Source organism: Dermochelys coriacea, chromosome 20 (assembly GCF_009764565.3).
Source record: "Dermochelys coriacea isolate rDerCor1 chromosome 20, rDerCor1.pri.v4, whole genome shotgun sequence".
Taxonomy (NCBI): Eukaryota; Metazoa; Chordata; order Testudines; family Dermochelyidae; genus Dermochelys; species Dermochelys coriacea.
In genome coordinates this window covers 11,242,996-11,310,255 of record NC_050087.2, presented here as the reverse complement: position 1 = coordinate 11,310,255, position 67,260 = coordinate 11,242,996, and the positions used below count along the sequence as shown (strand labels likewise).

Sequence of the window (67,260 nt, the reverse complement as noted above, 5' to 3'; positions counted from 1 at the left end):
CCGCAAGTGGCAAGCACTCTGCGGCTCCACTCCTCCCCCTCCCTCGTGCTGGCAAACAGCTGTTCAGTGGCAGGGAAGGGGAGGGGCAGGAACGCAGCATTCTGGGGAAAGAGGCGGGGGAGAAGTTTGGCTGCCGGCGGAGCCTGCCCTGCTGCAGCAGGAGCACCAAGAGCTGGCAGGACAGGACCAAGCTTCTGCCCGCTGCCCCTGCCGGAGAGAGCGGTGGGCGGGGGGTGGATAAGACCAGGCCGGGCTGGGGCCCCTTTGGAGCATGGGCCCGGTGCCATGGTAAACCCAGTACTGAGCAAAGGGAGTGAACTTTGGGGATACAAGCAGAGGCAAGGAGATGCCCCATGTCCTGCACTCAGGAAGTAAAGGCACAGCATGTTTACATGCGTGAAAACAAGCTCCCAGCCAGCCTTGGCTGGAACCACTGCCACGGATGTTTCAGGGAGATGGATGGGCCCATGTGTCTGATGAATGAAGTTTAGTCTCTAAGCATCATGTTACGCTTTTGTCTTGTGTCATCTTTCCATTTCTGTCGTCTAGCTCTTATCATCGCTAGTGTCATCACTAGCTCTTAGCTATCGCTCTTCGATACGACCCGTACACCTGTTCTCACCCGAACTGGAACTCAGCCCTGTGGTGTTAGACACGACGCTGAACCATCCCAGCTGGTATGCACTGTCCTTTGGATAGCTGACTTGCCAAGTCTCCGTGTTCAGTGGACAGGGGGTAGGCACTACAGGGGAACGCTTCATAGATGCTCCAGGACTGGGGTGCACCTATTGTTAACCTTCAAGGCAAAGGAATGGCTGTCTACAGGGCCGGATTAACCCATAGGCTAATAAGGCTCTAGCCTTAGGCCCACCTATATTTAGGCCCTACTTTAGACCCTAATTTAAGTCCTCCATTCCATATTGAAGTAACAGCTGAGCGACAATAGCAGGGCCATCAGAATTTTTTTGTCTCATTAGGTATTGCTTTGTACAAATTAATTCATCAAGATTGTGAATTCAATTAATGGTGGTGATGATTTTGTCTTTGTGGGCTAAGTAAATGTTTGTGGGCCCAAGCAATACTGAACTTTGTCCACACCAGGCCTGCGAATACAGACTAACACGGCTGCTACTCTGAAAGCAGGCCTACAGTGGACAATAGAAACCATGTCGAGGAAAGGAGGATGGCAGAGATTGGAGGAGGCCAAAGGAAGACGGCAAAGGCAAGGAGTAGTGCTGAAAGGAACTCCTTCTCTCCTGACGTTTTTTACTCCTACTCAGTCTGGTGGTGAGGAAGTCCAGTCGAATACCAGCCTGCGACCCTGCTGCCCCTGCGCTTGATGAAAAGGAGCAGCCTCCTGTGACTTCTCTGGCTGCAGCCTCACCCCGCTCCTCTGAAGACTCTCCCCATGACAGTAATACAAACACACCCTTCTCCAGCGATCCGGGCAAGTGGGACCCGACGTCTCATGGCACATTGGACTGAGAAGGGCCCACCGAAATGCCAGGATCTAGAAGGGGTTCTCAGGACAATTTTTTTGGTGGCCTCAGAGTGCGGCCACCAACTCTTGCTGGTGGCCGCTCTCACACTTTTTCCTGAAGTACTTAATTAGCTTTAGGAAAACCAAATAAATATGCACATAGATACACCCAAATCACTGTCATTTATTCATTTCTAGCTAGTAAGTCTGTTGTGAACAGTGATATTAACCAACACACAAGTATCACTTTTCACAACAGACGTACTTAGCCCTGCCAAGCCTGGGGACAAATTAAGCCCTGGATGGAAGGATTGGGGAGGCAGAGAGGGGCTAGAGCCTGAAGCCCTGCAGCTGGAGGCTGGGGCCTGCTGCCACACAGCCAAGGCTCAGGGCTGAAGCCCAAAGCCTGAGCCCCACCACCCCGGAAAGGTGGGGAATTCCCCAGCTGCCAGCTCCTCCAGCATTGTGCCCCAGGTGTCTGTCGTCCCAACCCCTGTTGGCAGCCCAAGGAAGTACACCAAGGAAGTACATCCAGGAGCAACAGGGAGGAGGAGGGGCCGCTACTTTGCCCTTTCCTCCCCCCCCAGTCAGAGCCCGGAAGGCTGTGGCCACAAGAAAAGCCCCTGGTGGCCGCATGTGGCCATGGTGGCCGCATTTGAGAAACACTGATTGAGATGCTGATTTTTCATTGACAAAGCGAGAGTACACCAATCAGAATCGTTATCTGACCAAATCAATGTTTGAATATGTGAAGCCTAACAAACAGATTGGCAAGTGAGAATGGCTCATCTGTTCGCCTTCTAAGAAGAAAGTGAACTGTTTTTATTGCCCCCTGTTTTCTGATACCAAAAAGTGGGGAATGTTCTGCAAAGTCTTCAGTGATTGGAAGAATACTCTATACATTACCAATCATGCAATGAGTGAGCAGCATACATTGTCAGTTAACAACTGCCATGCCTGAAAGAAAGTTAATGGCAGAATTAATACCAAAATGGAAACCCAGTTTTTGGAAGCTTGTGCTTATTGCAAAAACATTCTCAGACATGTAGTTGAAACCATAATTTTTCTTGCTGAGTGTGGTCTGCCATTCTGTGGCTCAGATGAGACTGTTCAATCGAAACACAATGGCAATTATCTTGACATTCTAGAGCTAATGGCTAAGTTCGACCCTTTCTTAGCTTAGCATATCAATGAACATGCAAATTGTGAAAAAGGCCATACATCATATCTATCAAAGACTATTTGTGATGAATTCATTGCACTGCTGGCAAAGAAGACACTATCAGCCATTTTAGATTAGATCGAAGATGTGGGATATTTTTCAGTGTCCATCGACTCAGCACTGGATGTGTCACATGTAGATCAGCTGACTGTCATATTGCGTTATGTGCTACCCAGCAGTTGAGCATTTCATGACCTTCACAAACATCACCAGTCACACCGGGAAGAAACTTGCCTCGTACCTACTCGATTTCCTCACCAAAAATGGGATTGAGATCAGCCTTTGTCATGGCCAAAGCTATGACAATGCAAGTAATATGAGTGGCAAACACTCAGGGACACAGGGAAAGATAAAAGATTGCAATGCTTTGGTTGATTACATATTGTGTGCTGCACACTCACTCAACCTTGTTCGCCAGTCTAACATGGATTGTTGTGTTGAATCAGTTTCTTTTTTTGGATTCGTCCAAGAATTGTACAATTTTTTCTCGGCATCAACCAGTCGTTGGATGATTCTTAGCTCTGGTCAACACTACAAGTTTAGGTCAGATTTAGCAGCGGTTTAGCCCTGCACCCGTCCACACTACAAAGCCATTTTTTACAAATTTAAGGGCTCTTAAAACCGGTTTCTGTACTCCTCCCCGATGAGTGGATTAGCACTGAAATTGATCTTGCTGGGTCCAATTTGGGGTAGTGTGGATGCAATTGGACGGTATTGGCCTCCGGGAGCTATCCCAGAGTGCTCCATATTGACCGCTCTGGACAGCACTCTCAACTCAGATGCACTGGCCAGGTAGACAGGAAAAGCCCTGTGAACTCTTGAATTTCAATTCCTGTTTGGCCAGTGTGGCGAGCTGATCAACACAGGTGATCATGCAGAGCTCATCAACAGAGGTGACCATGCAGTCCCAGAATTGCAAAAGAGCTCCAGCATGGACCGAACGAGAGGTACTGGATCTGATCGCTGTATGGGGAGACAAATCTGTGCTATCAGAACTCCGTTCAAAAAGACGAAATGCCAAAATATTTGAAAAAATCTCCAAGGGCATGAAGCTCCAACAGGAACCCGCAGCAGTGCCGTGTGAAACTTAAGGAGCTCAGGCAAGCCTACCAAAGAACCAGAGAGGCAAATGGCCACTCCAAGTCAGAGCCCCAGACATGCCGCTTCTATGATGAGCTGCATGCAATTCTAGGGGTGCCCCTACAACTACTCCAGCCCTGTGCATGGACTCCGTCAATGGATTCTCACGCAACAGGGATGCGGATTTTCGGGACGAGGAAGATGAGGAGGAGGAGAAGGTTGAAGCACAGCAAGCAAGCGGAGAAACCGTTTTCCCCGACAGCCAGGAACTGTTTTTCACCCTGGATCTAGTACCCTCCCAACCCACCGAAGGTGGGCTTCTGGACTTAGAAGGTCGAGAACTGACCTCGGGTGAGCGTACCTTTGTAAATACACAGTTTAAAAGCAAGCGTATTTAATGATTAATTTGCCCTGAAGACTTGGGATACATTCGCGGCCAGTACAGATACTGGAAAAGCCTGTTAATGTGAATGGGGATGAAGCGGAAATCCTCCAGGGACATCTCAATGAAGATCTCCTGGATGACCTTCCAAAGCCTTTGCAAAAGATTTCTGGGGAGGGCAGCCTTATTCCGTCCTCCATGGTAGGACACTTTACCATGGCAGGCCCGCAGCACATAATCTGGAATCATTGCATAACAACACATGGCAGCGTATGGTCCCAGTGTTTGCTGGCATTCAAGCAACATCTGTTCTTTATCTCTCTGTGTTATCCTCAGGAGAGTGATATCATTCATGGTCACCTGGTTGAAATAGGGGAATTTTATTAAGGGGACATTCAGAGGTGCCCGTTCCTGCTAGGCTGTTTGCCTGTGGTTGAACAGAAATCATCCCCGCTGTTAGCCACGCAGTGGGGGGAGGGGTGAAGCGGTCATCCCAGAGAATTGGGTGCGTGTGTGTGTGGGAGGGGGGGATTAGTTGGGTTTGTGCTGCACGTTAACCCGAAAACCGCAATCCCTCCTTTTAAATGGCCAACCATTTTAAAGGGCCAACCCAATGGGTGCTTGGTATGTGAAATGAGGGCCCTGCTGTTTGAAGCCATTCCCACATGTTAGGAAGGTTAAAGAAGCCAAAAGACTGTGATTTACCATGTCTGCCTGCAAGCCGAATTCTGTTGCCTGCCAGCCCTGCGAGTGTGATCTCTCACACCATACCGGCAGGCCCTCGATATAAGAGGCGAAATGCAACCTTGTAAAGAAAGCACATGTGCTATGTAATGTTAACAGCTTGGTTCACCGTGAAAGAGTCTACCCATTGTTCTCTAAAAGTCTCTTTTTAAAGATTACTCTCATTTTTCCCTCCCGCAGCTGCAAGTGTTTCATCACTCCAAGTATCATCTCCGTCCCAGAGGCTATCAAAGATTAGAAGCCGAAAAAAACGCACTCGCAATTAAATATTCTCTGAGCTCATGCAGCCTCCCACGCTGAAAGAGCCTAGCACAATGTGTGGAGGGAGACAATGTCAGAGTCCAGGAAAGCACAAAATGAACGCGAGGAGAGGAGGGACGAGCCAGAGGAGAGGATGGACGAGCGAGAGGAGAGGTGGCATCAGCGTGATGAGAGGAGGCAGGATGCAATGCTGAGGCTACTGGAGGATCAAACTGATATGCTCCAGCGTATGGTTGAGCTGCAGGAAAGGCAGCAGGAGCACAGACCGCCACTGCAGCCCCTGTGTAACCAACCGCCCTACTCCCCAAGTTCCATAGACTCCTCACCCAGACGCCCAAGAACGTGGAGGGGGCCTCCAGGCTCCCAACCACTCCACCCCAGAGGACTGCCCAAGCAACAGAAAGCTGGCATTCAATGAGTTTTGAAGGGCAGTGTGGCCTTGTCCTTCTGTCCTCCCCTCCTCCACCACCCCACCCTGTGCTTCCCTCCTTCCCCACCCCTCCCAGGCTACCCCATTTGTGTGATGAATTAATAAAGAACGCATGAATTTGAAACAATAATGATTTTGTTGCCTCTGCAAGTGGAGATCAAAGGGGGGAGGAGAGGGTGGTTGACTTACAGGAAAGTAGAGTGAACCAAGGGGGCAGGTTTTCATCAAGGAGAAACAAACAGAACTGTCACACTGTAGTCTGACCAGTCATGAAATTGGTTTTCAAAGCTGCTCTGATGCGCAGCATGCCCTGCTGTGCTCTTCTAACTGCCCTGGTGTCTGGCTGCTCATGACCAGTGGCCAGGTGATTTGCCTCAACCTCCCACCCTGCCATAAACGTCTCCCCCTTACTCTCACAGATATTGTGGAGCACACAGCAAGCAGTAATAACGATGGGAATATTGATTTCACTGAGGTCTAACTGAGTCAGTAAACTGGGCCAGCATGCTTTTAAATGTTCAAATGCACATTCTACTACCATTCAGCACTTGTTCAGCCTATACTTGAACAGCTCCTGACTACTGTCCATGGTGCCTATGTACAGCTTCATGAGCCATGGCATTAAGGGGTAGGCTGGGTCCCCAAGGATAACTGTAGGCATTTCAACATCCCCAACGGTTATTTTCTGGTCTGGAAAGTAAGACCCTTGCTGCAGCTGTTCCCACAGGCCAGAGTTCCTAAAGATGCGAGCGTCATGTACCTATCCTGGCCATCCCACGTTGATGTCGGTGAAACGTTCCTTGTGACCCACCAGTGCTTGCAGCACAATTGAAATGTACCCCTTTCGGTTTATATACTGGCTGCCTTGTTGATCCGGTCCTAGGATAGGGATATGCGTTCTATCTATCGCCGCACCACAGTTAGGGAATCCCATTGCAGCAAAGCCATCCAGTATGATCTGCACATTTCCCAGAGTCACTACCCTTGATAGCAGCAGGTCAGTGATCGCATTGGCTACTTGGATCACAGCAGCCCCCACAGTAGATTTGCCCACTCCAAATTGATTCCCGACTGACCGGTAGCTGTCTGGCATTGCAAGCTTCCAGAGGGCTATTGCCACTCGCTTGTGAACAGTGAGGGCTGCTCACATCTTGGTATTCTTGCGCTTCAGGGCAGGAGAAAGCAAGTCACCAAGTTCCATGAAAGTGCCCTTACGCATGCGAAAGTTTCGCAGCCATTGGGAATCGTCCCAGACCTGCAACACTATGAGGTCCCACCAGTCTGTGCTTGTTTCCTGGGCCCAGAATCAGCATTCCACGGCATGAGCCTGCCCCGGTGCCACAAGGATGGCCAAATTTCCAGGGCCCGTACTTTGAGAGAAGTCTGTGTCCATGTCCTTCCTCATCACTCTCCTCACCGCGCTGCCGTCGCCTGCTTGCCTGCTTTTGCAGGTTCTGGTTCTGGTTCTGCATATACTGCTGGATAATGCGCATGGTGTTTAGAGTGGTCACAACTGCCGGAGTGATCTGAGCAGGCTTCATGCTTGCCGTGGTATGGCATGAGCAGGAGAGCAGAGTGGTAGTGGAAGTGGCGGGTGGATGACGATGCTGACAGCAATATGGCGCCTGCACGGAAAAAGGCACGAAGCTATTGTCGGCCGTTGCTTTCATGAAGAGAGGAGCAAGGGGTAGGCTGGCAGCAGACGGTGCAGTACAACTGCTAGCCGTCGTTGTCTCCTGGGTGCCCGCCAGCAGACAGTGCAGTACGACTGCTAGCTGTCATCGTCTCCTGGGTGCTCGCGGTGCTGCTGGCTGGGAGAGCAGCCTGAAGCAGAATGGCCTCCTCAAGGATTGAGCTCACAACCCTGGGTTTAACAGGTCAATGCTCAAACCACTGAGCTATCCTTCTGCCAATATTCCAGGCAGGACTGAATCTCCATTAGACAAAACTTAAAGAAGAGAATGACCTGAACCACTCCCATTTATGTCCAGGTGCCCCTGACAGACCTCACCGAGGTCTGCCAGGAGCACCCATGTCTGCCCAGCACCCCAACTGACCTCACCGAGGTGGGCCAAAAGCACCCAGGAGATGACGAGGATGGCTACCAGTCGTAATGCACCATCTGCTGCCACAAGGCAATGAGCTGCTGTTGTGTAGCAATGCAGTCCCGCATCTGCCAGCACCCAGGAGACGTACCGTGACTGTGAGCTGTATGGCATCTGCACGGGTAACCCAGGAAAAAAGGTGAAACAATTGTCTGCCATTGCTTTCATGGAGGGAGGGAGGGGCCTGACGACACGTACCCAGAATGACACAGCGACAATGTTTTTTGCCCCATCAGGCATTGGGATCTCAACCCAGAATTCCAATGGGCAGCAGAGACTGCGGGAACTCTGGGATAGCTACCCACAGTGCAACGCTCTGGAAGTCGACACTAGCCTCAGTACTGTGGACACACTCTCCTGACTTAATGGACTTAATGGTCTTAAGTGGGGACACGCACATTCGACTGTATAAAATCGCTTTCTAAAAATCGACTTCTATAAATTTGACCTAATTTCATAGTGTAGACATACCCTTAGAGATTCACTACCAAAGGGATGCCCAGTGCTCAAATCACTCTCAGGGACAGGGCGGAGTGTCAACGCAGAAGCTGTGTATGCAGTTGTTCTGGGATACCCCAACATAATTGAAGCACTGGAGAGCATCGAGGATGATGAATTTCAAAAATCAGCAACAAGAAAGGATGAGAAGATCCTGAGTGATACAATGCGCACTTTGGAAACCGGTATTTTGTGTGAGGTCTGGAATGATAAGAACATAAGAATGACCCTACTGGGTCAGATCAAAGGTCTGTCTAGCCCAGTATCCTGTATTCCAACAGTGACCAGTGCCAGGTGCCCCAGAGGGAAGGAACAGAACAGGCAATCATCAAGTGATCCATCCCCTGTTGCTCATTCCAGCTTCTGGCAAACAGAGGCTAGGGACACCATTCCTGCCCATCCTGGCTAATAGCCATTGATGGACCTATCCTCCATGAATTTATCTAGTTATTTTTTAAACCCTGTTATGGTCTTGGCCTTTACAACATCCTCTGGCAAGGAGTTCCACAGGTTGACTGTGCGCTGTTTGAAGAAATACTTCCTTCTATTTGTTTTAAACCTGCTGCCTATTAATTTCATTTGGTGACCCCTAGTTCTTGTGTTGTGAGAAGTAGTAAACAACACTTCCTTATCTAAAAAGAAAAGGAGTGCTTGTGGCGCCTTAGAGACTAACAAATTTATTTGAGCATAAGCTTTCGTGAGCTACAGCTCACTTCATCGGATGCATTTGGTGGAAAATTTTATGCTCAAATAAATTTGTTAGTCTCTAAGGTGCCACAAGTACTCCTTTTCTTTTTGCGAATACAGACTAACACGGCTGCTACTCTGAAACTTCCTTATCTACTTTCTCTACACCAGTCATGATTTTATAGACTTCAATCATATCTACCCATAGCTGTCTCTTTTCCAAGCTGAAAAGTCCCTTTACTTCAGCCATTCAGCAGGTGCAGTCTAAGCTTGCAAAGTGCTCAAATTGACCTTTCCATTGCTGTAAACCTAATGAGGAGTCTTGGAACTGTTCTTCAACAAATGTGGGATAGTTTTGATGACTATGAAATTCAGGGGGCTGCAAGGACTGATAACCATGAGAATAAGTCAGCCAAAGGCTGCGAAAGACAGTAGACATGTGACAACACAATTGCCCACTCCTTCAGTGACAAGGAGGCCTTCACAGTTAATACCTTCATCACAATCAACAACAAACTGAAGAGTTCATTAGAACATCGGATCGAGGGTTACGAAAATATTAACAAAATCTTTAGTGTCCTGACAAATTTTTTGCCTAACATTTCAAGTTCTGAAGTCAGTGAAGGTATCAAATGTCTGTGTCAGAAGTACCCAGACAATCTCCCAATAGACTTTATTAAAGAATTTCTTCAATTTGTTGAATTCACATCACTCTCAGATATAGAGAGAAAAGATGACGAAAGCAAATCTATTTGGATGTACCGAGTTATCACTGAACCCAATGTGATTGAATGTTTCCCAAATGTTGAAACTGCCTTGGAGCCGTATTTGTCACTAATGATCACGAACTGTAGTGGAATATATTCCTGCTCTCTTCTAACATGGGTCAAAAATGTCCTCGATCCACCATGACTCAAGAGCATCTCGGTGCTTTGTCCCTTGTGAGCACTGAGCATGAAATCATCAGGTCTTTGAATTATGATGACATCATTCATTACTTTGCCACAGCTAAAGCTACGGGGAAAAATGTTTTTGTTTGAAGAATTGAGTGTAGTGAGAGTAGAATAAACTTGTTAATTTTACATTAAAAAAATGTAAATATGTATATAGATAAATGTTTGATGACATCATAATTTTTTTTGCAATATGTAATTCATACTTAGGCCCTTCCCTCCCATTAGACTTAGGCCCCTCAGAACGTTAATCCGGCCCTGGCTGTCTGGGGGTTAACTGACTGTAGGGGGCAGGGAGCTGACACGCAGTTAAGCACAAAACTTCTTCTGGCTGGAGGCCAGGGGGTTCCAAAGTAACTCAGTCCTGGGCACCCCAAGAACTATCACGGGCGTAAGAGCTGCAGCCTGGAGACTGGTCTCTGCAGGCCATTTCCCCCCAAGACTCTGAGCTGCAGGAGGATCTGTCCAGGGATTGACCCAGCCCCACTGTCCTGCCCCCCACCCCACACACACCCCATAGCACCTTAAGCTGCAGGTTCCGGAGCTCCCGATAGGAGGCATTGGTAAGGCATGATGGTGGCATCTCCTGCACCCTCCAGCGGAAGGCCCGACACAGCCTCCTGGGTCAGCACCAGCCATGGCATCCTCAGGCAGTAGGCAGCCCCCACCAGGTAGGAGGCACTACACATGGCCAGCCAGTACAGGAGCTTGGAGAGCTTCATCAGCAGGCGGGTTGGGACCAGCAGCAGGTGGTAGAGGGAGAGCGCCATCTCCTACGGCCCCAGGACTTCAGGGGGAACAGGTCAAGGAGGGAAGGGTCAAACTAGGGAGCCAGCATCCCCTGAGCCTCTCCTCATAGCACCAGGGTGTGCTCACTAGCACTGAACACCCCACCTCCTGCTGTCACAGGGCCCATGAGCACCTGCGGTTTGGGGTCCTCAATGCACACTGTGCTCTGGTCCCACCCTGCCCTGCTCCCATCCTCTGGCCCAAGTGGGCCACCCCACTCCCATCCCCTAGCCCTAGAGGGCCCCCAGGCAGCCCTGCCCTACCCCGCTTCCCCCTCCCACCTCCCACCTCCTAGAGCCCTAGATGGCACTCACACATCAGCCATGTAAGCAAGGGATAATAGCAGGCCCCAGGCCAAGGGAGCATGTGGAACCGGGCACTCCCCCAGCCCTCAGGGAAAGCCCTGGGGAATCTGACAGGGTCCTATAGAAATTCCTCCAGCCGCCCAGGGAACACGCCAGGGGATGGCACCTTCTAAGCTGGGTGTTTGGGGTCAGAGGGTTCTCACCTGAAATGGAAACACTGTCCTGGATGTCACAGCAGCTGCACCCTGCTCTCAGGGGCAGCACCCATGGATTCCCCCAGCCCAAGGGTGAAGGGGGACAGCACAGCAGGGCAGTTGTAGTGCAGCCAGGAAGGCCAGCCCACACAATACCCACATGCGGTACCTGAACTAACCCTCCCCCTCCCAACTTTGCTGGGATCTGCAGCCACAGGCCCCAACATCTCAGCCACAAGCCGGCCCAGCCCAAGCCCAGGGAGCCAGCTCCTGCCAAGCCCCGAGGCCCCCAGCCCATTGTGCAGAGCAGCACAGAGGCAGCAAGCTTGGAGGTCTCTGCCAGAGCAGGAGAAGCTGGGTGAGTGGGATGGAGAAGAGCAGTGCTGGCACCTTCTGTGCCACTGGGCAGCACTTCAGAAACATCTACACACCTGGCATGGACTGGCATAGCCCTGCCTCACTCCCATCCTGGAGTAGGAGGAACATCTGCGGGGACCCACAAAGGAGCAGCAACCACCAGGCCACTCCTGGCAGTGCCTGGACCAGGACCCAGCTTTAGGCTCCCAGGTTTGGGAAGTTCAGCGAGAATTTTAAACGGTGACAAAGATCTCGCGGCCTCAGCCAGACGGGACCTTTCTCACTTAGTCTGATCCCCAGCAGAGTCCAGGCTGCAGACCCCACCCAGGGACTCCGGCATGGACCCAGAACTGCCGGCTGAGGGACGGGGCTCTCACACACATCCCGCCTCTGGGGGGATGGCAAAACCAGCTCTTCCCTGGGGGAGTCGCCCCAACGCCGCTCCTACTCCCTGGCAAATATCTGACACTATCTCCGTTCAGGTCCCAGCCGCTGGAGTTTGTTCTGCCTTTGCCCGCTAGGTTAGCGATTCTGGCCAGCTGCCGGCTGCCTGCTCGCCCACAGACCCCACCAGGCTAAACTGGATCTGAATGTCTAGTGCAAGAAGTGAGCGAGAGAGTATGTGTCAGGGCTGGATTAACCTTTTGTGGGCCTGATGCTAAACATATTTGTGGTCCCCCATGGAGGCAATGGAGCATGGTGCAGGGAGATCAGTCCCCGGAGCAAGGGGCCAGGCAGAGGCAATGGGGCCTGGCCTGGCAGGGGTGGCTGCTCCGCCCAATGTGAGGGCACTATTTACAAACCGGCAGTTGCCAGACGCACAGTGGCCTGCCTGGCCCTGTGCTGCCAGGCCCATGCCACAACACACGGCCTCGCCTGCCCAACACCCCCCAACTCCCTATGGCCAGAGGCTCCCCAGACCTACTATGCCCAGCACGCCCCCAGACCTATCCACAAATGCACAGCACCCTGCACAACACCACCCCTGCCCACAGCCCCACCACAACTGCCCAGCACCCCGCCGCACAGAAACACCACTCCCTAGTGCCCCAACACACACAGACCCTCCCTGCCCCTTCACAGCCCAGCACCCCCCAGCCCCATACTCCCAACAGACCCACTCCCCCAAGCCCTGCCTCCCGGCCGCCTTCACCAGCCCTGCTGGGAGGCGACTGTGTCTGCTGGGAATCACTCCGGCCCCTCGGGAGCGGTGCGATCAGCCAGGCCAGGACCTGCCCCAGCCAGGGTCCCTCAAGACACACTTGCCTGGAGGGGCCCAGCCAAGCCCCCCGCACTGTTCCCCGCCCTCTTGCCCCCTCCCCCCACACCCCTGGCTGAGACTGGCCGGGCTTCTGCACCAGACCCAGGCAGCTCAGCTCCGGGGGAGAGGTGGGCCCAGGTGCTGGGAAGCAGAGACAGCCCGGAGCTGGAGGTGTACTCAGGTCCAGCCAGGGGGTGAGCGGAGCAAGGGGTGGTGTCAGGGGGTTGAGAGGAGCCCTTGGCCAGCCAGCTGACAGGCCGAGAGGAGCAAGCGGTGGGCGGGGGGAGCCAGCGGGGTCTCAGGGCGCAGTGCAAGCGGAGCAGGCCAGGGCCCCTTCTGAGCATGGGCCCAGCTCCCTGGAGCCACTGGAGCCATTGTAAATCCGGCACTGCATGCCAGCAGAGATTTATTTCTATAAAGGAGGGAGAGGTGATCCCTGCCCTGGGGCTGATCCTAGAGGCAGCTTCCTGCCTCACAGCCAGCCTATCCTGTGGCTGGTAAATTGCAACAAGAGCTTTATTGCTGGAGACTCAAGTCATCAGCTTATCCATGGGGCAGGGAGAGCACAAGCTGGGTCCCAGGTAGCCCCTCAGTGCCAACAGGCCGAGGGCACACCATGGCATAACTCCCAAGCATTGCCCCAACACACTGTTCGCATAACCTGCATCTGAAAGGTGCCATGTGAGGAGTCATATGAAAACCAGAGACATGCTGGCATTAATGTCATTGTGTGATGTGCATACGCGCCGTGTACAAAGAAATACAGATGGTGCTGAAAATATGTACTGAAAATGTGTTTGGCAAGCAGCCCAGCCTGTCCGAGCCAAAGGAAGGATGCTTCACCTCTTGGCACTGGGCTTCAGTGTAGACTGAGAAAGGCAAGGCCAGAAACAATGGAAATACATTTTACATATAAGGTAAAAAAGTCATCACCCTAGCCAGTCGGGGAGATGAGCACTTAACAGTCATGATGGGGAGGAGGCTGCACCCTGGGAAGAGAGACAACAGCCTTTGGGAAATAGAAGCAGGAACAGAAGGTCATTTGGGCATCCAGCACACGGGGGCCACAAGAGGCCAGAACTCTTGAAATCTGAGACAGGTGGATCCTTCAAACGAGGGGCTGATGTCTCTCAGAACTGACTTGAGGTGAGAAAGCTGCTTAGACAGAGCATAACTTGCTGAAGTTAAGTTTTAGGCACTAGACAGCATGTTTGGTTTCAGAGTAGCAGCCACATCAGTCTGTATTCACAAAAAGAAAAGGAGAACTTGTGGCACCTTAGAGACTAACAAATTTATTTGAGCATAAGCTTTCGTGAGCTACAGCTCACTTCTTCGGATGCATTCATGTTTGGTTTGTAACCTTTCCTGTCGCTTTCACTCTGACTTGAAATCACTTAAGCCTCTGTTCTTTGGTAATAAACTAATTCCTTTTTTATTACAAACCGTCTCAGTGCTGTGCATTAAAGCGAAGTGTGAGTCTTCAGCTAACCTGACTGGCTGGCGTGGGCTCTCTGGAGGCAGCGAACATAACAACTTCTGTGAGCATCACAGTGAGAGGCACTGTACACAGCAGGAAGCCATCTCTGGGGAAAGCAGAAGTTGGGGCTCAATGACTGGTACCTGCAAGGCAAGGCTTGGACTGGCAGAGTCCTGGAGAGTTTGCTGGCAAGGCTGACGGGCTGGTATGACCCACAGCTTAGCAGCTGCAATGTTCACCCTTGCGGAGGCAGAGCGATATCACAGTGGCTTGCAATTCTGGGTGACCTGAGCAAGATATCACACAAGTACACATACTTACACACGTGTGCACACACACAACACACTGAAAACCTGTGTGCACACTGCACAAATGCACATGCATACATGTTGCACGCCCCCTGCTCCTTGCCAGAGGAGGGCCCCCTCTTGTTCTCTTTGTGACATGCCACCTCCCCAACCTTGCAGACCTGGGAGCCGCAGTGCCACAAACACTGGAAATACATTTACATATAAGGGGGAAAAGCCATCAACCCGGCCGGTCAGGGAGATGAGCACTTAAGGGATGGCACACGTCATCCCAGCCAGTGACTTCGCATCAGATTGTCATGGTTCTTGTTGCCTACTGAGCTGGGGTCACATGCAAGCCAGTGACCCAGAGACTATCCAGTCCCCTGTCTGAGGGATTGCAATCATGAAGGGCTGGGGACAAGAGTCTGAGCCAGGACTCCTGGATTCAGTTCTTTATTTAATCCACCCCTGCCCAGCTGGGTGACCATAGGCAAGTCACAGCCCCGCTCTGTGCCTCAGTTTCCCCACCTCAGTCACAGTGTGGATGGGAGGGTCATGAGGGGGCCCTGGAGAAGCACTTTCCTCTGTTTAGCCGGGTGATGGCGCTGGGACTCTCAAAGGGGAGCCAGGCTGCAGTGACACTGAATCACGTTCCCATGACCAGCTTTATTGGAGGGGGATTTTCCGTACAGGAGCAGAGCAACACATTGTAACTACTGGGGCTAGCGAGGCCTCCCCGAAAGAATGGTCTCTGCTGAGCCACCCTCCTGGGCACAAGCCACTGCAGCCTGCTCCCTGGGCAGTCTGAGGGCCTGGTCCCGGGTCCTGGTGGGATGTGTCCTGAACTGGGTCATTACCTGGATCATGACCCAGGGTCGGGAGTTCTCACTGCGAAAGCAAAGAGAGAAAACATGGGTTTGATCCCAGAGTGTCCAGGAAATGCCCAATTCCTTCTAGCCTCCCCCACCCCAACACACTGAGCTCCGGAGAGCCTGCCCAGGGCATGAGCAAGGCCAAAAGAGCCAGCTCCCCGGAACTGCCCAGGGCAACTGGATCACACCATTTCACCATCCCCAGCATCAGGTGGCAATGAGCAAATCTCAGCTTCCAGTTAGAAAGCCCTGCGGGTTGGAGAGAAAAGCGGGAAACCGTGACCCCAAACAGCTCAGGAACCATAAGGTGAGGAGCCAGAACCCAGCACTGATCAGCTGGAGACATCTTGTGCTGTCTGAGCCAGCCTCATGACTTTAGGGGCTGGACTCCCCTGGAGACTGCGGTGGGCAATCCCTGATGGGAGCCCTTGCTGCTGGGGCAGAGGGAGCCCAAGACTGGCTTGGAAGCCTTCAAAGCCTCTTCACACTCCCACAGCCCCATTAGCAGAGTGCCCCCTAGTGGAGAGGAAGTGCTGGAGAGCATGTGGGAGAGGTCTCACCTTGAAGCCCTGCCAAGTTTGGATCTCCTGATAGAGCGTGTTCCCCGGGCACGCGGTGTGTACCATCTGCCGGTGCCCATGCACTGTGTAGTTGGCCCAGATCTTGGCGCCCTTCACTGCGCACAGCAGGAAGTTGTCACGCACCAGCGTGAGGGCAAATGCTTCCGGCAGCGTGTCCATGTAGTCCCCGATGAAACTCACGCCGTAGCCTTTACTGTTGTAGCCACGGGTGTGAGCGCCAACCCAGTGCCAACCCCGGCCCTGGTACATGTACCCATCTGATCCGACCACGAAGCTGCAGCAGGGCAAGAGCAGACAGAAGCTGAGGAGACAGATCCTGTTTCCCTTGCAGTTTGGAGCTGGGCTTTCAGCCCACTAGAGAGACATGGGTTGGCTGCCAAACAGGGGTGCCAATCCAACCCAGGGAGGCTGAATGGGTACACCATGCCCTCCTGGGTGCCCACAGGGATGGGGGAAGGCAGCTTTAATTTGCAGCTAGGCCTTTATAGGGGTTTGCACAAATTCATTTTACCAAGCTGTGCCCCCTCCTGGCCCTTTTTGGGGTGGCACTGGCCTGGTGCCCTGCACACGTCACCTACAAGTCCTACAACACTCCCTTCAGCAGGACTCTCCCAGCACTTGGGACTGAATGGGGTCGTCCTCATGAGACCAGAGCAGGTCTGGCTGTCTGCACAAGCTTGGCAGAGCCTGGGGACAGAGCCCTGTACTGGACATGTCCCTGCCCTCGGGACATCAGGATTCATAGCATTTAAGACCATAGGAGACCATTCAATCATTCTATATAAGCCAGGCCAGAGAATTTCACACTTACCCTCGCCTGGAGCCCAGTAACTTGTGTTTGGCTAAAGCATCTGCCAGCCAGGCCCCCAGCCTGGCTTTGGAGCCATCAAGAGATGGAGAATCCACCACTTCCCCTGGGAGTTTGTGCCAGTGGTTCATCCCCCTCCCTAGTAAACACTTGTGCCTGATTTCTAGTTTGAATTTGTCTGGCTTTAGCTTCCAGACACTGTGTCTTGTTGTGCCATTCTCCACAACAGCCCAGCAATACCTGGTGTTCTATTATATACCGTCAGCAAGGCCCTGCTCTAACTTCTTTGTGATAAACTAAACCGATTGAGCTCTTCAAGTGTCTCGCTGTCAGGCACATTCTCCAGCCCACACGTCATTTCTGTGGCTCTTTCCTGCATGTTCTCCAATTTTCCCACATCCTTTTAAAACCATGGACACCCGAAGGGGGCGCTGTATGCCAGTGTCGGTCTCCACAGTGCTGTAGACAGAAGGAAAATCACCTCCTGCACCTGCTCTCAGCTCCCGTTTACACAACCAAGGGTCGCATTCACCCTTTTTTTGTGCCACAACATTCCACTGGGAAGCTCATGTTAAGTTGTTTGTCTGTTATGACCGCAAAATGCTTTTTGGCCCCTGCTCTCCAGGATACAGGTCCCCACTTTGTAGGTGTGACCTTGGTACTAGACTGTAGACCTTTGCATGTGACTGTATTACAATGCATTTTGTTTGAATGGACCCAGGTTTCCAAGCAAACCAGATTGTTCTGTATGACTGCTCTGTCCTCATCATTATTTCTCACCCTGCTAATCTTTTATTAGCAGCGATTTTTTATTTATTTCCGGATCATTGATGAAAACGTTGAATAGTGTCAGGCCCAGAACCAATCCCTGTGAAGCCCCCCTCGAAACATTTCTATTTAATGATGATTCCCCATTGACAACTCATTTTTGAGCTGTCATTTAGCCAGTGCCTGATCCATTTAACATGTGCTCTATTAATAGTGTATAATGCTGATTTTGTAACCAAAATGCCATGTGGTACTAAGCAAAATGTCTTTCAAAAATCTATTACATCTACATACTTACCTTTGTCAACTGAACTTGTAATATTCTCAAAGGATGAAATCTGGTTTGTTTGACAAGACCTATTTTTGATATAACCATGTTGACTGGCATTAATTATATTCATATTGTTAAATCCTTATCAAATGAATTTTGTATCAGGTTTTTCCTTAGTTTGCTTGAGGATGATGTTGGGCTAACTGGCCCATAGTTATCCAGATCACCCTGCTTATACTTTTTGAATATTGGCACATTAGCACTCTTCCAGTCTTCTGGAATTTCCTCAATATCCCATAATCTATTAAAAATGAACATCATTGGGCTGGAGATCGCCTCAGCCAACTCTTTTAGGATTCTTGGATGCAAATTATCAGGGTCTGCTAAGTTAAAATGTTTACCCTAGCAGCTGTTGCCTAAAATCCTTCTTCATCATTCTCATGTGATCATCCTGCTTCTTTCCAAATACAGAACAGAAATATTTAATGTTTAATACTTCTGCCTTATTTGCATCATTATGAACAATTTTACCATTTCATAGAATCATAGAATATCAGGGTTGGAAGGGACCTCAGGAGGTCATCTAGTCACTTATGGGGAGGGATATTTCAGTGGTTTGAGCATTGGCCTGCTAAACCCAGGGTTGTGAGTTCAATCCTTGAGGGGGCCATTTAGGGATGGGGGGGCAAAAATTGGGGACTGGTCCTGCTTGGAGCAGGGAGTTGGACTAGATAACCTCCTGAGGTCCCTTCCAACCATGATATTCTATTATTCTAATCCCCTGCTCAAAGCAGGACCAATCCCCAATTTTTGCCTCAGATCCCTAAATGATCCCCTCAAGGATTGAACTCACAACCCTGAATTTAGCAGGCCAATGCTCAAACCACTTGAGCTATCCCTCCCCCCAAAAAAATCTGGTCCTAAGTGATTTGCCCAAAGCCACTCAGGAAGCATGCGGTAGAGCAGGGAATTGAACCCCCATCTCTCAGGGCTATGCTAATGCCTAGATCATTCTTCCTCTGACATCTCTGTCTAGTGATGGGCCTATGTTATTGTTGGGATTATTTTTATTCCTAATATACTTTAAAAACTCCTTATTGTCCTTAGTCCTGCCAACCATGGATTTTTCTCTGGTGTCTTAAGCTTCCCCTATCAATTTCCTACGATTCATAACTTCTCATTTATATTGATTGCCATCCATTTCTCTTTTTTTCTGTTTGTTATATGTTGCTTTTTTATTTCTAATTGTTGCTAGGATGGGCTTTTAGCCACAGTCACCCTCTTTCTGGATTGTGGATTCATGGTGTTTTGGCCACCTAATAAATACTTCTTAAAGAACTCCCAATTTTCATTCACTTTTTTTCTGTCCAAATGTTTCCTCCCCATCAGTTTGGCTCATCCTCTCCCTCAGCTTGAGGAAGCTAGACCTGTTGAAGCACTAAGATTGTATATTGCAGTGTGTGTGGGGCCAGCTGCTGGGGTCAGAATCCTGCCTCAGGGCCTGTCCTGTACTCTCATGTTGGGGGCTGTGTTTGAGCCATAGGAGGTTAGTGGCCTTTGTGGAGCAGAGAGTGGCTCTAAGGTGGGGACAGGCATCCAGACTAGGGAGGGGATGGGAAGGGAGAAGTGAGTTGGGGAGGATGGCACCCACTGTCCTTGTCAGGGTGGAATGAAAGTGGCTCACCTATGTGTCATAACCCCTATTCCTCCCGCAGGCAAAGGAGAGTTGCCTTTATGTCAAGGAGTCAGAGCCCATACTTCCCGGGACTGAGGCCCTCCATGATCACAGTGTGCATTGTAGCCAGGACTGTAAAGGCTCAAGCTGGCCCAGGATCTGCTGCAGGGCTGGGTGGGAGGCCTGGAGCTGAGCCAGGACATAGCAGACGCTGCACACCATCAGTATTATGTTTCAGGAATGCAAGGCTCCAGCCGGCAAGGCTCCTCCCCCCAGGCTTTCTCATGAGCTGCCCAGTCCCAAACCACCTGATGGGCACTAGCTGATCCCAGTGCATTCTGGGAAGGCCATGCCCCTGCTCACCTGTAGCCGATGTCGTCCCAGCCACGGTCGACCTGGTGGAAGTGCTGCATGGCCCTCATGTCAGCGGCGCACTCAGGGAAGGTCCGGCAGGGCTGGCTGGGTGAGCTGGTGTGGTGGATATACACGAAGCTCAGGGGCAGCTTGAGCTGCCTGGGGGTCCCGTTGTAGGGCTTGGCCCCCCACATGCAGCGGGGGATGATGGCCGGGCATTCTGGAGGCAAATGCACACAGCAGGGTGAGACACAGGCCCCCTGAACCTAAGCCCCTCATGCTGCCAACACAGTTGCCTGGCATTGCAGTCTATGTGCCAAACCAAGGGGAATGGCTGTGTGCTGGGAACTCTGGGTCTGACCACAGTTTCCGCTGTATTCCACAAGTCCCCAACCTCATGTGCCTCAGTTTTCCCCATGATACAGTTGTATAATGCTGCCCCCTGCCATCCCCAGGACACTGTGGGGCCAAGGTAGGGAACATGCTGCCGGGAGGGGAGACCTCGCTGGGCTGCTCGGAATACGTGTCCCCCTAGCAGTTTCTAAATGAGAAACGTTCAGTCCCTTCCAGCAGTTTGGGGTTTTTTCCTCCACAAGTTTTCAACAAAATGCTTTGAAACAAACGTTTATTGGCAGGTTCCCCTCGCCCTTCAGGAGAAGGGAACAATGGGGGGAACCCACCTCCAAAGGGGTCTGTTTCGAATGAGAGAGAGGCCCAAACACAGAACCGGACCTGACCCGCACTGTCTCCCTGCAACGGGCAGAACGTGAGGCCCAGAGCCACACTATGACCTACAATGGGCAGAACCGGACCCGAGGCCCAGAGCCGCACAGTCTCCCTGCCATGGGCAGACCCTGAAGTGCAGATCTGGGGTTCCAGAGTCCAGATCTGAATGGGAACTCCCCACAGCCCGGGAGCTGGGATTCAGCAGGTGGCGCTGTAAGCCCCATGTGGGCCAGGGGGTGGTGTTTGCTCCAGGCTCATTTCTAGAACCATGTAGCCCTGTTAGTGTAGCATGGCCCTGGCTGGTGAGGGGAGAGAAATAAGCACCTACCCAGGTAGGCCTCCGTGAACTCCTGCACCGCCCGGCTCGCAGTGGCCCGCAGCTCCTCATCCCTAACCCCGCTAAGCAGTGGCATTGTCCGGGGTAGCACCCGGAGCAGCTGGAGGGAGCGCATCACCTGCTCCTCCAGCTGCCTGGCCTCAGTGAGCTGCACAAAGTTCTGACGCCTGAAGTTGCTCCTGGCCTGGCCATCCCCGGCCAGGCCATCCCCAGTGTAGTACTCTCTCAGCAGGGTGCTCATCGGGGCCGCGGACACGCCTTGCCCTGCCAGGTGTGCTCCCAGTATCGCCCCGTCCAGTGCCCCATTGATGAAGGCATCAGTGAGGTGTGAGGGGTGGCCCAGGAGGGTGAAGTTTTGGGGCTCGGACACGCTGTCCCAGCAGCCATTTGGCCCCATGGGCACCTGGCTCTCGTTGGCCTGGGCCAGGAAAAAGGCCATGCCCAGGGCCTTGGCAATGGTCACTGCGTAGAGGGCATCTATAGTCAGGGGCCGCCCCGGATGTGTCTGGTTCGAGGGCTCAGTTGTAACTAGTGAAGGCTCCAAAGCCTCGGGGGGCAGCGGCATCTCCCGCCTCCCCTTCAGCCCTGCTTCAATCCCAGCCACCAAGGGGCTTACAGCCACTGTGGTGCCATCAGGAAGCAGCACCACGCCCTGCTCAGTACAGGAGGCCTGGACTTTGTGCTTCAGGAGGTGCATGAGGAAGGATCTCTGCTCCTGGCTCAGGAAGGGCAGGTCCGGGGGCACGATGGGCGCCTCCCCCAGCAGGAGCTGGTAGAACTCGCTGTCACAGCATCCCAGGCCCCGGGCGAGCTCCGTCACGGTCAGGTTGAGGTGTCCATCCAGGTGATAAGATTCCAGCACTTCTACGACTTGGATCACGGAGTTCATATGAAATGGGAGGAAGCCTGGGAGGGGAGGAGCAGGAGATACTATCAGATGCCTGCCTGTCTGCCCAGCCCTTGCACTGCTCACCGGGTTAAGCAAGGGCAGCCCAAGTTGGGAAGTTCTGCACTCCCAGGAAGGGTGCTATTGGGGAAAATGGGATAATCTAAGTGCTCAGTCACGCTCTGAGCCACCTGGGCTGAGAGACTGGAACAGTACAGAACAACTGGTGCTATTGGTGAGGAGGACCTGGCAGTTTACTGAGGGCTTGTGCACATGGCGCTGTGGTCTGGATTGAGGGGTGTGAACTGCTCTAACGTGTTATGCTCCATCTGCCCCATATGACCTGCTGGCATGCTCTAAGGTAAAGCTCATCTACATTAATGTGTGCTCGATACCCTTTTGTTCATGCCAGCACCGTCTACACAAGTATTGAGAGCACTACACAGCAGAGTCCTCTGCAGGTTAAACCCCTAAAGTCCGGACTGCAGCACCGTGAAAACAAGCCCTGGGTATAATGGGGGTTCAAGCTGATAACGTGCTGTGCAGCCCAACAGCTCCTACAAACCATCAGAGACCCCACTGGCAGAGATTGTGGGAATCCTACCAAACCAGCTCTCCCCCAGGCTGCTGGTGGCTGCAGCCAGGGCATCTCCATGTTTTGAGATGGAATTCAAAAGCAAATGAAACCGTTCCTGACTGTGTGGCTGGGTTAAGGAAATTAACAGAGTTCTGCCAGTTTGGAGACAGTTGAAATGAGGCAACACGGGACTGATCAGTATGTGGTCTGCAAAATGAAGCAAACCAAACCCGGATATTGACAGGCTGATTTGGCTGTAGGATGTGCACAAGAAATTGCTGCATCAATGGAGGTGGCTACCAAAAATGCCACAGAATTTCAACAGCATCATGTGATCTGTGCCACAGATATACCGGGGATCAAGCAGAGAGCACAACTCAGAGCCCACTGGAAAGATGTTTGCTTTCGCTGTCACCAACTGTCTTGCAATACAAGCAATTGGCTCAAGGCTGCTGGAATTGCAAGAAAATTGGGGCACACACAGAAGATGGGCTGGTCAGGGCAAAACATGCCGCCCCCAGGTGGCAAGAGCAGCATCAGGTCATTTCCGATTCAGCTTGGAGTGCACTGAGGATGCTGTAGTACCTCCCCAGGGCTTAGAAGACAAGACCTGAAGTGTTATTTGGATTCCTTTGCAGGTGGCAGGAATTTGTAGCATGGAGTGTATTATTGATAGTAATACACTGGTAACTCTTTCTGGCCTGCCCTTTCACACTAAAGGAGGAAGAGTACAGTAAACTCCTCACTTAATGTTGTAGTTATGTTCCTGAAAAACGTGACTTTATGCAAAACGATGTTAAGCGAAACCAATTTCCCCATAAGAATTAATGTAAATGGGGGGTGCGGCTTAGGTTCCAGGGATTTTTTTTTTCGCCAGACAAAAGACATTATATACTGTATGTAGTGTACAGGAATTGGGTAATGCCCCTTTAATAGTTTGGAGCCCTCTAGTGGCATCCCTGTCTTTCGGTTGCAGAAGCCAGCCAGACCCCTGCCCAAGCAGCCCGGCACATATGTTCGTACATCATTAACACACATGGCTGTTTGGGATCCCGCTCTGCCAGAGTGGGGTCCCTGTATTGCTAATGCTGTGTAGAGAGCACAGACATTGTCGCTGCCCAACTCTGAGGTTGAAGATTTAGGGTTGTTTTGTAAAATAGTTTGAAGAAACATAACACTTAAGAGAGACGGGACAATGTGAACCCCCCACTCCTGTACACCTGGCATCCCCTGCTATCGTCCCAGGTCACTCCTGAGATCCCACTCACTGAGAGAGACTGGAGGGAATAAATCCCTCCATCCCCGCCACCCCCACCACGCTTCCTCTCTTTCCCAACTAGCTCCTTTGATCATTAGGCAGCAGGTTGTAGCAAATCACTTTCACTCTGTGCCCCGTATGGTCACTGTCCCCTTGCTAGTTGGTTGGGTATTTCGGGGGGGAACAGGAGGTCTGCTCATCCAGCCCCAGTGTAGACATACCGTTAGCCTCAGTTTCCATCTCTCAAACTGGGCAATAGCTCTGCCGGGCCCCATGGTGCATAAGCATTCATGTATTAAAGATGGAGAGGTGCTCAGACACGCCGGTAACGGGGCCGCCAGAAGTACCTCAGTGAGCGAGGTAGCTAGATCGTCACAAACTGGGCTTATATTTCATGTTGATAGGGGCCATTCAAACATCCCCCAGTGAGCGTTCCCATGCTCGGGGTCCTGCCGAGAGCTGAACTTTTACTTAAAGACCTAAAGACCGGTACGAAACTGTGGAAAAACCTGAGTGTCTCTGGATTAAGTTTAGAAGTGTGTGCAACAAGAGTGATGTCATGGTGGGAGTCTGCTATAGACCACCGGACCAGGGGGATGAGGTGGATGAGGCTTTCTTCCGGCAACTCACGGAAGCTACTAGATCGCATGCCCTGATTCTCATGGGTGACTTTAATTTTCCTGATATCTGCTGGGAGAGCAATACAGCGGTGCATAGACAATCCAGGAAGTTTTTGGAAAGCGTAGGGGACAATTTCCTGGTGCAAGTGCTAGGGGAGCCAACTAGGGGGAGCGCTTTTCTTGACCTGCTGCTCACAAACCGGGTAGAATTAGTGGGGGAAGCAAAAGTGGATGGGAATCTGGGAGGCAGTGACCATGAGTTGGTTGAGTTCAGGATCCTGACGCAGGGAAGAAAGGTAAGCAGCAGGATACGGACCCTGGACTTCAGGAAAGCAGACTTTGACTCCCTCAGGGAACAGATGGCCAGGATCCCCTGGGGGACTAACATGAAAGGGAAGGGAGTCCAGGAGAGCTGGCTGTATTTCAAGGAATCCCTGTTGAGGTTACAGGGACAAACCATCCCGATGACTCGAAAGAATAGTAAATATGGCAGGCGACCAGCTTGGCTTAATGGTGAAATCCTAGCGGATCTTAAACATAAAAAAGAAGCTTACAAGAAGTGGAAGCTTGGACATATGACCAGGGAAGAGTATAAAAATATTGCTCGGGCATGTAGGAAAGATATCAGGAGGGCCAAATCGCACCTGGAGCTGCAGCTAGCAAGAGATGTCAAGAGTAACAAGAAGGGTTTCTTCAGGTATGTTGGCAACAAGAAGAAAGCCAAGGAAAGTGTGGGCCCCTTACTGAATGAGGGAGGCAAGCTAGTGACAGAGGATGTGGAAAAAGCTAATGTACTCAATGCTTTTTTTGCCTCTGTTTTCACTAACAAGGTCAGCTCCCAGACTGCTGTGCTGGGCAACACAAAATGGGGAAGAGATGGCCAGCCCTCTGTAGAGATAGAGGTGGTTAGGGACTATTTAGAAAAGCTGGACGTGCACAAGTCCATGGGGCCGGACGAATTGCATCCGAGAGTGCTGAAGGAATTGGCGGCTGTGATTGCAGAGCCCTTGGCCATTATCTTTGAAAACTCGTGGCGAACGGGGGAAGTCCCGGATGACTGGAAAAAGGCTAATGTAGTGCCCATCTTTAAAAAAGGGAAGAAGGAGGATCCTGGGAACTACAGGCCGGTCAGCCTAACCTCAGTCCCTGGAAAAATCATGGAGCAGGTCCTCAAAGAATCAATCCTGAAGCACTTAGAGGAGAGGAAAGTGATCAGGAACAGTCAGCATGGATTCACCAAGGGAAGGTCATGCCTGACTAATCTAATCGCCTTTTATGATGAGATTACTGGTTCTGTGGATGAAGGGAAAGCAGTGGATGTATTGTTTCTTGACTTTAGCAAAGCTTTTGACACGGTCTCCCACAGCATTCTTGTCAGCAAGTTAAGGAAGTATGGGCTGGATGAATGCACTATAAGGTGGGTAGAAAGCTGGCTAGATTGTCGGGCTCAACGGGTAGTGATCAATGGCTCCATGTCTAGTTGGCAGCCGGTGTCAAGTGGAGTGCCCCAGGGGTCGGTCCTGGGGCCCGTTTTGTTCAATATCTTCATAAATGATCTGGAGGATGGTGTGGATTGCACTCTCAGCAAATTTGCGGATGATACCAAACTGGGAGGAGTGGTAGATACGCTGGAGGGGAGGGATAGGATACAGAAGGACCTAGACAAATTGGAGGATTGGGCCAAAAGAAATCTAATGAGGTTCAATAAGGATAAATGCAGGGTCCTGCACTTAGGATGGAAGAATCCAATGCACCGCTACAGACTAGGGACCGAATGGCTCGGCAGCAGTTCTGCGGAAAAGGACCTAGGGGTGACAGTGGACGAGAAGCTGGATATGAGTCAGCAGTGTGCCCTTGTTGCCAAGAAGGCCAATGGCATTTTGGGTTGTATAAGTAGGGGCATAGCGAGCAGATCGAGGGACGTGATCGTTCCCCTCTATTCGACACTGGTGAGGCCTCATCTGGAGTACTGTGTCCAGTTTTGGGCCCCACACTACAGGAAGGATGTGGATAAATTGGAAAGAGTACAACGAAGGGCAACGAAAATGATTAGGGGTCTAGAGCACATGACTTATGAGGAGAGGCTGAGGGAGCTGGGATTGTTTAGTCTGCAGAAGAGAAGAATGAGGGGGGATTTGATAGCTGCTTTCAACTACCTGAAAGGGGGTTTCAAAGAGGATGGCTCTAGACTGTTCTCAATGGTAGCAGATGACAGAACGAGGAGTAATGGTCTCAAGTTGCAATGGGGGAGGTTTAGATTGGATATTAGGAAAAACTTTTTCACTAAGAGGGTGGTGAAACACTGGAATGCGTTACCTAGGGAGGTGGTAGAATCTCCTTCCTTAGAGGTTTTTAAGGTCAGGCTTGACAAAGCCCTAGCTGGGATGATTTAACTGGGACTTGGTCCTGCTTTGAGCAGGGGGTTGGACTAGATGACCTTCTGGGGTCCCTTCCAACCCTGATATTCTATGATTCTATGATTCTAACTGCTGCAGTCCTGGGCCCAAATCTCAGCTGACATTATAAAAAAAGGTGAGTTTCTAGCTCTCCTGCCAACAGAGGTGACCCCAGCATGACTTCAATGGCTCCAAAACCAGAACACAAAGAATCAGCACTCAGAATGTATTGTTTCAGAGTATCAGCTGTGTTAGTCTGTATTCGCAAAAAGAAAAGGAGTACTTGTGGCACCTTAGAGACTAACAAATTTGTTAGTCTCCAAGGTGCCACAAGTACTCCTTTTCTTTTTTCAAAATGTATTGTTTCTTCTAATCTCATGATTTGGGGGGTCAGACTCATGATTTCTGACCATGTGGGGGTGTCTGTGCGATTCCCCTGCAGCCTTCCCAGTCCAGACATTGAATTTGGGGGTACATGAGAGCCTAGGAGAGAAATTGACTAGAAGTGGATTAGAAGCAAAGTGAAACTGTCAGAAGCCTGGCTCAGGCCCTGAACCTCCTGGCCCCCAGCCCCCTTGTTCGCCCTGAGCCCCAAGGGATGATCAGGAAAGGACGGATGCGATTTCACTCCCCAGTCACATAAACACTCCCTGGGGTTGGTGGCATTGATCAGGGCAGCTCTAAACTAGCATGAAACCGACCCCTCTGGCTCCAGTGCAGGAGCTGAATGAAATGCACGAGGCAAAGAGCCACCAGGGTGAGATTCCCCGCCTCTTCCCTGTGACCTGGGCTGGTATCCAAAAGGAAAGCTGTGGTTTTATTCCCGTCCCTTTCAGCCTCTCACCTCACCTGAGCTGCTTGGCTAGCTCAGGGCTGGCCCCACGGTGTGGCCCCACGGAGCAACCACACAGGACTCCCCACTGCAGAGCAGCTCCAGCTATGCTCCTACCTTTGCCAGGCTCCAGCCAGGTGCAGAGACCCAGCAGCACAGCGAGGAACTGCAGCTTTGTCCGGCACATTTTCTCCAAGGGCAGCGCCAGTCTCCTGATCTTAGGACGGAGCAAGCCACACGGCTCCCTACGGGGACACAACAAAAATCAATAGACAGGTGTCAAAGTCTCAATCCCCAGGGCTGCTGTGCCCAGGGGAGGGCAAAGGGCAGCACTGTGCACTCCCAGACTTTGCCCCTTCACCTTGGAACTGCAGGGGCGACAGGTTTCTAGAAATTTTGATGGTGCCCAGAACACCTCCCCACCTCCCTCCCCGGAAAACCCCCCCACACACACCTGTCTAAGGCTCTGGGAGGGAGTTTGGGTGGGGGAGGGGATCTGGGGTTCAGGCGATTAGGGTGCCTGAGGGGGTGGGGATGCAGGCTCTGAGAGGGAGTTTGGGTGCAGGGGGTGTGAGGGGTCGGGCTCTGAGATGGAGTTTGGTGGGGGACGGGGTCTGGGATGCAGGCTCTGGGATGGAGTTTGGGTGCAGGCTCTGGGCTAGGGCAGGGGATTGGGGTGCAGGAGGGGTGCAGGGTGCCGGCTCTGGAAGGGAATGTGGGTGCAGAAGGGGTGAGAGGTCAGGCTCTGGGAAGGAGTTTGGGTGGGGGAGGGGGTCTGGGGTGCAGGCTCTGGGAACGAGTTTGGGTGCAGGCTCTGGGCAGGAGTGCAGGAGGGGGTGGGTGTGCAGGCTCTGGGAGGGAGATTGGGGGTGCAGGGGTGGGGGTGCAGGAGGAAATTTGGGGGCCGAAGGGTGTGTTGGCGGAGGGGGTGGGGGTGCCGGCTCTGGAAGTGGAATGGAGGGTTCGATGATTACCTGGGGCGCCCCCCCCCGGGCATCAGCGGGTCTCCGCACGCCGCTGGCTCCAGGCTCCGCCCCTGCGGCTTCCCATTGGTCGCAGGGGCGTTTGGGGCGGGGGCAGCGCGCCGCGGCACAACCCCCCCCCGCGGGCTGCAGGGAGCCGCCGGCCGCCCCCCGGAGCGAGCGCGCGGGAAGCCGCTCAGCCCCGCGGCACTGCTGGGGGGCGGCCGCAGCCGTGGCCGCGCGCTGCTTTAAATCGCCCGGGGGCGGCAGGTGGGGCCGGGGGGAAACGTTGCTGGAGCCGGGCCCATAGAACTCGCCGCCCATCAGGCTTGGCCATCTGTCCACAGCGCATTGCCCCGTCTCCCTGCCAACCCCCCAGTCCGTCCCTCCGCCCCCTCCTGTCCCTCCGCCCCCTCCCTCCCAGTCCCCTGCCCCCTCCTGTCCCTCCGCCCCCTCCTGGCCCCCTCCCTCCCTGCTCCCTCCTGTCCCTCCACCCCCTCCCGGCCCCCTGTCCCCTCCCTCCCTGCCCCCTCCTGGCCCCCTGCCCCAGGGCTCCCTGCCCTGTTCGACCCCGGTGTGTCCTACAGAAGACATGGTGGGTGGAGAGGAAGAACCTGGCTGTTCGGGGTTTACAAACCCCACGGAGCACAGGTAGATGGGTGAGGAGAGTCCCCCTGTGTGCGGGCGAGCAGGCTGATCACATCCAGGACTGACCTGCCAGCCATGCAGACAGGCACCCACAGGTGTGACCAAGAGAGAAACCCAGACCTGCTCTAAACAGGCAAGAACAGAGGGGGGAGGGAAGCAGAAAGGTGTGCGTGTGTCTGAGCATGCATGCGTGTGTGTGTGTGTGTGTGTGCACGTGCATGAATGTGCACGTGTGCCTGTGCGTGAGTGTATGCATCAGCGCACACGAGTGCATGTGTATGCATATGTGTGTTCATGTGTGCATGTGTGTGTGACAGAAAGCAACTGCAAGCCCTGGCAGCTGAAGGAGTAATAGACACAATTCAAGGGGAGAGTTCATGAACGGATCTGATTGAAAGCAAACAGATGAGGGCCAGTTAGGGGCAGCTGGGACCCCTGGAAAGGCTACACCAAGAGATGGGGATGCTGCCCCAGCTTGTGCCCTGGGTGGCACCTGTGAAACGGGTCCCAAATGCATTTCTCACCCATGCGGACAGGGCAGGGCTGGGCTGCCGATGAGCTCTGCAGCTCACCAGGTCTCCCTGCATAAGCTTTAGCCATGTGCCCGTCAGCGCACTGCTGCTGCCAGGCTGGGCGGTCAGCGGGCTCAGTTGGGTTTGCTGGGCCCTTGGAGCGAGAGGAGGCAGCCAGCTCACGCCTAGTGTAGACACGTCTCCTTGAGGGGCTGAGCCCTCACTCACTGCAGGGGAGGGGCTTGGGCTGTGGGCTCCGGGGCTGGGTTTGAGCATTGGCCTGCTAAACCCAGGGTTGTGAGTTCAATCCTTGAGGGGGCCATTTAGGGAATCTGGGGCAAAAATTGGGGATTGGTCCTGCTTTGAGCAGGGGATTGGACTAGATGACCTCCTGAGGTCCCTTCCAACTCTGATATTCTATGACATGGGTGGCTCCATGGAGGGTCGGCACTGAATCTCAGTGGCAGAGGAGCTCCTGAGGAGAGCTCTGGCCTGGTACGAATGGCTCAGCACTGGCTGTTTGGGGCTGGCAGGGCTCCCCAGCGCTGACCCTAACATGGTGCTGGAATGCTGGATGAGGGTGGAGGTGGAGGAGATTCTAGAGAATGGCCAGGCCCTCGCTAAGGGGAGGCAGGCGCTGCCGATTCCTAGAGCGGAGCCAGGGAGACTCCCAGTGGATGGGGGCTGCGGAGATCCTCTAGCCTTCCCCCTCCCCAGCACAGGTTGGAGACCTTTCCACAGCCAGTTCTGGCTGGGACTAGAGCAGATCTTTGGAAACCAGCCAGGCTGGATTGAAAATCCCGGGTGCTGGGGAGTCCCTGTGGCCCGGCCGGCTAGGCTGTACCAAAATTAGTAATTTGCATCTTATTTCCAGTCTGAGTCTGTCTGGCTTCCAAGCCCAGCCTCTGGCTGCTATTTGACCCCTCTCGGCAGGACTGAAGGGCCCAGGGATAAATCACCGCTCCCCAGGTGGGTGCGTACAGACTGATCAAGCCACCCCCCCCACACCCTCGGGTCTGGAAATGCAGCCGGGCCCGCAAACAGCCCTGCCCTGGCCAGCCCTCAGGCTGCCTGCTGAGCTACCTCTGCCTGGCTCCCCTGAACAGTGCTGCTGAATTAGTGGCCATTCAGCAGGGCTCTGCTCCCTGTCCTGGTGTACGGGTCTGACCCTGCTATGCCACTAGGATTGGGCTTTCCAGGGGCCCCAGACTGGCCTGGCTTCTAAGGACACCGCAGTTCTCTCACATTCCCGGCTCATGACCCCACGGGAGGAGGGAGGGGCGAGCTGAGGGTCTTTGGGGCCCCGACTGAACATTGTCCGCCTGTCCAGCTTGTACCTTGAACTTCAGCTGAATCTCCTGGCCTGGGACAATCACATCATCCCTGTCCTGGGCTCACCCCGATTGATTTCCTGCTCTGAGCACTCGGTGTCAGGGGAGGGCAAGAGATAATATTTGCCCAGGGGGCCTCAGGTGGGGACAGCAGGCCCCACCCAGGAGGAACCCTGCCCTGTTTTTTTCCCCTCCACCCTCGCCCCGGCAACTCTTTTCTGTGCTGGAAGGGCATGCTGAGTTTCCTGTGGGCTGGGTGGGCACTTTCCCATTCACCACGTGCCAGGCTCTGTGTGCGGGTATGGCAGCTCCTGGAGGAAAATGAGCAGGGCCAGACTGTGCCTTTGGAGCCTTAGCACAGCAGGGGCAGAAGTAGGAGGGGGGAAAACAGGACAGGGATGAGAGAGCTGGGGGCTGCAGGTCGGGAGTGAGGGGTGCTGGCAGAGCTGTGCTGGGGGCCAGGGCTGGGATATCAGGGGCCTGCAGGTGGGAGTGATGGGCACCGGCAAAGCTGTGCTGGGGGGCAGGGCTGGGATAGCAGGGGCTGTGGGTGGGATTGAGGGGCACCAGCCGAGCTGTGTTGGTGGGCAGGATTGAGCTAGCAGGGGCTGCGAGTTAGGATTGAGGGGCACTGGTGGAGCTGTGGGGGCAGGGCTGGGATAGCAGGGGCTGTGGGTTGGGATTGAGGGGAGCCGGCAGAACTATGGTGGGAGCCCAGGGCTGGGATAATAGGGGGCTGAGGGTCGTGATTGAGGAGCACCGGCAGAGCTGTGGGGGCAGGCTGGGATCGCAGGGGCTGTGGCTGGGATTGAGGGGCACTGGCAGAGCTGGGGGCAGTATAGGGCTGGGATAGCAGGGGCTGTGGCTGGGATTGAGGGGCACTGGCAGAGCTGGGGGCAGTGTAGGGCTGGGATAGCAGGGGCTGCGGGCCGGGATTGAGGGGCATTGGCGGAGCTCTGGGGGCAGGGCTGGGATAGCAGGGGCTGTGGGTGGGATTGAGGGGCACTGGCAGAGCAGAAAGGGGAGCCCAGGACTGGGACAGCAAGGGCTGCAGGTCAGGAGTGAGGGGCACGGCAGAGGGATGACTGGGGTGCTCAGGGATGGGATAGCAGAGATTTCAGGTCAGGGAAGGCTGCTGTGCGCAGAGTGTTCAAAGCTGCCCTGTATCTGCCCTTTCTCTGTACCGTCCCTGCTCCCAGAATGCACCAGGCCCTGGACTGAACTTTTCCCCTGCGGGCTGAGCGGGTTTTGTTTGCTGTGATCCTGTTGGATGGGCAGAGGGGGAAGTGACAATCCCACCCCAGAGCCAACGCCCACCTCTGTCACCCTTAGCCCCGGATCAACCCAGCCTGGTCAGACGGGTTCATCCTCCCTGTCTGGGGAAGTGAAACCAATGACTTGCCAAGGAAGTAGGTGTGTTTGTGTGTGTATATATATTTGGCCACAGCTACGCTGCTGCTGTTAGCGCACTAACTTGGGCGGAAGCTGCTGCGTAGATGGACCCTAAGCGTGGAGCAGGCGCTAGGGGAAAACCCCCCAGCCTGGGGATTCTTGCCAAGATTCCTGGGCGCTGCCCATCCCCATGGCTCCTGTGGCTGCCCCGCAGGCCCAGCAATGGCTCTGGAGGGCAACTTGCATCACCTAGGGGAAGAGGTGACCCAGGCAGCCAGGCAGTCTGACTTACTGATAAAATTGGCCTCTTCACTCCCTGGTGCTTGGCGGCCTGGGTCAGTACTGGCACCTACCAGTTACAGATTGGGGTGGGGGGCAGCCAAGCCCAGACAGGGGAAATGACTCAGTCCAGGCTGCCCAAGGAGTTGGTGGCAGAGCCAGGAATGGAGCTCAGGTCTCCTGGGCAGTGATGATTCTTAGTGTCCACGTAGCTCCTGGCATGGCCATGGCACCATGTGGAGATTAGCTAAGGAATCCACACGGCCCGAGGAGAGGATCCTCCCCGTTGGTCTGAGCTCCTGCGTCACTGTGCATTACCCAGACGGGGGAGCTGAGGTAAACACTGGGGAGTGGGTCACCCCAGGCCACTGTGACAGAGAAAAGCTGAAAGCTCAGGACTGCAGCAGGCGCCCATTCCAACCGAACCATGCTGTGGGGAGGGGAGCACTCTGTCCAGTGGAGAACGAGGGTGTTAGGGGCATGGGAAGGTTCTGGCATTGTACCAAGAATTGTACCAAGCCATGTGAGTGGCACTTTGCCCAGGCCTGGATGCCCAGCCTCCAGGAGGGATCGCTGCTCCAGCTCCGCTGGGTCCTAGAAAAGAGTCTGAGCTGGGCAAGAGAAGAAAGGAGACTTGATCCAGCCTTCATCAACCCCTTCTGATGAATAGCACTTACCTGGTGCTGAGCTCCCGTGGGCCCCTTTTCCCCACAGCTGGACACTCTCCGCTCAGCTGCCCCTGGCGTTCCTGGGCAGTAGGAGGCTCTGGTGGCTCTTATATATCCTGTGATTAACCGGGATTGCATGAGAAATCTGCAATGACTTCACTGCAGCGGCACATTGCCCGTTCACTGCACAGCTTATGTCATCTCAGCCAGCTCCGTGCCCCAGTTGGGACTTCCCCAGGGATTTCTGAACTGCTGCCCTCCCTGACCTGCCCAGGAAGCTCCCTTGCACCCGCTAGCTCCACTACCTGCCCTCAGGAATTCCCCTGGGCACTCGAGCTGCTCTCTGTAGTAGGAACCCTCTTGGCCGTGCTCCTATGGAATGACGATCACCTCAGCCCTGGGTGTGGGGCTGGCACTTCTTCCTGTGGCCGTGAAAGGCCCAGGGCCAGGCAGGAAGCATCAGACACGCACGGGGCTCTGGAGAGAGCTGGCTTTGCTTGGCTGGTTTGTTCCAGCGGAGCGAGTTAAAGTGAGAGCAGCATGTGCACCTGTGCGTGCGTGCATCTGTAGTCACCCACAGGCAACTGTGTGTACAAGCATGTGTGTATGAGCATGAATGTATGCAGGTGTGTGTTCACATGCAGAGGTGCGTGTGTGTAACCCACACACCTCCTGGATGTGGTGTTCTGTCCCATGAAATGGCACTGAGACCACTTAAAGAGAGAGATTAATAAGTTTTCTCTACAGTTTTAGCTAAGAGCCAGTTGGCTTTTAGCTCATGCGGTAGAGGCTCATGCACTAAGCTCCAGTGGTCCCAGGTTCGATCCCACCCAACAATGACGGGGGTCTGTCGGCGTTACATGTGCACACATTCAGGTGTGTGTAGGCATGCACGCACATGCAGGTGTGTGTGCACATGAAGGAGTGTGTAGGTGCGTGGTCACATGCAGGGGTGTGTAGGGGTGTGTGTGCACATGCAGCGTGTATAGTTGTGCACACACATGTAGGTGTGTGTACGTGTCAGTGTACTAGGGGTTTGCTGGTTCAGGGCGAGCTGCCTCGCTGCCCCATCTCAGACTTTTTGTCTTCACCGGTCTCAGGTGGAACCTGCCATTCTGCCGCTCTCTGAGCAAGCAGAGCTGCTGCCACAGCACCCCTTATTACTCCGCAGGTCCAGCTGCAAGCCAGTGTTTCTTCCCCATGACCAAGAGTCCCTTCCGCCAGCACCTGCTTCTGGGGCCGGGCATCAGAGAATAGAGGGCTTTAACCTGATGTCCGTCATCCCTTGGGAATAGGAGTGTTCAGAGCCTGTGGGGTAAATCCTAGTGCGGTGCAGCCAGCTGCAGTTTCCACACCAGGTCACGAGCTGAGCTGAGCCCAGGCTTCCCCAGAGTATCACCTTGCCCTGAGGAACTGTGGAAGCTGCAGCTGCGTGGGCCACTGTAAGATGCGACCTGGAGAGTGTCACTGGGGTTGACTAATGCAAGTGAAGGCCACATCTCTTTCCTAATGCACACACACCCCCCTTTGGCCATCTAGCTGGGTCTCTTATCTCCAGGCCCCCAGCAGGCTCCAAATCTGCATCAGAGATCCCTTTCCCCCACCTCCAGCAAAGGCTGTGGTTGGTAACAAAGTGGGAATTTTCTGTAATATTTTTATGAGTCCTATTGGTACCTCAGTTTCCCTTATATTTTGCATGGCTACCTGGTGGGGTGGGGAAGGGCTACATTTGCTCTCAGGGCCGACATAGAGCTATAGGTGTGTGTGTCGCCTTCTTGACTGGATGGAATGAAGAATCATTATGGAACTGGCTGAAACTGAACCCACATCAACAAGGGGGCCAGAGAGACAATACCAGCTCCAATAACTCATGAATTTCCTTTCCTCTCATCAGGGAAGCTGAACAAAGACTCCAGCTTGAGAGCAAATGATTAGAAGGCGTGAGGTGTAGGGTAAGTGTGAACTCTGGAAGAAGCGCTGGGGCTCTCTCACTTGGGAACTGACTAAGGAGGTCAGACTGAGAGACAGACAGACACAGCCTGAAAATGGGGTTCAGTCATGCTTGGCTGGATGCTGATCTCACCAGAATAGCCTATGTTTTAGCCTTCAGTTCTCTGTGTTGACCTAAGGGCTTCCCATGATGTGTTCCAGTCAGCTAATAAACCCAGCTGTTTTGACAACATTGTGTGAGATTGTCACTGCAAATGCTGGGTGAGGTGCATTAATCCCTGCGGAGCAGACTGGTCTCTATCAGGGGCTGTCTCAGTTGGACTCGCTGAGCCGAGCTCATGGGATGAAACAGGAGAACTGAAGCCCGGAAGTTCAGCCTCCGAAGGTGGTAAGGCTGCATGGCCTGCTGAAGGAAGACTGAGATCCCTTGGGGGTGTGGCACATCAGAGGGGTTCCTCCACGAGACTGTTCCAAAGCTGGGGTGTAGCACCAATCCTGTGTATCTGTGACAGTTGGTGTTAGAGGTGGGATACTGTATACACCACAAGTATTTTGCAATAAGTGACTTACAGCACAAAAACAAGGGTAGTCAATAGAAACATCAAAGAAATTACATACAAACATCTCTCTAAGACGGACATCACAAACCTGTGCAAGGAGAGAAGGTTAAGTGTTGGGAAGCTCAACAAAGAGCTGCTGATTTGAATGGCTGGAGAAGGATGGTCAGTGCAAGAAGCAGATTCCAGGCCCAGGAGGGCTGACAAGATGGTCCAATAGTGACAGAGGCAGCAGCAGGGTGTCCTTGGTTCCTCATCGAGCATGGTGTCTTCATGAGCAGGTCCCCATCAATGGATTTGAAGTGGTGAGAGTTGGAGCTGAAATCGAAGGGGCGAGCAGACCATGAGAGGGAATGAGCTGATCGTGAGAAGCAGTGAAAACATGATGAAGAACAGCAAAAACATGAGGAAAAGCAGAGAAAGCATGAACTGGAGATGGAGAGATGGAGGGGCAAGGGGACCCACCAAGCGGTAAGTGAGGAAAGTGGGGATGCCAATTCTGCGGGGAACCTAAATACCAAATTGTTGTCCCAGCTTAAGAAGTGGGGGAGGGGGGAACATAGATATCTACCTCACTGCCTTTGCAAAGGGTTGTGGTTTGAACCAGACTGACCCTGCGGATGGGCTTTGCTATATCACCCCTTTACTCTGTCCCAAAGCGAGACACATACAGCCAGGTGGATGGAGCTGATACTGGGGACTATGAACAGTTCAAAATGCTGTGCTGCTTAAGTTTGAATTGACACTTGGGGCTTATAGGAAAAGGTTTTGAGGTGTGCAAAAGACCCAGGATGTGACCTAAATGGAAGCCCCCACCCCAAGGGGAGAATATCTCCACAAATGGTGTATGGGTGTGGGGGTCACCATGCTGGAGGATTTGTACAACTTGGTTGTATTGGAACAACTCTATGAGATCTGCCTTCAAAAGCTTCAAGTGTGGTTAGTGGCCAGGAAGCCTCAAGATCTGTGCAGTGCAGGCTGCTTGGCAGGTGAGTTTGGGAATAGCAGGTCCAGGTGTGAAAAGAGACCCAAAGAGACTGGCCTAAGCATGGGTCCAGGGAAAGGAAACCAATGGAGGCTCCTCAGAAGTGGGACTCAAGTAAATCCAAAGTGGGGGGAGTGGTGGACGCAGGTAGAGCTCTTCCAAGGGGGTTCAGGTTTGCAGGAAAACAGGGCATAAGTGGGCAAAATGCCTGAGGACTGATGAAATCAGGCTTGCCCAGGGCAGAGGGCCTAACAACTTATCCATCTGTGCAGCCAAGAAGGCAGCCTGAGCTCGGGCTCCAGGAGTGTGCCTGTATGTTTGGAGGAAAGCCATCAGACAGACAGCTTCTCTGGTGCCCAGGGGATGGTGAGAGACAGACTCCCACTCCAGGCATAGGTACACATGTCCTGCTGTCTTCTCCTGGGCTCAGACATCTGAACCCCAGTGGGAGCAGAAGTTTGTGGCTAATGGGAAGACATTCATGGAGTGGAGAGATTCTGGGTCAGAGAGAACCCGTGTCAAACCATGTGTGGTGCAACCCCATCAGATGCTGAAGGGCTGTGTAACCTGCGTGAAGGTCCCAAACGTGAAGGCATTTGCCCTGCCTGTGGCTCAGGTTCCTATGCAGACACAGGAAGGAGCCGGGGGGGGGGGAGAGGGGAGGCTGGTAGTTGGGGTTCTCCCAGGACATCAGCTTGGACACCCTTTGGGGAATGACTGTATCACTCTAAGACAAAATACAGTCCTTGTGTCTGTACCAGCCCAGGAGTTGAACCTAATCTAGAAGGCTTAGAGTGCATGTTGTGAGTGAAAATACAAATAGCTTTGCTAGCAGGGATGAGGAGGGTTTTTTTCCCCTTGCTTGCAACACTAGGGAAAAGCTGCTAAGTTCAGGACACCTTCCTGTCTGTAACCAGACACCTGGATCTGAGTGGGCACAGGAGGGGCCCCCACCCAGTGGAGATGTGAGTCACCCTGGCTCAGGAGTAACTTCCCTGAAACCTGATGCTGTGTCCCAGGCAGCTAGGCTCAAAGTAAACTGCGTCCCACTCAACGGAGCCGTCCGCCACAGGAACCGAGACAAGCGTGGCAGGAAGTACGGCTACATCCAACGAGACCCTGCCCCACGTCCTGTGCAGCTGCAAGCCCCACTCCAGAGCCTGGCAGCTGCGCGACAATGCCGTCCAGAATCACCTGGTGAAAGCCATCGCACCGTGCCTGGGGGAGGTCGCCGTGAACTCCACCATCCCCGGGACAAACAGCCAGTTGCGACCTGACACGATAGTCACCAATGAGGACCAGAAAAAAATCATCCTCTTCGACATCACGGTCTCCTTTGAGAACAGGACCCCAGCCTTCCGCGAATCCCAAGCTTGTAAGCTGGAAAAATACGCCCCCCGGCCAATACCCTGAGAGCGAAGGGCTACGAGGTGCAGATGGATGCCCTGATTGTTGGAGCCCTGGGCGGTTGGGACCCCTGCAAGGAGCGTGTGCTGTGGACCTGCGGGATCGGTCAACGGTACACACGGCTCATGCGGCGCCTCATGGTCTCAGACACAATCCGATGGTCCAGGGACATCTACATTGAACACATCACCGGCCGCCAACAGTACCAGGAGGTGTGAGCCGGTACAACATCGTGCTTCAACCATGGGAAAGGGACTGAGAGACTTTTTTTTCCTTTTTTCATTGGACCATATGAACTGGAACCATAAACTCACTGAACATTAAATCCCACCAAATGAGGGCAGATCCATCCTGATCATCGTACCTGCTCATTATACTCCACACCTGAACATAGCCATTATATGGACAAATACCCCCATATCTCAATGTCTGTACTTTGACGCGTTAAACTTTCTCCCCCAATCGGGGAGATTGCAGATTATGTATTCCTTATGCCACCCGCTGCTAAACTGAACTTCGCACCCCTTGATAATCTGTACCTTATTCCCTGATGACCAGAAACTTCTATGCCTAAATTCTGTACTGTTTTCTTTTTACTTCAACATTGTCCTCACTGGAAAAGTAAAGGCTGGGCTGAGCCCTGTGGTAGCTGAGACCCCAGCTGAGTGGGGGAGACACAGGCAGGGAAAAGGGGCCGCTAAATGTGTTTGCCCTGTTCAGGGGTGCAAGAAGCCCCAGAGAAAGGTAAAGCAGCTAGAAAGCCACTGCTGGTAAAAGAGACCCCTGGTCAGAGTGTGGTCATGGCCAGGGTAGGTTCTCTTATCCCAGAGACCCAGAAGTGTGTGTGTGTGTGTGTGTGTGTGAGGGGAGATGGGCTCCTTGCATATGCATGGCCCTGGGGTTGGGACACAGCTCCAGAGGGGCGCTGTCAGTGCACGGAAGCATCCTGCATCCCTGCCTCACCAGCCCCTACAACATCAGAGCCCCAGAGATGTGGCTGGATTAAACCCAACCTTGCAGGGGACAAACCTACACTGAGCCTCCCAAATGCTCAAGGGGTCACTCAATAACCTAACCTAGGCATCAGGATACCCCTGGCTGCAGCCATGCTGGCTGACACATGGAGGAATGTGGGTGCACTCCACTCCATGCACCCTGGCATAGGAGGTGGGGGGAGGTAGTGGCAGGACCCATTCCAGTTTCACACCAAAGGTTTCAGGGTGGCAAAAGGGCAGAAGGCTGCATGAAAACTCCTGTCATGTGCCCTGCTGGTGCCATCTAACAGACCAGACCAAAGGGAGAAAGTGAAACTGCTCTGACCTGTGTATTGGAAACTGTACATCTGGTTGATTAGAAACTGCTGTAGGAATCTTGGACATGCCTGGCAGGACAGCTATTAGGGGGCTGGGAAAGATCCTGTGGTGCCTATGGAGATTATTTGTGGAGCCACACTTCCCCAGGTCACTGGTTAAAGACCCTGCTCAGCTCAGTCTCACAGGGGGAAGAGTTATGAGGAAAAGAAGTCAGACTGAGAGCGAGACATAGAGCATGAACAATGGGGTTCCGTCCAGCTTGGCTGGGATCTGGGCTAACCAGAATGGTCTGTGCTTTAACCGTCATTGCTCTGTGCTGATCTAAGGACTTCCCGTGCTGAGTTCTAGGTGACTAATAAACCTGACTGGTGTGAGTGTCACTGTAACTACAGGGTCAGGGGCATTAATCCCTGCATTGTGTACAGTGTTGATTTCTTGTAATATGGCTTCATCAATTGTGCTAAAGCAAACCAAGAACCAAAGCCCTGATATGTTGTTTGCACTGAAGTGCTTGCGAATTTGGACTGTGGGCTAGACCCCTGTATGATTGTGTAAAAGGAGCAGATCATGACCCCCTTCTATTGGACCCCAGAGGCCAACAGGGCATTTAAAATCTTGAAAAGGAAGCTGATGGAAGCTCCAGTTCTGAGCCTCCCGGATCTCACTAAGCCGTTTCAGTTGTATGTACATGAATGAAAGGGGGTGGTCCTAGAAGTGCTCACACAGTTGTTGGGAGCATGGAAACATCCCGTGGCCTATTTCTCTAAGCAGCTGGACCAAGTGGCAAAGGGATGGCCAGTGTGCCTGCCCCCAGTACTCTGGAGAGGAGAGTCAGCTAATCGACAAACTCGGTCTCCAGGAAAAGGAGGGATGGCTCCATTCCCTGGAAGGGAAGGTCCTTCTACCGAAGGGCCTGATCCAGCCAGTGTTACAGAAATTACATCAAACCACTCATGCTGGCAGGGAAGCACTTATCCAACTGATGGGAAAATACTTCTGGACTCCGATCCCTGGCTACCCAGGTACAGGTGAACTGCTTAGTCTGTCAAAAGAATAACCCCCGACCAGGACATCCAGGGCCACCCGCTGCTCTGGAACCCACTCCGGGCCCCGGGCAGGTGTGGCAAATAGATTTTACTGAGTTTCCTCGGACCCAAGGGTACAAATATCTCCTTGTCTTAGTGGATCGATTCAGCGGATGGCCAGAAGCCTTCCCATGCCGCAATTGCACTGCCAGGACGGTGGCCCTTAAGTTTGTTAAGGAGGTCATTCCTCGCTTCAGACTTCCCCAGTGGATGGAATCTGACAACGGGACACATTTCACATCAAAGATCGTCCAAAGCATCTCGAATGCCTTGCAGATCCCCTGGAAACTCCATACGCCCTGGAGATCACAAGCCTGCAGTGTAGTAGAGCGTACCAATCAGACCCTTAAATGACATCTTTCAAAAGTGTGCCAAGAAGCCTCCCTGCGATGGCCTGATGCCTTACCCCTCATCCTGCTCCGCATCCGCGCTCTCCCAAAGGGTAGATTAGGGCTTAGTCCCTTTGAAATTGTTTGGGAGGGTATGGCCTATGAATGGCACACCGGTTCTGTCAGGGGAGTGGGAGCTGGGTAATGGTTTTTTGTCTCAGTATATGTATTCCCTGTCTGCTGTTCTCTTGTCTCTTCACAGGTATACTAAAGACTCCCAGCCTCTTCCCTTGGACTCTCCCGTCCACTCCTTACAGCCCGGCAACTCTGTGCTTGTTCGCACCTGGAAAGACGAGCCTCTCCAGGAAAAGTGGGAAGGACCCTACATCGTCCTGCTGATCTCCCATACATCGGCAAAGATCGAGGGACACAAGAACTGGATCCATCACTCGTGTCTGAAGGCAGTACCCACCCCTTCATCAGCAGAGCAGTGGACTGTCCACCCCGTTGACTCCTCATCTAGTAACGATCTCGGGCTAAAGTTACTGTTTAAGAGACACAAACAGCGGGCACCTTAGAGCCAAAATGGGCCCACTCAAAAACTGGAAACCCTGGACCGGGAGGACCCTGGTAATAATTAATCGTGTAACCCTGTTATTTTCTATGCTGTTATTTCTAAACTGTGCATATCGGGAACATAATTCCTTTGTTTACTTGCGTACCATGTTGCTACTTTAACAAACCAAACTGATTGCTGGGTGTGTGCTCCGACTCCACTTTCCCCCAAAACAGGAGTGCCCCTTGTCATGCTGCCCTTAACTATAGCAAAATTAGCCACCACCAAAGAGCAGGAAAGTAGAAATCAAATGGACTCACCGTTCTGGGATAAGATCTCTTTGCAGCAAGCTACCTACCAGGATCAGGAGTATTCAGTTGCAGGGCTCACTGAGGGAGTGTTTTGTTTGACCCGAAACCAATCTGATCACTATAGGCGTCCTGTGGGAAGGAGCTCCTGTGTTATTACACAGTGGGCCGATGGATATTAGATAAAAAACGAGAGGGGAGGTCAACAGTGTGGATGTAATGGTTCCTCCCCTTTTGGGGAAACTCTTACGAATGATCCTTCCACAAAAAGAAGGGACAGAAAATATAAATTGCCGTTCAGTTAATATTTCCACTATAGCAGGCCAATGGTGGGTTTGCAGCGGTCCTTATGGTGAGTGCAATTTGAACGGCACAATTAGGAATACCCCCCCTTGTACCCACTTGGGAGGATGGGAAGCCCCCCGGGGGGCATATGAATTGTTTGGAAAAGCGGCCTTAAATATCCTAGGAATCCCTCTAAGAAACAGCCCTTACTGGGCCCTACAGGGTCACTATTTTGTATGTGGCCGAAAGGCTTACAAGGTATTGCCAGCCAATTGGACAGGTAGCTGTTATACAGCTTATGGAGTTCCTCATCTTTCAATAACCACCACACTGCCCAAAGGAAAGATTAGGAATGCCCGAGATACCTCTGCTGAGTCACGAGAAAAGACCCTGCGGTGACTCAATGCGGCCTTGGAGGGCAATGCTAAGAATCCCCTCACAACTGAAAAGCTTACAGGGTGCTCCATATTGGGAATTGTACCACTGATTACCGGGCCAGCCATAGCATGCATAGGCCGCTATATTGTAAGGCTTCAAATGGTCCTTAAAAAGGTAGCCTTAGAATTAGAGGACTCGATTCATGATCTAGGGTCAGCAGTAGTAACGTTAAATAAGGAGGTACAGCAGCTCAGAACGTATTCCCTCCAAAACAGGCTGGCCTTGGACTACCTTTTGGCATCCCAAGGGGGTGTTTGTGCCCTTGTCAGGTCCCGATGTTGTGTATATGTAAATGACAGCAGTTATGAAATTTATGATAAGGTAGTACAGGCTGAGGCCCATGCCCAAGCCGGAGCACAAGCTGCTTACACTGCCCCCGAGAGTGATTGGTTGAAACCTTGTTTTCAGGCTGGGGTTTGTCATCTTGGCTTGGTGGTTTATTTAGTCTGTTGAAAAGTTTTCTTCCTGTCTTAATCGTACTGATGGTGTTATGTTGTGCAATATCATGTGTCAGAGCCCTTGTAAAAAACATAGTAATGCATTCCCTTCAGGGCTACCACAAAGTGCTTATGCAAAGTCCCCTTATAAAAAGATAAGAGCCCAAGTGAGAAAACTCAGAGACAAGGCTGTTGAGTATTCTCAAAGGAGGGAGTTGTTGGGGACACCGGGCATGGCCACTAGGTAACTCAAGGGGATGGAAGACCACGAGTGTCGAAGAAGCCCCGTCGCTCTAGGCCCAGATGGCCCCCCCCTTCCCTTTTCTGCCTGGAGACACTCACAGCGGTCACACTGAGAAGTTTGCAACAGTGTATTGCAGGCACAGACTGGCTGAAGCAAGGTTAGGCCAAGCAGGACAGGAATGTTAGATAGAGCTGAACAAACAACTCCATATATGGGGGAATAGATGATAAGAGGAAAAAGGGGAACTGGCTGGTATACCGGATTGGCTATATGGATGCTCAGGGCAGCTTGCTATTGGATAAGTATGCTAAAGAATGAATTTATAAAATATGTGTAACTGCTTGCACTGGTGTGCAGGATTTGAGATTGTTGTCTTCCTGTACCGCTTGAAGCTTCAAATAAACTTTTCTACTTCTCCACCCCGTTGTGATTATTGGGCGATGCACACCGGGCAACGAATCCAGCTGTTGCTTGCCTCAGGCATTTTGTGCCAGCAACAGTGGGATAGCTACTCATAGTGCACTCTGCATTGATACAAGCACTCCTGCTGAGGACACGCACCGCTGACTCAAGGAGTGCAATGTGCACACGCACAAGCAATGTAATAATAATGTGATGGCTGTATGTTAACGTAATTTATGTTGACATAAATTTGTAGTGCTGTGTAGCAAAGTGGCCTCCCTGGGGTTGCAACTGGCGGTGTACCCGAGGAGACACCAGACTCCCACCGCACCGAGGTACCAAACCTGGGGAGAGTAGGAAGTAGGTCCAGGGAAACTAGACAACTGTCTGGTAGAGTGCTGGCTGGCCTGATACTAGATCAGCATGTTGCACGCGGATCCCCGCTGACCCAGTGGCGGACCTTTCCGCCACTGTTAGGATCCTGGGCTGGGACACTGTGGAGTCAGGTGTGCCTGCATCCCCCTACTCACCTGTGAGTCTCCCATCTGCTGAGCTAGGAACATAGATTGTTGGGTGCTCACCCCTTGCCAGAGCCCCCTAGACTGTTTGCGCTGCTCACCGCTGCCTGAAGGCCGGGCTCCTAGACTCTTACCTGCTGTATCCTGCTTGAGGGTTGGAGCTGTAGACTGCTTGGTACCCTGCCCAGCCCAAGGTCCTGGGCCCCTAAACTGTTCACTTCTCTACCCTGCCTGAGGGTTTGAGCCCTGGAGACAGCTAATTTCCTCCTGGTAGAGCCTGCCATTCCAGGTGCATGACAGCAAAGAGGTGTGGCCACCCTTAGAGATTGACCGTGAGGGACTGCCACGCATGCCTGCACACTTACACGGAGACATGGCCAAAGTTAAGCACATGTGTAAATGCTGGTAGGCTGGGAGCCTATGGGGACCTATGATACTGAGTCATTGTGTCAGTATTGTAGCAATATTTATATAGAAACTTCCTTCGGAGGCAAAAATAGCTTCTGTATCCAACTCTTTTTGTTCCAGCAGCGCTTACAAGCTGCACCTTTCACCCTGGACTTTCTAAACTCCACCGGCTATTTTCATCTGCGGAGTTTGTTATCATTGGCAGAGCAAATTAGGGTGCTTCTAGGTTTCTGTGATGAAGTGGCTTAACCTGTAAACTACCTAGGCCCTAGAGATCAGGTTCAAGGTGCTTGTGAGATTGAACAGCTCTGGATTCCTGAGGAAGAAAAATGGAAGTGAAAATACCAGACCTTATGCTGACGTAACAAGTCCCAGTGGACTCACCCAGAGGCTTGGGAATGGAGAGGTGAAGGGCGTGATGTTACAGGATGTAATGTTACTGTGGTTATGGTGACCAGAGGGTGTATTTTCACTTCCCTTTACTGTTTCCTATTATGTCCATTGATATACTGATGTTCGCAGTTAGCAACATCCTGCAGACATGCACCAGGTCAGAGCAGCAAAGCTATGAGCCTGAAGTTAGGTCCCTAAATCCACGTGTGGGCATCTTGGAAAAAGTGTTCTGTGATTCAGAAACATGGAGCATCCCCAGGGACCCAGTGAAATCACTGGGAGAGGCCAGTGCTCCGCAGCTGTGAAAACCAGGCTCTCAGTGTCACTATCTCAGAGCGCCACCTCCTGGCAAAACACAGTATTGCCATCATTCAGCAGTGTTTTTGAGCTCAGAAGGGCTGGCACAGGAGCCTTGGATCCTGTTTGATGCCTTCGCCACAGGCTCTCTGTGATAATTCACAACCAAAACTATGGGCAGCCAAAGCGTTGCAGCCTCTTTTATGCTTTACACAGTCTTTGCTGTAGCATTCCCCTTGCCTCCAGGGGGCAGGTCCCCTCCCTCCACCTTCCATTCCTCGAGCGAGAGAACCCTCCCCGCAAGAGCTCACAGGCCTTCCCATTCTGGACAATTAATCCCTGTGCCCAGGGAGGGCCTGCAGATTTTCCTGCCCTGCTCCCAGTGTCTAGGTTTGGGCTGAGGAGCCATGCCCCCTTCTTGGCTCCCAAGCATCACATCAGGTGCTACCCACCCCTAACCAGGCCTACCCAGAGTGCCTCTGTTCTGTCACAGGTGAACAGAGGACCTCTTCCTTCAAGGGCTCAGGCACCCTTGACACAGGCTTTACTTAGCTGCCCAAATATGGATTTAGGAGCCTGGCTTTAGGCTGCTCTTTCTGCACAATCCCTCCACAGCGAGGTGTGGGAAGAGCTCCCACTGCTGCATACCAGCCATGGGGGTGAGGAGATGGGGCTGAAAGGTGTGGAAAGGAGCTAGTGAGGCTGTCGTACAGCAGCAGGTGGTGTGTTTAGCCCTGCCATGGTGTGAGGAAAGCCCCAGAGACATGTAAAGCCTTTTCAGAGAGTGGCCCTGGATATGGTGGGTTCCATTAGTCAAGAGACCCTGAGTCACCGCTCACCTGGAGGTAAGGGCAATGGATAACCAAGAGACACACTGGGTTCCTTGCATACGCGCAGGCCAGTGATAGAGACAAAGCCCCGAAGAGGGCCTGTCAATGCTGGGGAGGGCCCTATATCCCTGCCTCCCCTGGCCCTGGAAGCCAGAGCCCAAGAGTCACCACTGGGTTATGTCCAGCTCTGCGGGGGGGGACACCCATCCGGATTCTCTCACCTGTTTAAGGCTCACTTCCTACCCCATGGGGGGGTGGGCAGGAAGAGGACAGCCCAGGCTGCAGCCGAGATGTCTGACAGCTTGAGGATGGGGTTCACCTCCCCCTCAGCAGATGAATGCGAGGAGGAAGTGGTAAGATCTGATCTGTTTCAAACCCAAAAGCTTTGGGGTGGCAAAGGAGTGCGGGGGGCATGTGGAAACTTCCTCTGTGCCCTGCTGGGGTGAACTAAGGAGAAGACGGATGGGACATGTTTGACACTGCTTTGCACTGGTTTATGAGAATACTGTGGCTTGGCTGGCGGGGTGTGTTCTGTACGAATCGGGACTTTACTGGTATTACCGCGACCGGGGGCCTGGAGGAATGGGCCGGGCACATAGCCCTGCCATTTGTGGTTTAGCCAAACCTGGCAGGAACCTGAGTCCTAGGTGAGGAGGGGGTTCGATCTTCCCTGGCCTCTGAAAACAGGGGGGGCTGGAGCCCAAGGACTCCATCTCAGACTAGCAGAGCAATGGGGCTCCCCTTTGCAAACAGTGAGGGCCATATGCCAGACCTGTAATAAACAGACACTGTGCTCAGCAGGCTCTCTGCCTCAGAAATGGACCGTAGGGCCATCTGCAGGCTAAACAGAGGACAGAAGATAACTCACCAGACACAAGCCGTTCCTTCCACTTACAGCCCACAATATGTCGGCATCTCTGCCAAGCTCAGAGTGGACCCAGCGCATTCTGGGTGCTGGGCAGGTAGCTCATGAGACTGCAGTAGTACAGTCACAGCCAATGGATAAAATAACATCTACCTGGAAAACCAGTCTTATCACATTACAACAAACTCTTTGTACTTCAGTCCTCAAAGCTCCTAATCACTCACCAGCATGGAGCCAAGGAGCTCCAGTTTGTAAGAGAATTCGAACTCCTGGGAGTCTCTGGTCTCCAAAATGGCACAGCTAATCTCCATGACATTCTGGATGAGGGTTAATTTTAGGTACATGTCCTACATAATCTAGAAGGAGAAACAAGAGAATGTGAATGAGAAACGGAGAGAAGAACCAGAGTCCAGAAGATAAAGATCAGGAATTAAATCTAGCCTCAGGAGAGGAGAGAGGTGTCCACAGACCCCAGAAGGCAGAGGACCCTGGCTCTGCACACCTCAGAGGAAGAGAAAACCCAGGATCATGAAAGAAATCCAGGTCCACTTACACCAGAGCAGCCAGGATTCCTGCTTGATGTAACAAGAAAATCAAGCTCTGTGCAATTTAAACAAGCAACTTGTGTATAGAAAAGGCAAGAGCTGAGGGCAGATTATTTAGAATTTACCTTGTTCGTAACAGCGATGCCCAGCACCTGAAAAACGAAATGCAAAACAGCTATTAGCAATGTATATAGTTCACATAACACACATTCTCAAAATGGCCTGGCTGGTGAATATGGAGCAGAGAGAAATCACTATTGTTAAATCTTCCAAAAGGCAGGAAATGTATCCAGAGGGGGTGTTTTGCAGAGGTCAAGATCAGGGGCCATCCTACGGAATATTTGCATTTGTGAACTCCTGGAAGATATCCGTTTGGTTCAACTGTGGACAACTTTTTTTGACAATGGCTAAATGAGAGTCTCAGTTAGACAGGGCAGAACTGAATGGCAAAGTGACGTGGCGAGGTTGCACTGAGAGGAGAGTCAGTACCAGCAGACAGACACCTAGGGAACAGAAATAATGAGCACACAGACAAACAAGACGACAGAGAAGTGGTAAGGGAAGTAGTGAGTCCAAGAAACAGAGCGACAGCAAATAAACTAAATACAAGCTAGCACTATTCTCTCTTGGGTAGCAAAGGATAGAGCTAGATACACATACATATTAGGGGAGTTAGAGTGTTAGTCTGAATAGCCTGAGTATAACTGCAGCTGACTTACTGTGGTTGACAGAATTTCAGAAGAATATAGAAAAACTAGAGAAAACACAAAGAAGAGCAACAAAAATGATACAACATGTGACAGCTCACGCTCCATCCATTACAGTTTTAAATTTGAGTTATGTGACAAATTATTGCTCAAAGCAGAGTTTTAGAAAATACAAGCCCTCTCTCTATAAACTCAGAGGCAATGCTATAACTTCAGGGTAATGCCCCTCACAGTTGTCACGCAAAAGTTCTTACCTGACAACTGGTTCTGTAATGGTGAAGGACATTCCCTGTGATGTCTGCCTCTACTCGGGAGAGAAGCTGCTCTTTTGGAGCATGGACAGCCACGTTGCTGTATGTCAGCATCAGGGTGAGTCTGATTCATTTGGCCTTGGAATTCTGATCTGCTGCTCACCGAGGAATTGCTCACAGCAGCAATAGCAGCTTCTACTTGCAAAGCTCTTTTCAGCCAAAGATCTCAAACCACTTGCAAAAAGTATTAAAGCAATATAATAACTGTGTGAGGTAGGGAGATACTAGTATCTCCATGCCAGGGGTGGCAAGTTGGTAGAAATTTTGGTGGTGCCCAGAACCAGCCCACCCCCAACCGGCCTAAGGCTCTGGGAGGGAGTTTGGGTGGGGGTAGGAGGTCTGGGGTACAGGCCCTGGACTGGGGATTAGGGTGCAGGAGGGGTGCAGGGTGCAGGCTCTGGGAGGGAGTTTGGGTGGGGGAGGGGGTATGGGGTGCAGGGAGTTTGGGAGTTGGGAGGGAGTTTGGGTGCTGGGTGCAGGCTCTGGGTTGGGGCAGGGAGTGGGTTTGCAGGAGGGATGAGGGGTGCAGGCTCTGGGACAGAGTTTGGGGATTGGAGGGGTGCAGGGGTGAGGGCTGTGGGGCTGAGGATGAGGGATTTGGGAGGGAACTCAGGGCTAGGGCAGAGGGGTGGGTGTAGGGGATGAGGGATTTGTCTGGGGCTGGGGATGAGGGTTTGGGGCATTGGAGAGGCTCAGGGCTAGGGCGGAAGGGCAGCCTGCCCTGGCGACAGTGGAGGGAGAAGGGGGCACTAGGATCCTACGGCAGCAGTTGATACCTGAAGCCGGCAGAGCAGAGTCAGCGTGAGCTGCAGGCTCTGGGCAGTGAGCAGGGGCAGCAAGTGGGGGCTAGGGGAAACTCTGGGGAGGCAGGTGGAGCCGGGGGAGGTGCATGGGGGTGGCAGGTGAAGCCGGGCCCCCGAGCCCTGAATATTGGTGGAGCCCGGGCACCATGAGCCCATAGAACTCGCCACCCCATCTCCATCATTCCCACTGGGTAACTCTGACACAGAGAGCCTAAAAGGCTGAACTGACAGCAGTGAAGTACATGGGAGCTTAGTCATTGACACTGGTGGGTACAAGATCAGGCGCTAAATGTTTTGCCTAAGGCTGCACAGTGACTAAATGGCAGGGCCAGCAATGGAAGCTGTCATACATATAAAGGGAAGGCTAACCACCTTTAAATCCCTCCTGGCCAGAGGAAAAAAACCCTTTCACCTGTAAAGGGTTAAGAAGCTAAAGATAACCTTGCTGGCACCTGATCAAAATGACCAATGAGGAGACAAGATACTTTCAATTCTGAAGTGGGGGAGCAAAGGGTCTCTCTCTCTCTGTGTTGCTTTTGCAGGGAGCAGTGCAGGAATGCAGGTCAGAACTCCTGTAAAGAGTCAGTAAGCAATCTAGTTAGATATGTGTTAGATTCTGTTTTGTTTAAATGACTGATAAAATAAGTTGTGCTGAATGGAATGTATATTTCGGTTTTTGTGTCTTTTTGTAATTTAAGGTTTTGCCTAGAGGGATTCTCTATTTTTTTAATCTAATTACCCTGTAAGGTATTTACCATCCTGATTTTATAGAGTTGATTCTTTTACTTTTTCTTCAATTAAAATTATTCTTTTAAGAACCTGATTGCTTTTTCATTTTTCTTAAGATCCAAGGTTTGGATCTGTGTTCACCTATGCAAATTGGTGAAGATTTTTATCAAGCCTTCACTAAGAAAGGTGGTGTAGGGTTTGGGAGGATTTTGGGGGGAAAGACGTTTCCAAGCGGGCTCTTTCCCGGTTATATTTGTTAGATGCTTGGTGGTGGCAGCAATAAAGTCCAGGGGCAAAAGGTAAAATAGTTTGGACCTTGGGGAAGTTTTAACCTAAGCTGGTAAAAATAAGCTTAGGGGTTTTTTCATGCAGGTCCCCATATCTGTACCCTAGAGTTCAGAATGGAGAAGGAACCTTGACAGAAGTCTCCTGCTCTATTCTCTAGATCAGTGGTGTTCAACCAGGGATACTTGTGTACCCCTGAGGGTCTGCAGAGGTCTTCCAGGGGGTAGATCAACTCATCTAGATGTTTGCCTAGTTTTACAGCAGACTACAAAGAAAGCACTTGCAAAGTTACTAACTTAAATTTCATACAATGGCTTCTTTAGACTACTCTATCTACGGCACACTGAAATGCAAGTACAATATTTATATTCCAGTTGATTTATTTTTTAATTATATGGTAAAAATGAGAAAATAAGCAGTCTTTTTTCAGGAATAATGTGCTATGACACTTTTATAATTTTATGCCTGATTTTGTAAGCAAGTACTTTTTTAAGAGCGGTGAAATTTGGGGTACACAAGACAAATCAGACTCCTGAAAGGGGGACACTAACCTGGAAAGGTTGAGAACCACTGCTCTAAATCAGAGGTTTCATAATTGTCATCCATAGAACACTGGTAGTCTACTTAAAGCGGGTTGGTTAGCCACATGTTGCTTGCAACACCTCCTCATTTCCAGCTATTAACCTAGAATAAAAAACAGCTAAAAATACCTTCAGTGCTTTTCCATGCAAGCAATTGACGTAGTTCCCACACATTGTGCATGGGAAGGGCGCTCAAGCCCTGAGACATCAGACGATAAAAATCATTTGAGAGAACCCCAACTCCACATTGTGCTCCTCTCTGCTTAACTGCAGGCATCACGTAGAACGCATACATTAGGGGACAATGCTAGCTGACCAGAGCAGACACTCCAGCGGGGCTGCTGCCCCTGCTTTAGAGGGAGAAGAAGTTTGAGAGAACCCCCGGGCTCCTCTACCTTCAGGCGGCCGATGAACCCAGAAATCTTAACCTTGCTCATTGCAGCCCCAAACTCCTGAAGCACATTCAAGGTGAGGTTCAAGTGGCTCTCAGCACAGAGTGCGAGGATGGAAATGACTCCCTGTCACCCAAGAAAAATACTGGTTAGGATCGAACCAGGTGTCTGATAGATCCCACGAGTCCATTCCTTTCACCTGAAGTGCTGTAAAGTGCCAGTCAGGCCTGAGACACATGGGGAGCGGGGGCTGAGTGAAATAGCAATGAAGAGGATAGGAAGCAAAATGGCACCTGTCCCAGGCCAACTCAGAGCTGAGCCCCACAGGGAGCATTCAGGAATTACTTGGTAAAATGGGGAGAGGGACAGAGGCCTCACCTGTCTCTCGGGGACTTCCATATAACCTGTTGTCTTCAGAAGTGTATGAATCTGTGATTTCACATGGACCAGGTCCTCACAAGCTGCTAAGGACGTTCCTAGCGCCTTATGCTGGAAACTCAAAAAAAAAGAGACCAGCCCTGAGATATCAGTAACACAACGTGCCTGTCAGTACAGACCCAGCTCAGCAACACTCAGAAACGAACAAGATAGCCAAGTCCAAGCACCCATGCTGCAGAAACATCCCATCATCTAGCCCAGCCAGAGAACCAACAATGCAGTACAGACAAGCAGCCTGTCCAAGCAAATATTGGTAGGGCAGGGGGGCAAGAGAGCAGTGAACAAGTACAAACACATTTTGTATGCAGAATAAAATATAAAGTAATGAAGCCTTGAGAGAAGCCTTATGCAGCCCTCCAGTCAGAATTTCAAGGGAAAGTAACTAGAAACTAAGCCTTAACAGAGAACAAACCTTCTCTTTGGAGGGGCTGGCATAGCCAGCCATCTGCTGGCTCAACTCAAGGGACATCTGGCTGCTCCAGGCAGTGTCATCTATCATCTCCAGAGATGTTCTTAGGAACTGAGTGTAAAACAGGAGTTAAAGCAAATGGTTAATTGCAAGAATTTTGGGGTTTGGGGTTTTGTTTGTTTGTTTTTTGTTTCCTTGTTCTGTTGTAAATGGACAGTGAATTGGAGAATGAGATGGAGCCAAGATACCTGAGCACTGAGGAGTGATTGGCCAGTGGATGGAGGATGGTCTAGTCAACTTTGAACAAAGGGCCCTGGACTATGAAGGACCAGGCACCTTCTCTGAAATGCTATGGACCCTTTATGACACCTCCCGAGGATACCCAGGGTTGTGAGGGACCTCACCACCACCTGCCCTTAGTACGAGGAAGCTTTTTCTGTGCCTGTCAAGTGTCAGCTCCCGACTCTGCCAGTCACAGGAAACACAAGCACACCCTTCTCACCCCATCCAGGCTCCACTGTCCTTCTACAGATAAGCCATCGGTACACTCCAACCGCCCAGCCCTCTGTGCATCCCCAAAATGTCCAGCCCGTTCCACTGGACACTCACAGAATTCAGAGGTTTGCTACACACCACCTTACCAGTTTCACCTCAGCATCACCACTCCATTTCACACACTTAGATACGTTGATAGCGAAAACAAGTAGAGTTTAATTCACAAAGATCAGAGACTTGAGAAGCAGCAAGAAAAATTAATGTAAACAAATGGTTACATAAAAATAAAATCCTAACACACTTCTAAAGCTTCAACTTAAATAACCAGTCCCCTGTCTCACAAGGGATAGCTCCCCCAAATGCATTAGCATGCTGGTTTTCTGGTTAAGTTTTGTGCTGTTCCCAGTGGTAATACACAGGTATTTATAACTAGAGCTGATTGAACAATAGTAAATCCATTTTCACAAAACAAGTGGGATTTTTTTGTTTTCTTGATTTTTTTCAACACACATATGAAAGGTGAAAAAACAAAAACAAAACCCCCCAAAAAATCAACTTCAGTTTCAGAAAACTAAACATTTTCTATTTGTGTTTGGGTTGTTTTGTTTTTTGTAAAACAAAAAACAAAACACAAAAAACACACACAAAAAACGACACATATACTGAAAAATTTGAAAATGTCCCATGCAAATAAAAAAGGCCATTTTTCATTGAACAAAAGTTGCAATGAAATAGCTTGACCAGCTCTGCATATAATGAATAATTTATCATTAATTTTTTCCCCAGCTGATACATTTGGAGTGGGGAGGGAGGACTGTGACAATACATCTGAAAGCCATCCTGTACCTGAAGCAGCATGTGCTCCCACCGTGCATGGTCCAGGGAATTCTCTGTATTTCCTATAAATCAGGAGGCAAAACAATAATGTCACCTAGATTAGCAAGAAGAGTTGTATCAGGTATCTCCTTTGCAATCAGTTCTTCTAAAACTCCTGGTTTGCCAAGCTGTAACATACCTGGGCTTTCAAGGCTAAATAGGACTGTACCTATTGAGTTCTGGAATAGTCAACCAGCTCATGTCGTATTCGGACCCAGGAAGTGGGTGGGCGAAGCCCGTCCACTGCTAAAGGATCCCGCCCCAGCCTAAGAGGGGGGTCCACAGGACCTGGAAAGCCAAATAATTACAGGGGACAACTAATGAACAACAGGGACAGGAGTGCGGTTAAAGGGTCAAACAAAGGGAACCGGACGGGGACACCGAGCAGAGAACCCCGGACAGTGCCCACTGCTCCTCGAAGGCATGAAGGGAGTCAGCGGATGCCACCCAGAGGAACTCTGCCAGGTGGTGTGAACAGAAGGAGGATCGGAAATAGGCCCCACAGTCACAGGAGACTCCACCGGCCAACCTCCTCACCCTGGTTTTATAGATGGCTACTTTAGCCAGGGCCAGGAGGAGGTTAACCAGGAGGGCCCATGACTTTGTGGGGCCACGGACAGGGAGTGCATAGATAAGAAGGTGAGGGGAAAAGTGCAACCAAAATCTTAACAAAATATTCGTGAGGAGCCGGAATAGGGGCTGCAGCCTGGCACACTCTAGGTAGACGTGCGCCAGGGTTTCCCTCACGCCGCAAAAGGGGCAGGTGTCCGGGATTGGGGTGAACTGCGCCAAGTACATGCCCGTGCTCACGGTCCCGTGAAGGAGCCACCAACTGATATTCCCGGTGGGTCTTGGGACCAAGGTGGAATAGAGGCGGGTCCACCGGGGCTCCTCACCCTCTAGGTGTGGCAGGAGGTCCCGCCAATTTGTGTCAGGGCGGGACGCGAGGGTGAGGACGTGAAGGGTGTGGAGCACGAGCGTGTATAGATGTTTCCTTGGCGCGGTCTGGAAATGGACTGGCTGCAGCTCATGTAGCCGGCTCACAGTGAAGGGGCAGGGGGGCTGGTCGGGTCCATGGAGCAGGGTCCCGATGAAAAGGTCCAGAGGGCCTGGCGTGGAGGGTGGGCGGGGCACACCCTCCCTTAGGATCCAGTCGAGGTAAACCCGAGCAGCAGGCGGCAAAGTGGCCCTCACCTCCTGAACTACGCGCAGGGGAGTACGAGGTCTGGAGAGCCCCATGCGCTGAGCGAGCGTCAGGGGATCCAGCCAGTCTCTCCTAGGAGCAGGGAAGCCCTAGGCTGGCAACTCCCCAGGCTGTCAGGCCTGGTCCAAGGCCCATAGGGGTACTGGGTTGCAGGGAAAGGCAGCAGACCCAAACCCCCTCGCCTGTGATGTCTGCCCCAGGGTGCAGGGGCTTGATGATGACGGGCAGTAGCCCAGACTGAGGCAAGGTGGGGATTAGAGAGTTGGGCGTTCCCCAGAGAGGGGAGACCCATAGAGACTGAGGGGGTACTTCCAGGGGGCAGCACCCTGGATAAAAAGGGCACTGGGGTCTGGGAGGGACACGGGCCTGCAGAGGGTGCTCTGTGCTGGAAAGAGCTAATTCCCAGATGGCCAGCAGGAGGCACTGCAGGGGTGAGTTGTTGCGCCATCACAGGGACCTGCGCCAACCTTCTTTGTTAGACCAACAGAAAGTATCTTGTTTCAGAGTAGCAGCCGTGTCAGTCTGTATCCGCAAAAAGAAAAGGAGGACTTGTGGCACCTTAGAGACTAATGAATTTATTTGAGCATAAGCTTTCGTGAGCTACAGCTCACTTCATCGGATATTATGTACCCTGCTAGTATTTTCATTCAGGATCAGTCAACCCACCAATAGTGTGAGATGCTGAGCACTCCCAATTCCTCTTGACTTTAATGGGAGCTGAGGGTGCTCAGCACATCAGAAGACTGGGTTTAATATGAATACAAACTTTTCCTGAAGAATAAGAGATTCTGGACTTGATCCTAACTTGATGTAAATCGGTGTAGTTTCACTGAAGTCAATGGAATTATACTGCTTTACATCAGCTGAGAATCTGGCCCTGTTTCTGAGTGTCCAGCTCTAACCTAGCCTTCTTTAATGTCGGCACAATGTAGTACTCAGGACTCTATACAGCCACAGTAAGGAGGGAACATACAGCTCATTTTTTTAAAATCTTTTTTTGAATATCAAACCCACTTGAACATTGTGGGGTTCAACGTTCATGAGAAACATATCAGGTTTGTGCTGCACTTTGGGTCTGTCCTACTCCACAGAGGCTAGACTGGCAAAGCTACGTCATTGGAGCTCTGCTGGCATAACCCCATTGTGTACACACAGCCTACACTGATTGAAGGGTTTTTTTTGATGGAGGTCAATAGTCATACCACTGTAAAATTGGTGAAAGACATTATTAGGCCCACAATACCTAGATTCTCCCTAGGGCACCCAGTTGCCCAACCTAGCTTTTATGGCTCAAGTTTTCTTACAGAAAGAAAAACTCTGGGTTTTTTTTAATTGAATCACCCTTGAAAGCAAACATGGAATTTAATTTTCAGAAAAAGTCAGTTTGCAAAATCAGACTCTATATGTAACCCCAAAATCCTTCACTAACCTCCAGCTTCATGCGTATTGACCTTCCCAAATAATAACCTAGCAAAGGTGTGGGGGAAACTGCTGTAAAATTTCCATTCAGCTGAAACCTTCCTGACCTGATTCTGCCCTGATTGAATTGGCCTCAGTGGTTCACAGTTATCCAGATGAAGGAAAAGTGTGGGCCTAGAAGCCCAATTTCAATTCCCCACTGTTCCCATGTACTGCAACAGGAATGGCACAACACACGTCAATACGAAGCTGCATTTTCTGGCTTCCCTTCTAGGCTCCATGGACCACACTCCTCGTAACTAGCATTTTACCTTCAATGAACTGCAGCAGAGATGGGATCTTTACTACCCACATCTCACCCACTGCTGCATGGATAGTTTGGTGCAGGGCCTTTAGTAACTGCAAGGCAGCAAATCTGTGTCCTCTTTCATAAGTGATTCATAGTTACTAAGGTCAGAAGGGACCATTCTGATCATCTAGTCTGACCTCCTGCACAGCGCAGGCCACAGAATCTCACCCACCCACTCCTATGAAAAACCTCACCCATTGTGATGAGGCTACTACTTGTCAATGAGAGAGAAAGAACAGGCTAAGTTTTGTCAGCACAATACCAGTTTGTTCCTGAAGGAGGGAATAGTTCAGAGACTCTCATTGTGGAGACCATCCAATAGAGTTGTTGCTTCTACTGCAGTGCCTTCCTGAAGAAGAAAGCATTCTCGCTAGTTAGGAGGATGCAGAACAGTGTGTCTCAGGAGAGGGTGGAGAGAGACAGACCGGATGAAGTGAGCTGTAGCTCATGAAAGCTTATGCTCAAATAAATTTGTTAGTCTCTAAGGTGCCACAAGTACTCCTTTTCTTTTTTCAGAATTTTCAATGACTCATCAGAGCTTTGAGAAGCATAGATAACTCTGTTAAATGGAAATACCCAGTGTGAGATTCTGGTCTCTGTTACACTAGTGTAAATCCGGAGTAACACCAATAAAGTCAGTGGAGTTACCTTGACTTTACACCAATATAACAGATCAGATTCTGGCTCTATTCATTCAGTCCAGCTGTCCAGGAGTCAAAACTCCCACTGAAGTCAAGGGGAGCAATCAGCATGCAAGAATGGTAGGACCGAGTCCTAAGTGTTAAGAACTCTCCTTACCAGTTTGCTGGTGGACACACTGAACGCACTGAAAACATATGCTACCATATCCCATGCTGCACAATTCTCCACACTTCCTGAACTGAGCAGCATCGTGATGAAATGAAGAGCTGCCTTCCTCATCTGCAAGGGTAGAGAGTTCTTGTTATCCCTTCTGCCTGAAATAGGAGATAGGATATGAGAGTCCTTATGCTTTTGATTTTGTCTCCTTGGATTAGAAACATGGATACATTTAACACAGGGCAGGAGAATGACATGCCTTCTCTATTCTGCAGTCTCTCATCTGGATCTGAATGAAAGCTCCACCCAGATATCCATTCATCCCATAACACTGAAAAAAAAACTGAAATAGTTCACTGTTCCACACACAATCTTACTGTAGCATTCTGATCACTGAGAGTGGATTTCACTGCTTTCACAATCAGAAACTTTTTAACTTTTGTCTCAGCCACTGAAAGATAAGGAGAGGTGTACAGTACTTCTTTGTTCCACACACACTCACTTTCCACATTGGAATTAATCCTGGATTTCAAAGGGCCCTATTTAAGAATTTAAGAATAGTACCAAGCTTCTCTCATCTACAGAATCAGTGGGGAAAACATAGGACCAGATTCTGGTCTTAGTTGCACCAGTGTAAATCTAAAGGTTTCAGAGTAGCAGCCGTGTTAGTCTGTATTCGCAAAAAGAAAAGGAGTACTTGTGGCACCTTAGAGACTAACAAATTTATTAGAGCAAATGCAAATGCATTTGCAAATGCATCCGATGAAGTGAGCTGTAGCTCACGAAAGCTTATGCTCTAATAAATTTGTTAGTCTCTAAGGTGCCACAAGTACTCCTTTTCTTTTTGTAAATCTAAAGTAATTCCATTTCTATAAATACTGCCATCATACTACCATGATGGAAATATTATAAAAGAGTTAGATAGACTGAGGTCACTGAAGTTAATCTGTGTTTACACCAGTATAACAGAACTCAGAATCTAGTCTACAGTGTATAATACTTATGATTCTCAAGTCAGGAGTATTATTCTATTTTTATCTGATTATTGTTAACATGCATTAGCCTGCAGTTAACTTCTGTATTTGAAGTTGAAAAAGACCTTGAAAAATATCTTGGGCTACATTCAGCACTTAGTTGAACCTGTTGATTTCTGTGTGGCCATATGGGGGTAACTTAGGGCAGCATTTGGTGCCTTAGTGGATCTCCAAACCACTGGTGACTGTGTGTTCTAGAGTCTCTGTGCCCCAGTTGCAGAGGCGATGAGTCTGTTGCAGCCTTGCTGTGCCTACAAAGGCTTGGTTCTTTAGCCCAATCTATAGTAGCTCAAGCTTTTAGCTCTAGATGTCCTCAACTCAACCCTCAGCATGTCGGCCAACAGGGCAGCTGGCACAGTTGTTCCTGTATAACTTACAGTCAGCACCAACAATAGCTCTCAGGAGATCTAAAGACGCCACACAAACAGCCTCATGCTCAATCTCCAGCTGCTCCTGTAGAAATGCTAGCAGTTCATCGGGAGAAGAACGAGCTGCAAGGGAAGAAATCACGTCCTCACTGACAGCAGAACTCTTATTCTTACCATACCTTTACAAAGGTAAGGAAGTTACAAGGAAACCACTGTGTAACTCAGAGTCTCTTCCCCTTACCTAGCAGAAGTATATAATGGAACAGCTCTTTGTGATTTTCTTTGCTGAGTTGCTTAGCTTGAGAACAGATCTGTAGGAAGAAGAGAAATGGTCAAAGAAAAACTAATCAGAAGCAATTGAAAAGAAAAATGTTCAATTAATTTCTAAGCTTCCACTGCCTACTTGTCCAAATAGCGGTCTGAACCCCAGAGAGATGGTACTGCATGCGCAGCAAAAATCAAACACAATGACCAATACATTAGATAAGAGAAGCTAAAAAGTTTTGAGCAGCAGAGCTGACCTAATCAAGACACAGCCACAGTTTTTACTATACAACTCTGACTCCCCCCAATAATCGGCTTACGGTGAAATTTCTTTACAAACTGAGCTGGATATTAGCTAAGAAAATGAGACCGCTCCCTGCTTACTCTTGAGCCTGCAGAAATCAGTAAGGCATGAGGAGGTCCACAGGCTCTGCACTATCATTCGATCGATTTTTTTATTGTTAATATGCTTCAGATCTGCTGTGCCTAAGCTCAAGGAATCCAAGCAAAACCACCCCTCACCTCGTTGTGCAGAGCACTGCAGATGGCTTGAAACTTCCCTTTAGGTAGAGGGATCTTATATTCACCAGAGACCTCCAAGACCTGGCTCAGACTCTGCAACAGAGGGCAAAAGTCAGATGGTGGGCACACAAAGGAGCCATATGTAGAGACTGAAGCAGATTCAGGGGATTCCTAGATTCCAAGGCCGGACCAGATTCTTGCCATCATTTAGTCTGACGTCCGGTATAACACAGGCCATAGACCTTGCCCAGAATAATTCCCAGAGCAGAGCTTTTAGAAAAACATACCAATCCCGATTTTAAAATGATCAGAATCCGCCTCGGCCCTTGGTAAATGGTTCTAATGGTTAATTATCTCACCATTAAAAATGTACGCCGTATTTCCAGTCTGAATGTGTCTAGCTTCAGTTTCTAGCCATTGGATCAAGTGACACTTTTCTCTGCTAGACTGTAGAGCCCACTATATAATAGGAGTCCCTCATGTAAGATATTATAGACTGTAATTAAGTCACCCTGTCATAGGATAGGTCCACCCCGTCAGGGTGGTATCAGGTTGTGGAGGAATTGAAGTAGATCTGGAGCGGCCCAACTGGCCTAGTCTTCCTAGCCACCACAGCAGTCCTGGCTCCTAGGGCAGCATCGCCTAATGGTCAGGATCAGTGCAGCAGCCCTTGGGTGAGGGTCCGCGGCCCAACAGCCTGAGTCACTCGGGCTGCCCTTCTAGGGATGGCAGTGCGGCCTAGTGGCCAAAGTCAATAGACCCACCCTTGGCAGTAGGGCAATGCGGCCAAGTGGCCAGAGTCGATAGAACCACCTTTTGTGGCAGGGAAGTGTTGCCTAGTGGCCAGCCCTTCTCCACGGGGTCCTACCTATTCCACAGGGTCTCAGCCCAGGGCCCTGTCTTGCCGCAGGGGTATCTGCCACCAACTCAGCAGCATCCTTCCAAAGCATGCCGAGTCAAAGCCCGCTACCTCAACTGGATCAATGCTTAGTCCAGCTAGGCTACTTCCCACCCATTCTTCCGCAGCTGGGAGTCTCAGGGATTCTGGGGTCTCTCCTCCATCTCTGGCATTGGGTGGCTGGGGGTCAGTTGCAGCCACAGTCCGGCTGGCCTCTGAATCCTGGAGCACTGGCAGTCTCTCTGCAGGAACCTGCAATGCACCTCTTCTCCCTTCGGCAGTCATCCCAGTCTGAGCTGAGCGGCTCTCTTTTGTACCCTGGGTCAAGCTGAAGCATGCCCAGCAGAGATGAGGAGGCATGGCCTCCTCGGCCCACAAAATATGATTAACCCCTGCTGAACCAATGCGGGGTTCCCAGCTAAACCCCATCACACACCTGTTTACTTTCTGTTTCTTAAACTAAAGAGATTTAGTTCCTTGATTCTACCGCTGTAAGGCATGTTTTCTAATCCTTTCATCACTGTGGCTCTTCTGTCAATATCCTCTCCAATTTATCAACACCCTTTTTGAATTGTGGGCACTAGAACCGGACACAGGATTCCAAAAGTCGTCAGACAAGTGCCAGATTTAGAGGTAAAATAACCACTGTTCTCCTACTTGAGATTCCCCTTTTTATGCATCCCAGCTTTAGCTTTTTTGGCCACAGCATGAGTTCATGTTCAGCTGATTATTCCCCATCACCCCCAAAATCTTTTTCAGAGTCACTGCTTCCCACCACAGCATCCCCCATCATGTATGTGTGGCCTAAATCCCTTGTGCCTAGATGCATCCATTTACGTTCAGCCCTATTTAAAGGCATATTGTTTGTTTGCGCCCAGTTTGCTAAGTGATCTAAAATCAGCTCCATTATTTACTACTCCCCCATTTTTATCTCATCTGCCAACTTTATCAGTGATGATTTTATGTCCTCTGCCAGGTTATTGATAAAAAACGATGAAAATCTAATTCCTTCCTGCATCTAAACACTTTTCTTCTTTGCTGCTTGAAGCTTCCAGAATGTCTCCTATTCCATTTACATATTTTACTATGTTTACGCAGTTGTGTAGTGCCCTGATGCTATCAAACAAGTCCATGATGCATTGGTTCCCTCCAAATCATGGGTATTTCAACCCCCAAAGTGACCACATACTCTGTACTAGAAAGCTTCAACCAACATAGATGGTGAGTAAATATCACTACCACAAAGTTATAGCTGCCTTGTGACTTCGTTTACAACTGTGTAGCCCCACTGAAGACAGAATATGGCCCCTTACTTCTTGCGCATGTGGTACTGAGGGTAGATGAAATAGAGAGACAAAGTGAGTGAGACAATATCTTCAACTAGATTATCTCACCCACGTTGTCGCTCTAATATCTTGGGACCAACATGGCTACAACAGCACTGCATAGAACAGTAGATGAAATAGACAGGCAATGATTTTATATCGATCTAGTTAGCATCCAAAGCAATGACCCTCAAGCCTCCTTATTATTAATTTTCAACCATTGACAGTTAGCTTGGTACTGACCAGAGACAACATATGGCAGCCCCTGCTCTGAAGAGCTTATGATCTGAAAGAGAGACACAGAGTTGACAGGATGTATTGGGAAATCACAAGGAGGGAGTATCTTGTTGGGGAGTCTGGGAGTTTAGGCTTACAATCCCTTTGCACCTCGCTGTGATTTTCCAGGAGGGCTCTCTTGGGTCCAGCACCACTTACCATTCAGCCTTCACAAAGGAAACTGCAATTATTCTGAAGGCAAAAGCATTACAGACAAAGTATATAAAGGACAGTAAAAGAATCTACACACATACTAAAAGCTTACCAGAAGTTACTCCCAAATTCAACACAGCACTCTGTTGGCGGTCAGTCTTTCAAACCCCACAACTCATTGTGCCCCCTTAGTTATAAGTTCATGTCAGTTTTTAGATCAGGAACCAGACCACAGCTGGACAGTTCAGCTGTTTCTTTATACACCTTGGGCCTTTGAGCTCCGCTTTTCAGAACCAGGTCATCACTAGTCAGTTACCATTTGCTCAGGGCATAGCTTCAAAAGGCTGGGATTTTGCATATCTGAGGTGGTGTAATTTACATGAAGCACTGTCTGGCACATTTCAATATAGTCATTTGAACTCCTCACTCCTCCCAGGTCTCACATCTGTCACACAGTATACCTCCCTTTTGTAAACAGCTCTATGAGGGAAGTGCGTGTCATCTTTGAGTAATAATCATAGCATTTCCATTTTATATCTTAAGTTATTTGATAACTTTACTGATGCCACGTGATGTCATACTGGAAAGTCTGATAACACTGTACCTATTTATTATATAACCTGCCATCTCTTCGCTGTCTGCCCTACTTAAAATATTGTACTTCTTTTAAGCAAAGAAGTACTGAACGATTGAAAGCTGTGAAGAACATCACAGAGGAAAATGGTGAAATCGTTTAGAGATGGCAGCGGTGAGAAATTGCTCAAAAGTGACTCAGAGGAAACTGTTGAGGGAAGTATGCACAAGCAAGAACTCAAAAAACTTATCACCAGGATGCAGACTCAAACAGCACAAAAGATAATGAAATGTGGGAAGGCAGTGGGATCAGAATATGCAGCAATCAAGGCATTTCAAGCATTAGGCCGTGAGGGAGTTGTGATGATTAACTTTTTCCATATAATACTCCAAACTGGAAAAATGCCCAAGTGGAGGAAGACCACACTGGTTTCTATCTTCAAGCTTAAAGGTGCTGTGCCAGAATGTAATTACCAGCCCATCACGTTAATGAGTCTCTCAGTGAAATGGTTGGAAAGAATTACCATGAAAAGACTTTGTGAGGAACTGGAGCACCAAGCCACCAACAACCAATTTGGGTTTATTCTAGGAAGGTCAGCAATGGCTGAGTCTGAATATTGCAGAAGTACAGAGAGAAATACAAGGAATTGCAGGTAGTGAGAAGGCTTATGACAAAGTTCTTAAAGAACCAATATGGGGTATCTGCAGCAGTCATTCAATCTGCCAGAGACAAACGTTCGTACTATCATGGGCATGTACAAGGACAGCACAATGGTAGTGAGAAGTATCTGTGGCTACCGCGAATCACTCTCAGTGATGAGTCAAGCCCTTTCTGTCTTGACGTTGTAATGACACGAGGGGATTACGAGAGAGGCTCCAGCCTTTTCACCAATGACATTATGCTGTGTTATGAAGACAAACATGCACTGGAAAGGGATCTCCAGGGCTGGAGGGCTGCGTTAGGAGCAAATGGGTCACAATTCAGGTGACCAAAGACAGAATATATGTTTCATTGAGTGGGACAATGAGACACTAGTAATACTAGATGCTATAAAGTTAAAATCTGCAACAATTCAGATACCTTGGTTCAGTGTTGAGCTGTGATGGGAATGTGAATGAGGATGTTAGGAGTCTCATGAAAAGTGCTTGGTGCAAATGGAGGGAGTTGATGGGACTATATCCAATAAACTAAAGAGGAAGGTGTATAAAATAATGCTCAAGCCAACCATGACATATGGGTCGGAATGCTGGCCAATGAGGAAGAGAGAAGAACTACGCACTGTTGAAATGAGAATGCTCATGTAAATATGCTGAAGGACCTCAACCCTGTATGATTCAGGGTGTGTTCAGGAACGTCAGGGTGAATACGCTGTCATTATCCGAAGAAGAGGAGGTAGCCCCTCTCTCTGAAAAAGTGGGAGGAGGTGGCCCCTCTCCTCAGGACGCGGGGCAGTGACATTTGGAGGAGAAGAGGGAGACTGTTTAGGGACAGAGGTAGGGGGGAGCCTGAGAGAGGAGGCGGAGAGAAAGAGAGAGTCTGGGAGTAAATGGAGAGAAACAGTGAAGGGGAGGGAGCAGCCAAAGGAATGGAGGGAAACCGGGACTGAGTGGAGAGGCTGAGAATGGGCAGGACACACAGATATGCAGGAGAGGAGAGGGTCCCTTCTGTTTAAAGCTGGTTGGTCAAGTTAGTCCAAGCTAGATGGTGTGTTCCTGATCAGCTGTTCCTATACATTCCTGAGCACTGGATCCAGTTGTCTCCTGTCATTGATTCATGTGGTCCCAGACAACCAGAACAAGAGAACCAAAGGTCCTTCAGATCCCGTGGGTCTGGCCTAATGTGCACCCCCACAAGCAAGCAACACTGGAGTCAAATCCATCTCTTTGGAAAGTCATGGGAGGCCTTTGAAGTTTGAAGTTCAAACACTAATTTGAGATTAGGGAAGGTGAACAACAATCCTCAGCTGGAGATCAAAGGATTGCAGAAGTCTGAGGTGGGGGACCAGGTCTGGGTGTTGGAAGGATTCGGGGATCTCACCTGGAGTTTGACCAAAGAGTCAGAGAGAGACAGACCGAGGTTGAACCAAGGGTTTTATTACAGCTTGGCTGGGCTCTGAGCGAACAGGAATGGACTAAACTCTAAACTTCAATTCTCTATGCTAATCTGAAGACTTCTCATGTTTGGTTCCAGTTGACTAAAGCCATGTCTATATGTATGCCACTACACCGATACAGCTGCGTCACATCTGGTGAAGACGCTCTATGCCGATGGGAGACAGCTCTCCCATTGGCGTAAAAAATCCATCTTGCAAGTTGGCGGGCGAAGTTCTTATGTCGGTGTAATTTATATTGTTCATGGGGTGGTTTATTCACACCCCGAGTGACATAAATTATGCTGACATAATGCTGAAGGTCGCACTCCCATTCACACTGGGCAGGGCTGGGTCACTGGCTCTGGCCTGTCTCTGAGTGCTGGAAGAAGGAGAACCAGTGAGCAACTCACTCTTGGGGAGCCTGATGCACAAGCTGCACCTGGAGAACGGCCACCTTTTCTCCCCCCTTGGCTCAGGGACCCCAGTCCCATGCCCCCCCCTCAATCCCCTCACTGTGGGCTGTGCTTGCTGCTCAAGGCCCATAACCCACACTGCTTCTGTGACATTATTAACATGAACTGTGACCGTATAGATCATTGTTGCAACCAAAGTCCTATAGTTGCATCAAATCTTGTACAAAGGAAGTCAAGAAGGTTGTAATTTGCTATTATGATTATGCTGTCTGTATGTGTGTATCATTTATGTATTTTAAGTTATGAATATTGGCTATGTACATGAATCTCAATGTGTTTGATTCTAAGTAGCACCAGTGAAGCATTTGGCCAGTTTATTGAGAAGGGACTCTTCAGATTAAGTGCCCAGTCAAGAAACACTTAACTGACAATGGACCTTGGGACGCTCCAATCCACATATAAGAAGTCTTCCTGGAAACGTTCAAAGAAGCATGTGAGCAATATCTGCTCTACCTGTAAAGAGCTGAATCATGCATGGACATGTGACTTGCCCATGTGACTCCAAACTCCACATTGCTGTGATTTTTCCACAGTAAGGACAAAGGGGTCTTTTCACTTGGCAGAGGATATAAAAGGCCACGGAATCCCCTCCATTTTGTCTTCAATCCTGCTTCTGACCTCTGGAGGAACTTTGCTACAAACTGAAGCTCCGAACAAAGGACTGAATGACGCATCCAAATCTGCGGATGTACTCCAAAGACTTGATTTGAGCCTGCAATTTATTCCACCATTGCTCTAAACCTGAACCAAGAACTTTGCCATTACTGTATGTAATTGATTCCATTTAACCATTTTTTTAGCTCTCATCTATATTTCTTTCTTTTTATGAATAAACCTTTAGATTTTAGATTCTGAAGGATTGGCAACAAAGTGCTTTGTGGGTAAGATCTGATTTGTATATTGACCTGGGCCTGGGGCTTGGTCCTTTGGGATTGGAAGAACCCTTTGTCTTTTACTGGGATATTGATTTTTCATAACCATTCATCACCATAAGAAGTGGTGCTGGTGGTGATACAAGGAATTGGAGTATCTGAGGGAAATGCTTGTATGACTTCTGGTTAGCCAGTGGGGTAAAACCAAAGTCCTCTCTGTTTGGCTGGTTTGGTGTGCAAAGGAACCCCAGCCTTGGGCCGTGACTGCCCTCCTTGAAGCAATTTGTCCTGAATTGATACTCTCAGTAGGTTCCCGCCAGAGGCCGCATCATTACAGCTTCGACCCAGAGAACTCCAAGAACCAGCCCCCACTGGCCTTCATGCCCTTCTCTGCTGGACCCAGGTAACCTGCCTGCCGGGCTCAGAGCCCCTCGCCGCACGAACTTCCCCCTCCCCCACTCCTAGCTGCCCACCAGCAAGCGGCTCCCTGTTGGCACCCTGGCCTTGAAGCATTGTGGGATACACAGGAGGTGGCCTCTGGTCAGTGCTGGGGTCAGCTGTTATTGCTGAGGATCTGTTCCTTCTCCCCGGGGGGGGAGCTCCCCCCAACATCTGTCTGTCCCTGCAGGCAGTGGGTTCTGGGGTGTCTGTCCCTGCTCCCCCATCCCTGCCCTCACATGGAGTGTGGTTTCCAGGCGCAGAGCCCCAGCTGACACAACTGGCTTTCTCGCAGGAACTGCATCGGGCAGAACTTTGCCATAACAGAGATGAAGGTGGTGCTGGCGCTGACCCTGCTGCGCTTCGCCCTGCGGCTGGATGAGAGCAGGCCTGTGCGGCGCAAGCCTGAGCTGATCCTGCGCAGCGAGAATGGGCTGTGGCTGCACCTGGAGCCGCTGGGGCCCAGCCGTGAGAGTCGGCCTCCCGCACCGCCCTCCTAGGGCCGTGCACTCCCACCCGCTGCAAGGATCCAGCCTGCTCTGCACAGCTCAGGGACCTAGAGGTCAGGGGCCTGTTTAGATGAGTGGGTGGAGGGCCTGGGGGCATCTACTCTGCAAACCCAACCTGCTGCCTCCGGTCACTCTGGATAATTGGGGCAGGAGGCATAGAAGTGCCTTTGTTTCCATGTAGTCAGCACAGGAACATCCAGCAATAAAAGTTTTTTCTTGTACAATGTTGTATCTGCAAAATCGCCA

At 50.8% G+C, this 67,260-nt stretch overlaps 3 protein-coding genes across 5 annotated transcripts; 1 reads left to right on the top strand and 2 right to left on the bottom strand.

The window, feature by feature from the left end:
- Nucleotides 1-14,141: 14,141 nt before the first annotated feature.
- On the bottom strand, nucleotides 14,142-33,335 carry PGLYRP2 (peptidoglycan recognition protein 2). 3 transcript variants are annotated; one of them, XM_043506811.1, is made up of 6 exons: nucleotides 33,278-33,335; nucleotides 27,594-27,721; nucleotides 20,899-21,813; nucleotides 19,854-20,064; nucleotides 15,948-16,242; nucleotides 14,142-15,403 (listed from the first exon to the last, which is right to left on the bottom strand). In XM_043506811.1, exons 2-6 carry the CDS (start codon nucleotides 27,661-27,663, stop codon nucleotides 15,401-15,403), a joined length of 1,494 nt encoding a protein of 497 aa, XP_043362746.1. In that variant the 5' UTR covers nucleotides 27,664-27,721; nucleotides 33,278-33,335; the 3' UTR covers nucleotides 14,142-15,400. The 3 variants fall into 3 exon arrangements, with proteins under 3 accessions (XP_043362746.1, XP_043362747.1, XP_038234774.1); XM_043506812.1 differs by lacking the exon at nucleotides 33,278-33,335 and adding an exon at nucleotides 30,936-31,117; XM_038378846.2 differs by lacking the exon at nucleotides 33,278-33,335 and adding an exon at nucleotides 28,451-28,592.
- Nucleotides 33,336-44,685: 11,350 nt separating this feature from the next.
- On the bottom strand, nucleotides 44,686-48,501 carry LOC122458325 (maestro heat-like repeat-containing protein family member 2B). The gene is made up of 4 exons (XM_043506382.1): nucleotides 48,382-48,501; nucleotides 47,546-47,572; nucleotides 47,100-47,222; nucleotides 44,686-44,806 (listed from the first exon to the last, which is right to left on the bottom strand). Exons 1-4 carry the CDS (start codon nucleotides 48,490-48,492, stop codon nucleotides 44,759-44,761), a joined length of 309 nt encoding a protein of 102 aa, XP_043362317.1. The 5' UTR covers nucleotides 48,493-48,501; the 3' UTR covers nucleotides 44,686-44,758.
- A 14,821-nt stretch (nucleotides 48,502-63,322) lies between these two features.
- On the top strand, nucleotides 63,323-67,057 carry LOC122458335 (cytochrome P450 4F22-like). The gene is made up of 3 exons (XM_043506434.1): nucleotides 63,323-63,413; nucleotides 66,377-66,470; nucleotides 66,801-67,057. The coding sequence occupies exons 1-3, from the start codon at nucleotides 63,323-63,325 to the stop codon at nucleotides 67,003-67,005; spliced, it is 390 nt and encodes a 129-aa protein (XP_043362369.1). The 3' UTR covers nucleotides 67,006-67,057.
- The last annotated feature ends 203 nt before the right edge of the window (nucleotides 67,058-67,260 follow it).

What these genes read in the sequence shown, in the direction of transcription:
- PGLYRP2 (XM_038378846.2), bottom strand. Translation starts at nt 28,473, where the DNA reads ATGCCCGGGGGGGGGCGCCCCAG. An exon ending in CCCGGGGGGGGGCGCCCCAG is followed by an intron (nt 27,722 to 28,450) that starts GTAATCATCGAA and finishes GTGTCCCCGTAG; the next exon opens with GGAGCCGTGTGGCTTGCTCC. An exon ending in GTTCACGGAGGCCTACCTGG is followed by an intron (nt 20,065 to 20,898) that starts GTAGGTGCTTAT and finishes ATTTGCCTCCAG; the next exon opens with AATGCCCGGCCATCATCCCC.
- LOC122458325 (XM_043506382.1), bottom strand. Translation starts at nt 48,492, where the DNA reads ATGCTGACATACAGCAACGTGGCTGTCCATGCTCCAAAAGAGCAGCTT. An exon ending in ATTACAGAACCAGTTGTCAG is followed by an intron (nt 47,573 to 48,381) that starts GTAAGAACTTTT and finishes TTCGTTTTTCAG; the next exon opens with GTGCTGGGCATCGCTGTTAC. An exon ending in GCATCGCTGTTACGAACAAG is followed by an intron (nt 47,223 to 47,545) that starts GTAAATTCTAAA and finishes TAGATTATGTAG; the next exon opens with GACATGTACCTAAAATTAAC.
- LOC122458335 (XM_043506434.1), top strand. Translation starts at nt 63,323, where the DNA reads ATGGGGTATCTGCAGCAGTCATTCAATCTGCCAGAGACAAACGTTCGT. An exon ending in CAGCACAATGGTAGTGAGAA is followed by an intron (nt 63,414 to 66,376) that starts GTATCTGTGGCT and finishes TACTCTCAGTAG; the next exon opens with GTTCCCGCCAGAGGCCGCAT. An exon ending in CCCTTCTCTGCTGGACCCAG is followed by an intron (nt 66,471 to 66,800) that starts GTAACCTGCCTG and finishes GCTTTCTCGCAG; the next exon opens with GAACTGCATCGGGCAGAACT.